This window comes from Akebia trifoliata, chromosome 5 (genome assembly GCF_017979445.1).
Source record: "Akebia trifoliata isolate Shusen 1 chromosome 5, ASM1797944v1, whole genome shotgun sequence".
NCBI lineage: Eukaryota > Viridiplantae > Streptophyta > Magnoliopsida > Ranunculales > Lardizabalaceae > Akebia > Akebia trifoliata.
Window position 1 is genome coordinate 5,568,356 of NC_141379.1, and position 66,364 is coordinate 5,634,719.

At 35.1% G+C, this 66,364-nt stretch overlaps 3 protein-coding genes and 1 pseudogene across 7 annotated transcripts in view; all 4 read right to left on the reverse strand.

Annotated features, from left to right (window-relative positions):
• LOC147401224 (transcription factor MYB124-like) overlaps positions 1-1,325 on the reverse strand; it is a 6,170-nt gene extending 4,845 nt beyond the window's left edge. Inside the window, exons 1-6 of one of the 4 annotated variants that reach the window (XM_086442415.1) lie at positions 1,245-1,325; positions 930-1,022; positions 424-835; positions 282-328; positions 143-199; positions 1-21 (exon numbers count right to left, since the gene is read on the reverse strand). The exon at positions 1-21 is cut by the window's left edge and continues 52 nt beyond it. In XM_086442415.1, the coding sequence (XP_086298541.1) occupies positions 1-21; positions 143-199; positions 282-328; positions 424-507 (209 nt within the window). In that variant the 5' untranslated portion in view covers positions 508-835; positions 930-1,022; positions 1,245-1,325. Of the gene's footprint in view, positions 22-142; positions 200-281; positions 329-423; positions 844-925 lie in introns of all 4 variants that reach the window. The other 3 variants (XM_086442413.1, XM_086442414.1, XM_086442412.1) reach the window with 3 other exon arrangements.
• A 21,780-nt stretch (positions 1,326-23,105) lies between these two features.
• LOC147401225 (homeobox-leucine zipper protein ATHB-13-like) lies at positions 23,106-25,153 on the reverse strand. Its single transcript, XM_086442416.1, has 3 exons — positions 24,837-25,153; positions 24,364-24,743; positions 23,106-23,734 (listed from the first exon to the last, which is right to left on the reverse strand). The coding sequence occupies exons 1-3, from the start codon at positions 24,967-24,969 to the stop codon at positions 23,402-23,404; spliced, it is 846 nt and encodes a 281-aa protein (XP_086298542.1). The 5' UTR covers positions 24,970-25,153; the 3' UTR covers positions 23,106-23,401.
• A 15,611-nt stretch (positions 25,154-40,764) lies between these two features.
• On the reverse strand, positions 40,765-49,096 carry LOC147401226 (glutathione S-transferase U17-like; annotated as a pseudogene). Its single transcript, XR_015178366.1, has 2 exons — positions 48,747-49,096; positions 40,765-41,166 (listed from the first exon to the last, which is right to left on the reverse strand). The product of XR_015178366.1 is annotated as a glutathione S-transferase U17-like (transcript).
• A 9,805-nt stretch (positions 49,097-58,901) lies between these two features.
• Positions 58,902-60,360, reverse strand: LOC147401227 (transcription factor ILI6-like). Its single transcript, XM_086441561.1, has 2 exons — positions 59,912-60,360; positions 58,902-59,220 (listed from the first exon to the last, which is right to left on the reverse strand). The coding sequence occupies exons 1-2, from the start codon at positions 60,035-60,037 to the stop codon at positions 59,068-59,070; spliced, it is 279 nt and encodes a 92-aa protein (XP_086297687.1). The 5' UTR covers positions 60,038-60,360; the 3' UTR covers positions 58,902-59,067.
• Positions 60,361-66,364: the final 6,004 nt, after the last annotated feature.

Below are 66,364 nucleotides of genomic sequence, written 5' to 3' on the forward strand. Positions count from 1 at the left end.
GAATTTAAATAAGTAAACCATCTGCAATATTATCATCATATTTTCTTTAGCTTAATCCAAAACTAGAAGAAATGGAAACAAAAACAGGGAACTTTGTTAATGGTTTTTGAATGTTATTAAAAGATTGGTTCTATTAATCAACCTTCTTCTGCATTGTCTGCTTGATTTATCGTTGAAATTAGCCGCGATAATCCCCCAACTGCATACACGAAATGCAACCAAATGTAAGCTTATGTTCTCATTAAAACCACAAAAACAGAATTACGAAAGAAAACTCCTACTTTTGAGCTCCATGGATGGTTATCAATTCTCGAAGTATATCGTCCTCCTGCATTTCAGATTTCCCGCATTAGTTGCCAATGACTAAGTGTTTCTACTAATTCAAAGTTTCAAACAAAACATGGGGGAAGAAGATGATGAAACCTGTTGAGTCCACGTAACAATGTGTCGTTCTTTCGGCTTTGTTGTTGTAGATTTTGCAGATTCATGAAGCTTCATATCTGCCATTGTTTATCTTTCTTTCTCTCAACGATTCTCACTTCTTAAAGCCAAGGCTTTCAGATTATATATATAAAATTAAAGGCAAAAGAAACAAGTCCGCGCCTTTTTGGGTCTTTTAGAGGGACTGTTTGTTCAACGAGACAGCAGCGCCACTGCTCTCAATAACTGTCTCAAGTCTCAATCTTGAATTTACCTTGGATTCTACCTTTTCAATCACCTTTGATCGAAAATAGAATCCTAGCCTTGCTGCCTTGATTCTTTCAAATACAGTAGATCCTAGAAGAATCCAATCTGTCTAAGTTCTTGATCGAAATTTCGAAACAGAGATCAAATCCTGTAGATCTAATATCGATCAATTAGATAGATGATTACTTATCAAAAACTGAATTATTTGAAGTCTTTGTTTTAAGATCAGTAAAGATACCTACGTATCTGTATCAGAAACCGTAGATCGAAGCAGCTCCAACTTTCAGAGATAAATCAAAATAAGCTCGAAAAGAACAGTAGAAATACGATCCAATCTGCAAAATTGTAGAGAGATTTGAGATTTCGAACTGTATGTATCATTTAACGATCGAAAGATTGGATTTTTGAGAAATTTTTTTAATTATTGAAATTGCTTTTGCGCGCGTATGAAGGGAAGTTTGAAAACTCTGAAATCCACGAGAGAATTTAATAGTCAGGAAGCCATTATCACAAGCAGAAGAGCTGATAATATCTCTTTTTTCTATTAGAAATCATACATGTTTTTAACGGGAGATGACGTTCTTCGTGACCAAACCTTTACTCCATTTCTCTCTCTCTCTCTCTGTGTAATTGTTTTAAGAGGCTAAAATGGGGACTCTTCTTGAACAAAACTCGTGAGGCTCACCAACCCTCAGAATCTACACTATAAATCAATTTTACTGATGAATTTAATTTACAAATACTACCACTTAGTTTGAAATTATGCTAATTAACGGTAAGTTTGCACCAACTGAATCACTTTAATTTTTTATTAGTTTACTAATCCTTGGATCCAAAGCATTGATGGTTCTCGAGATTCCCGTAAATCTCGATAATGGCATAAGGAACACTTCCTCAAGATGAGAACATCATTTTTGAAATTAAGTTAATTGTATTCAAATTACTTTCGGTATCACGGACTTGGAAATATATGAGACAAAAAAAAAATTTTAATGTTTATAGGAGTAGTTTTTGGTCACCTTCATCTTAAGATACACAATTATGTTCATCTTTTTTATTTCTTAATTTAAACACCTGTGTGGGTCTTGACAAAGAAACTTCAATGCTCGAGATAGATTTACAATCTAATTGAAGTTAGATAAAAAATAAATCGTATATTGATAATTTTATTATTTTTCCTTTTTTGATTTTCTTACAAGTCATCATTCATGCAATCTTTTGTTCTTATCCCACCGATTTCTTTGGGTTAAGATAATCTTGTCCTATTTCAACGTTTTAATCCTATTTCAAAATGGGATCTTCCCTAATGTCAGATACTGTTTCCTTGCATTAATTGAAGAAAGGTACATCTTTCAATTAAAGGTGTCGATTGGTAACCGAATACCTGATTCTCTATAATTCAAAAATTGATTAGTCAATTTCGAATTTATCATCATGGACCCAATCATTTTAGGGCACAATTCTGTTGGGTAATCATCTTAAGGACCCGATAAAAACTAAATCTTCTTAGGGTACCCAACTAGCGTAAATTTATTTTATTTATAATAATTATAATAAAATGAATAATTTAATTAAGACTAATGATGTGGCAAGTGCATAGAACCGTATATCTTTTTCCTTGTGTATCTCGAAGAAAAAGATCTATGATTTTGTGCACTTGTCACATCAATTGCATAGAAACTGTATATATTTTTTCTACGTCAGTTTATCACGACTCTTTAATTAAATACTAGTCAATAATATCTTGAAGTAAATGTACTTTAATAGAAATTAAAAAAAAAAAAAAGTCAAAGTCTTTAATTTTTACTTTATCTAAGTGAAAATACATTCATTTTTTACATTTTTTAAAGATTGGTAAGTTGTTTTTAATGAGTTCAAAACTTGGTACTAATAAGATTTGAACTTAGGTCTCTGATATCATCACCCAAAGACTTTATCAATCAAGCTAGTTGACACTTACATTCATTTTTCATATTCTTATTCAATTCAAACATGTCACCTTAAAAAAATGACTGATGTGCAGCCTCTAATTTTAGCACTACAAAGTCGTGTTAATTACCCCAAGTTTAGTTTAGACGTAAAACTTGAGACATGGATTTGCTCATTCTTGTCATGTGTTCAAAATTAGGTGATATTCTGACTAATTTTGTTACACGTTGCAAAACTTTCGTGGAGTCACAATTAGGGGTGATAGGAGTGTGGACCATCCCAAAGAGTGTGGGCAAAAAAAAAAAAAAAAGAGGAAGACAGAGAGGAGTGAATTGGATAGTTTAACATTTTGATAGGGCTGACTTGGCACAATAGAAAAGAGGTACGTCAAACGTATAGTCCACCTTGGCTGCATTGAATATTGATGGCGAGCTCTCCCGCCAAAAGGCTTTTTAATCAAGTGAAACAGTTTATTTGATTAATGAAGGCTAACTTGGTCATTTCCTTTATGGCAAATTTGAATGAATGAAAATAAGGAATCTAAGAAGAATGAATGCGATGATAATGTCCCACAGAAGCAGCCATCAAAGAGTGAGGCAATCCCTAAAGGAGCCGATCCATTAGGAACCCTATGTAAAAGCCAAAACACCCTTCCAATTCACCCAACACGATTTTCAAAAAAACAAAGTCTCCCTCCCATTATGCCTTCATTTTGTCTTTTTCTTGGTTTTATATAGCAAACTACCATTCATCTTTCTTACTCACCTCTCATGTTTCGCTTCTAGACTCCTGTAAGTGTGTGTGTGTGTGTGTTATATTGAATTTAACCCATATTTCTAATCTTCTATACTGTTTGGATTGTTTGAAGTATTTCTTCTTTTCTAGTCATCTTATATTAATATTTAGATCACGAGTTCAAGTTTCGTTCGACATCAAGTCATTTCGATATCATTAAAAAAAAATGAGCAAGATATTCAATGTGAGCCGTCTTGTACATTGTCTTGTTTGACCCATATTTCTATATTGTTTGGATCGTTTAAAGTATTTCTTTTTTCCTAATCATCTTATATTTAATATTTGGGTTATGATTTCAAGTCTCGTTCGAGATCAAGTCATCTCAATATCATTAAAAACTGAGTAGGATATTCAATGTGAGCCGTCTTGTACATTGTCTTGTTTGATAACCGGGATGACTTAGATGATATTTAAAAATATTGGTTGAGTCAGTAAAACTCGACCTAATCAACTTGATTTTTATATATATATTTTTATATTTAAATATTTATTATCTAAATAAATATACACTTTTATGACTAAGAATCTTCTAATCCACCTTATATTATAATTTCTTTTTATAAAAAAATTTGTAAAAGAAGTTAAACGATTTATCTCATTTGAAATGAGTTCATTTGATATCAGTGGATCGTAGGATAGACGAAATACCAAATTTTGAAACCATGGTCTAGAGATTACATAAATTATATTTCATGCCTTAGTCAATTTTCGGTGTTTTTACTGAGTATTATGTCTTTATCCATTCCTTTTATTTTATTTTATTTTATATATATGAATAATGTTGAAGTGACCTCGAGATTTTACCTCATATCTCATTTTCATGAAAAGTGTGTAGGAACCATCTTGAGGCCACACTTTTCTAAGTAAAAAAGAAAAAGAAAGAGTTAGTCCACCTACCATTTTTATCTTCTTAATAAAATTTCTTCTAAATTAAAATTCTAGTCCCAAACGACATTTGAGAGAGGGAATCAAACATACTAATGAGATGGGAGGATATTCCTAGGGATTCTCTAGAAAACATAATGGAAGAATGCAATCACTAATCCCTAGGAAACTTTGGTCTCATCTATGGCCTACCTTTCACCCTGTTGTTTGGTGTTAGGATAAGCGAAAGCAAACAAATTGAAGTTGGAATGCTGAAAATCCGCTAGCCAAACAGGCCCTAAAAACTTTAAGACGTAATCTGGTTTAAGCTAGAGCCGAGCTGTTAAGCCACAAGGTTGAAGCCTGCTTAATTTGGTGAGCTAATAAGAGAGAGGCCCAAGTTCCCAAAGAGATCGTTGGGGGTGGTGGGGTTCACGCGGCTTCTTTTCATAATCATTCGCAGCCGAGCCAACTAACATAATTGTGCCAAGTGTCTACTCTCTAGAAATCTTACTTGTGTCAAAGAAATAAAGCACGTGGGCCTTTGTTTCCTTCAATTTTTTAGCCAAAAACAAATGAAAGTGATTAAGGACTAATGACAACTTAATCCCAACTGTGCAAACTAAACCTTCGGCTCTGTGAAATCTAATTTAACTAATTCTTTTTGTTCTCCTCAAATTTATAATGGTTTTTGTTCAATGTGCCCTAAGGGCACACGTTTAGGTGCATTAAATACACCTCCCACTTTATTTTCCTGAAAAAAACAAAAAAAAAAATGCCCTCAATTTTTTTTCTGCTAAGAATACCTTTACATGCTTATACACCTTCAAACTTTTATTTCCAAGGTGTATTTAATTCACCTTAACATGTGCCCTAAGGGCTATTGTACATTTGCCACTCAGACAAGATAATTTTAAATCATAAAAATAACATATTATTATAGATCTAAATTTAATATGAATTTAGATGAATAATATTCACCATTCTCTCATTATAATAGTATTGAATTGGGCCATCTTCAATCTTTCTTAGTCCACTCTTATCATTTTAAAAATCTTATCCAAAACATTTTGGATTGGTTAAACAAATCAAGTTCCTCCATTCTACTTTATCTAGAGTTGTGTTTTATAATATTGAAAGAGTCTTTATATATGTTTTTGCTATCTTCATACAACAAATTTTTTTTTTTTTCTTCTGATTTAGAACTTTCAAGTTCGAATATTTTTTTTTCAAGAAAATAATTTTCCCACCTTAATGTTATTCTCTCGAGGTTACCCCAATCCTCAAAGGCAAAAACCAACTCTTTTTCCAACAATCTCCTAGGTGTAATCAAACAATGGCCTTTATTCTTCTAAGATCATTTTCTTGAAGAATTTGTATTCCCTTGAAAATGAGTTCCCTAAAATCTAACAAATTGTTGGGGAAAATGAATTTGGTTGTTTGATTGCACTTGTAACAATGTCAAAATGAGAGTTGATTAGTAGTTTAGAGGTGGACTTAACGATGAGATAATAACACTAGTTCACAAAAAAATTATTTTCTCAAGGATGGAAAACATTCTCCTTTCCAAGGCCAAAATCCTAATAAGGCAAAAAATGAATTCCAAGGAAAATGCACGACATACACTTAAAAAAAAAATACACATTTTCCAAGAAAAATCATTTTAACAAGTGCAATCATACAAAGTCTCCGCCTTCACTTTACGTAATTTGTGTAAGAGAACCCTACTTTAACCTTTAATTAGAACACAAATGGGTGAAAATGTATCTTAATTTTCTATCTACTTTTAATTTGTATTGTACTTCCTGGCCCGTTTAAAACAAAATTCAAATTACTTTCTTAGGGTACCCCTATGTTCAAAACAACCTTTATATTTTCATTCTCTTGTTAAATAAAAGGCAGTCTCCCCACCCTTTCTTTTATTGTTTCCTTTTCTTTTTTTAAAAGAAAAGCTTGTTTTTTTTATTTCCCGGATCCCGTGTGGAAAGACAAGGGAGTAAAGGTCCCACATGTGAGAAAAATGAGGAATAAATTTAAGAGTCCTGATAATATGACTCGCCAAGTGGCATATTAAATCAACTCCCTAACGTGGGCAAATTCGAAAATCATAGATCTATATGCCTCGGGATACATGATGTCCTCAGAATACACATTTTATGTGGAAGTGCAATCATGTATCTAGAGGCGTATAGATGTACAATTCCCGAACTTGTCACGTCAAGGAGTCGATTGAATATGCTACCTGGTGAGTCATATTATCACTACTCTAAATTTAATTTGGTTTTTATGTATTAATTTTAATATTTATGTGAATCTTAGGGGGTCCCCTCACTAAGAATTCCTACATTCTTGTTGTGGGTATAGTTTTGATATTTGAGCCACCTTTGTAGGCTTGATCTTTCAATTCTACTCTTTTTTTTTTTTTACTTCTCCCTGCAAAACACGCTCTTGTAAAAGAGAAAGGCTTTGGAATCCTATGCGCATATAATCTTTATCTATAACTAATGAAGTTAGGCTAGCAGAAACTTCTTCTACTAATCAAACATATTTCTCGCAATAGAAGATTAAAAATCATGCTAAAACAAGCCAAAGTATGCATTTTTGTCTTTGATGGTCAGTCTTAAAATTGTTAGTTCCTGCCATGATTTTAAAACTCATTAAGTCGATTTGAAACTGAGAGTGTTGTAGGAAAATCGTGAATTGAAGTATAAAATCAACAAGAATTAAGATAAACACAAATAGCAATCACACAAGGCCCAAGATACACGTGGTTCATGTCCACTGACAAAAACGACAGTTTCCAATTACAATCTCCCTTTATATCTGTATCTCTCTAATGATGTGCCAGTCTCTTTTACTAGGACAACAAGAAAAAAGAAAAGAAAAAGTATATATATATGACTCCTAAGGGTAAAATTGACAAATACCTCTAATAGAAAACTGTTTATTATATTTTGCCCTGGGGGTATTACCCTCACACCCTTAGCATGGGACATTGCCCCCCTGCACGCCCGCGAGCTGACCAGACAACTCGACTCCTTGTATTTGTCTGCAACATAGTCCAAAGTCACCAGTCAGGAATAGAAGACATAACTCAATATGGTGAGGATAAAAAAAAAATCACTACAAAGGATAAAATTGACAAATATCTCTAATAGAAAATTATTTATTATATTTTGACCTGGGGGTATTGCTCCCACACCCTCAACATGGGACATTGGTCCCTGCAACCCCCGCGAGCTAACCAAGCAGCTCAACCCCCTGTGTTTGTCTACAACATAGTCCAAAGTCACCAATTACGAAAAGAAAACATAACTCAACAGGGTGAGGATAAAATAATCACTACAGAGATCTGCATGAAGAAAATACCAGAGAGGATACCCTCCATTTGAAACTCACCCAAATAATTAAATTGGCAAAGTCAACTAAAAAATTCAGCCGGGCCAAAAACTTTATTTGATTTTTATTTGACTCATCTAAACCAATTCGTGATTTTTCGACTTGACTTGAGTAGATGCACTACCTAGTTGAGTCTTAAAATTAGGGTTTCCACTATTATTTAAAAATTTGAATTCTTCTTACCTCCAACTTCAAAACGCTTAGCATCAAAGATACAAGTGAAATGGGAAGAAAAACATAGGAATCCTAAATCATTAGAACTATCTTTTCATCTCAATCGTTTATTTGATATAAAGCCCCGAGCTTTGTTTTAGACTAATATTTTCCTTAAATTTGGTGCTTGGGTATAATTTTGCCATTATTAATATGGAACTAGGAGAAACTTTTAGTAATCAAGTTTCCCACTGCAGAGTAAGTAGGGGTCTCTAATACATATATGCCGTCAGATATTTCAAATTAGTGAACACAAGAGCCATATTGTAAACATCAAAATAAAAACAAATCAAATTATTTTATTTAACAAAATAGAACACAAATCAAACATAAAGTGAGCATGATAGGTTCATTAAAAAAGATTGCTACATCCATTGACAATGTCATCCACAAATCATTCAAATTAACATTAAAGATTTGATTATTAAAACTAGAGTCATGATAATCTGATTACTCCACGTGGCACACTCAACCGACTCCCTGATGTGACATGTGTGAGAACCGTAGATCTGTACTCCTCGGGATACACAACTGAACATCCCCATAAAAAGTGCAGTTGTATCACGAGGAGTGCGATTCTAGTATGTGTCATGTCAGGGGGAGTCAATAGAGTATGTAACATGGGGCAGTCAGATTATCACAACTCGTAAAACTAATCTAAATGAATTATTAGCCTTGTCTTTATATGATAATAGTTTACTCTCCAAGCTGAAAAAGGAATTTAAAAGGGATGAGTGAGGGTGGGGATGAGGGCTTTTGATAAAACCTGCAAAGAAACTGATCTGAGCCCATCTGTATCTATCTCTTTCAATAAAGATGAAATTTAGAAACACAATCAAAGGATCAGGCCAACCCAACCCCATATGTGTGAGCCCATGTCCTTTGGTTCAAAGCTATACACATTGGTCAAAAGTTTCCAATTGAGTCAGTAGCCCACCTCCTAGTTTTTAATCTTTTCTTTTCTATGGGGTGATCAACAGTGTAACTCTATTATGCACCCTTGGACCCCAAACCCATATTAGATCAATTTGATCAACCAATAATGTTGATTTTTTGATCTATTAGGTGGGACCCATTGAATGATGAATTTGATTCCTCTCACATGAGTAACATAGAGATTAAAGGTTGAAATGATGAAGAAGGGGAACTGAGGAATAGAGATTATTAGGACACAGGTTCAGGCACACTTAAGTTGTTAACCAAATGGGCTTGATGGGTTCACATCCATTATAATTTTTACACTTTACTCAGACTATGATTGAACCAGGCTCGCTGTGTAGGTGGTTTTGATTGAACTTTTTAATGCTTCTGCTGAAGCTCACTCACTGTGTCAAATATATGATTCACTTCAGATCCTACGGATCCAAAACACATGTTCAACATGACAGAAAGCTGTTAAACTCATTATCTCACTTTTTCTCTTTGTTAGTATATGTAAATGGGAAGGACAAGGCTGTCATGACCCCTGGGCATTCATCACACACACACACACACACACAAACCCAATTACAGATTTTATCTACCCTAGTGAGTGAGAATAATATTTTGGATAGCTGTTATTGGCACCCCAACTTTTACTTATTACACCCCAAATAAATAAATAAATAAGTGAATGGAGTGTAATAAGTACAAGTTGGGGTGCCATGAGCTTAAACATAATTGTAAACAACTATTGAAATTGTCTGAATGAGTGTTATAATGTTAAGATCATTGTTTAAGCTGAACTTTGTACAAAAGTTAGAAGATTGTGTTTTAATATGTAATTGGGATGTGATAAATAATTTAAGAAATTGGGGTGTAATAAGTAAAAACTGAGGTGCAAATAGCAGCTCTCATATTTTGGGAAGAAAAATAATTAGTTGTTACAGACTAGCTAATTAATGGATAGTTTGTTTAGGATTGGAAAACCTACGGATTCATAAATGTGATTTGGAATCATTTTCAAAATGGTATAAACTTTTAACCTCTCATTGTATGTAGTAGGTATATATATAGTTGAACCATGTAAATCTCTTTTTTTTTTTTTTTTTCTGATAACCGGTATTCCTATAGACAACGACTGGACTTGTATTTGGGCCTTACCCAGTCCATAGACCATGGTCTAATCCCTGGCGCAACCCTTGAACATGCATCAGGTAAGTGAGGGTGCGCCCTTTGCCGTCATACTAGGTATCAAACTCACAACCTAAAGGCATTAACTGCTTATCGGTCTAAAATTGCCGTTGAGCCAACCCCTCCGGATTCCATGTAAATCTCACGTTCTTATTGATTTCTTGATTGTTATATATACATATGCTCATGAGAAGGAAATACTCAAAAAGGCTTCAATTGCATTCAATTAAGATTTTTGAATGTAGTTATAATGCCAATTCATAGATCCCAAACATTAAATTACTCAAAATAGTAAAAGTACCAAAAACAAGAAATCTTCTTAAGGAAAATACTGGTGTGACTTTAAAATTCACCTAGAGTTCACACTTTGTTGATGTGTGTACGGAACTATAGATGCTTATCATTGAGATACGGCTCCGTGTACACCTCCACGTCAGCAAACTGTGAAATCGAAGCTCAACTCGACACAAAGATGATGATGCCTGGGCCTCAACACATATCCTTTTCGTCTTTTATAATTTTTTAATCCTAGCTATGGGCTGGGTTTAGGCCCAATATAAAAATCAGAGTTTCCTTCAATTGTGTATTGAGAATTAGATTAGACCCGAAATCTGATCTAACAACTTTGAATCTGGATCGAGGATTTGGGTTCCGATATGGATCCAGTCTGATATTAATCAATTTGATAACCTATCAGATTGGTTCTGGATCAACCATGACCTGATCCAACTTAAACTTATTTACTAAATAAAATGAGAAGACCAACTTCTTTTTTCATAAAAATTTTAATTTTGAATTATTATTATTATTTTATTTTTTTTGAAAATTAGTTTTGAATTATTAATAAGATTATTTATTGAAATCCTTCTTGTGCAAGCATTTGAACAAAAACTTAAGGAGACCAACTTCTTTTTCATTTTCTATTCGCAATCTCTTAAAACCCTGGATTCTGATTGATAGATTCTGATTTTGGATTTTAGAATTAGATTATTAATTTTCAGAATTGGGAAATCTTGTTTGACTATATCCAAAGATTATGATCTTATATTAATATTAAGGTGTAAAGTGTGGATTGTTTACGTGTTGTAAATGATATTTGAACCATATCATACTTCCCATGCCTAATGCAATTAGTCAATCAATTTAATATTTATGAAATTTTGATTTTCTCAATAATTTTTATTTTTATTTCTAATATTTTTAAATTTATGAAAAAATAGACCTAAGTTGGCCTGATCCAAAGCCCAGTCCAAGAATTTAGGTGAAGGCCCAACCCAATCAAGAAACCATATGTTAGTTCGCTGCTAAGAGCATGGCCTATATTTTCAATAGAAAGCTTCTACTGCCACACCATCTTTTACAAAGAACACGTCCGGATGTGTGCTAATTCCTTGTTGATATCTTAGGAATTGAGGTGCTCTTAGAAGTTCCATGGCAGTTTTTCTATCCAACCTTCACGACTCCGAACCATTATGATATTAGTTATGCCACCGACTACTGACTTCTACAAAATGATCCCAACTATTTAAACCAAAATCTAACAGTTGAATTTAACATCGGGTGAGATGCATGTTATCGGGATACATATAAATGCCAACTATTGGATTTCGTGTTTGCCCGATCAAGATCATTTGTTTTCTCATGAGTCACTCAAACCCGGACCCATGACTAATTTGGTATTGTAGGTATGAAACATGGAGTGATTTTGTTCTCATAGCACCTCAGCTGTTTCACATGTGCACAAAATACAAAATCAGTTGAGCCCACAAGTCCTTGCAAAGAAATTTTAAAGTTCATAGAATTTTGTCCTCTATAACTCGGTGGCGGAGGATCATGATTTTGAATACGACAGTATGATGCGATCAAGAAATGTCCTTTTTTTCATTGTGGGCAGAGAGAAATTTTCCGTTTAATTCTTGAAAATTTTGTGAATTTTTTTACTTTTTTCAATGAAAGTATTATTCTCCAAATTATTGAACTCTTAAGTTTGAAAAGAGTAAAACCCGCTTTTTACTAATTTTACAAATTTTTATTGAACTTAGGGTATGTTTGATTGCATGGAAAGTCACTTTCCATGGAATTTGAAATCCATGAAAAATTAGTTGTGGAAAATAGGTAGGGTTGGAAAATCAAATTCCATTGTTTGATTTCACTTGGATAAAATCATGGAAAAAATATGAGAAAAAAGAAGAAGAGGAGAAGGAGGAAGAAGATGAGAAGAGAGGGAGAGGAAGAAGAAGATGATGACGAAGAGGGAGGGGGGAGGATGCGGCGACAGTGACAGTGGCGACGATGACGGTGGCGACGGCGACGATGACGACGACGGAGGTAAGTGAGAAAAATGGGGGGAGAACGTGGTGGTAGTGGTGGCGGAGGTGGTGAGGGATGGAGAAGAAGAGAGAGAGAGAAGGTGGTCGGAGAAGGAGCCGACGAAGACGACGATGGTGACGACGACGATGATGACGACGACTGCGAGGTTAGTGTAATGGTGGTGGTGGTGGTGGTAGGGAAGAATTGATGATGGAAAATATGGGTGGATTTTATTTTCCCACCCATATGGGTGGGAAAGTGAAGTCCATGATTTAGTGGATTTTTTGAATGGGGTGGAAAATGAATTTCCATTTCCATGTGCAATCAAACACTTGAAAAATGTCATTTTCCATGGAAATTGATTTTCCACCCTATTTTCCGTGTGCAATCAAACATACTCTTAGTGGAAAAAAAAATGCTAGTATAACCTGTATGTTGCAGAGTGTAAACTTGTAGGTTGTGACATGTAACATAAGTTGACTTTGAAGTGATAATCCTTCAAAATTTTAGAGGAATTCATCTTTTTACGTGAAAAATGTCCCTTTTATCTCTAAAAAAATAATGACGTCAATGTCCTCATTATCACCACTTTAATTTTCCAAATTGATGATTTGTCCATTGAGTGTAGTCTTTTTTTAAAAGTCAATAAAACAATAACCTCCATGTCCTCATTATCACCAATTTCATTATCACTGTCACTATTAACATCACTACTATATATCTGAATTTTTGAAATGAAACAGATAATACACATATAAAGTTATGCCGCATATTTTTTATTTATAGAATTTTTGGCCTGATTTTTGCAATCCAAAATCGAATAGAACTCAAAATTTTCATGAATAGAATTTTTGTTGTATTTCGAATTGCTAACAAGGGTTCATACTCTAATTTTGAAACTCAAAATCTAGATTGGAACTTAATAGCCTACACTTCTGGCTAGCCTGTTATAGTTTGTGGAACTTGAAGGTATTGGTCAAGGAGTATTATTATTCATCATTTAACATAGTGGAAACACCAATCAAGCTAGTAAAGTAAAACCCTAGTTGGTGAAAGGGTGTAATCTGTAACTGTGAATTTTTTCTTCATAGTAGAATCAATGTGATCCGTGGACATATCTCAATCTTGACGGAACCATGCAAAATCTCTATATTTTGTGTAATTGTATTTTGGATTATTTTTCTTTTTTTATTGTTCTTGCATTGATTTCTCTACACGGCCTGTTCTTTTGTGGGTTCAATCCTGTGCCTAATTATATAGAGCTTAAGTTTATTAGGCTGAAGTGGGCCTAAACTACCAGGCTTATGGACTGAATCATGGGGTTTTGAACTGGGTATTTGGGCTTTCTTACCTAAAGCCCCAAATCTTTTAGATTAAATTGGCCCCACCTTTAGGGTTGCTTTCAACCTTCAGCAAAAGAATATTGAATATTTCACAAAAAACCTTGACCTAAAGGACAAGTCATTATTGGCTTTGTTAATACGTCCATTGTTGTTGAATATCTCACAGAAAACATTGACTTCAAGGACAAGCCATTATTGGCTTTCTTAACAGTCACATTGGTGTTTCTAAGCTGATGTAAATAAAAATGCTTGTATCCAATGATGAAAAGTTACCAAAAATGGTGAATTTAATTTGTTATTTAGGTTGCCCATTGATTAGTGGGCCCAAAAGATTGTGACAAGCTACACATAAGTGTAGTAAACATCGGATTGCAAGCCAACCCCATGGACAACATATTTTGGGATCTAGAGATTTGTGATTTAAAGTTAAAATAATTCTTAGTTAGGTACAATCTTGGATTTGAAGAAAACATCAATCAAGGATTCTCAAATGATAAAAGAAAAGTGGACATGGATTTTGGGAAAGAAATGATATGGAAAACCCAATCCTTGAATTCAAACATGGATTTAAAAATAATGAAATTAAGGAAAAATACCTTTTAACTAACCCAATTTTACAAAACAATAAGACTTTGATGATGATGATTGTGGGAGGTAATTTTTTTCATTTTTTGCGATGGTCCCATGTGTCGCCTCTATTTTGCACAATACTAGAGGAAAATGACAAAGATAAAAGGCCTAAACCAAATCTGAGCACTGACATCTATAATATCGGAATTGGACTCGATAATATTGTTCATAGTCTCAAAGTAAGATTCGCAAAGATCAATAAACTTCCCATTAGTGGATCCGAAATGATATCGAGTAGCGAAAGGTCACACTGGTTTCATTGTTCGCGCAATGGCTGCATGATAAGCCCAATCAAGGCACAAATGAAGCTGGAATTAAAAGGCAAACGATTACTGAGCTGATCATACTTAAAAACTATAAAAATGGGTAAACAATTAGTTAGTAGGTGAAGTCTGGCTTTGAATTCAAGTCATAGTATCAATGCTCATAGACTCTAAATAACCCTTTTTTTGGATGATGAGGGTGCCTGGACTGATAGGCCCGACTAGTAAGAGTGAGGCAACTAGGTTCTTAGAGCACTATTTCTCACCCAAATTTCGTGGGTGACCAATGAGGGGGTTTGAACTCAAGACCTCTCTCTTTTTGGAGTGAGTCCCTAGCCAGTACGCTCAACACTCGTTTGTTTAGGCTTTAACTAACTTGCCAATAATATATATTTACATTATACACCCTAGTCGACTCATTGAGCTAACTAAATCCCGTGGAAATCCTAATTGAGTCCAGTTTTTAAACATAGGATTAAAACTATACAATTATTAGTAAGAGAATATAAAATATTATGAGATGGGTTTTTGATGATCAATATAATTTAGTATGGCCCTTTTCTAATCTAACGATCTGTAATCAATCATGGAATTATGTAATAAAATAATAGTTGACTGATCTCAAGTTCATGTGGCCTTGCACCCCACCATATTATTTGATTGTCTCCAGAATCACAAACATGCCCGGAAATTCTCTCTTATTCCAAAGTTTCTATATTAATCCAATATTCTAATACTTGCTTAGCTAAGATATTAGATCATCATTAACGTGCCCACTTAAGGACATCTATTTAAACTTTATTTATTAAATAAATGAATTAGGACTAAGGTTGTCATCCCACCTTCCTTCCCCAATTATACACACTAATAAAATCCCTAAATCTCCAATATTTATGCTATTTTGGCTTCTGGCCCATCATGCCAACTCATCTTTCTGACCCTTCATCATGTGCTCACATTTTGAGGTTTAATGGTTTAGAGCCTTTTTTACATGCCCCGCCACCTTATACCACCATAACACTATGCAATCAAATAAGGTAATTATGTCTTGGTTCCTATATTTTCACATTGAGTCGTGATAAATGCATGAGGTAAATAATACGCGATTGATGTGGTAAGACACAGAATCATAAATCTTTTTCTTTGAGAGATACAAGGAAAAATATATACGATTTTGTGTCCTTACCACATCAGCCACGTACAGATTGCGTATGATTTATCACATGCACTCATCATTGTTCTTTCACATTTCGTAAATATCCCCCTCAAACAAATATCATGTTTTACATGTGGCATGGTTTCCTATATGATTTGAATAGAAATTTACCTAATTTATGGAGGATTGGTCTTTGAAATTATCGCAACAGTACACATTCCCAAATATCACATTTTTTTTTTAGTGTTGTAGATTTTTTTTTTTTTTTTTTTGATAACAGAGAAAATTTGGTATTCCACCATATTAATATTAGCAAAACACGTTCCTTGCTAACTTAGTAAGATTTTAAGTCTTATTGAGGGATGTACTGTTCAAATGGTTTACCACATTACTAATCCAACATCACAGCTAGCCCTCTAAATTTCATTGAAAACTCAAATCTCAAAACAAGTTTCTAAAAATAAATAGTGTTGGATTTGATCCAAGGTTTCGAAAATGGATGGTTACTGAACTTTCACATAAGTCCCAAATTTAAAATTAAAACTCAACAGTGAAAATTACCATTTTTTGGATTTTTTTTCTACCTCAAAGTTCATAGAATTTTGTCCTTTACTACCCTAAGGCATCAGATCATATTTTTTGATGACACAAGCTGAGCCCAAGGAGCCTAATTAAGGGTGAAATCCTTGCTAACTTAACAAGGCTTGTTGGACTCTTAATTTTAAGAACATTTATTAATAGTTATTTGTGGCATCAACAATAGTAGTTGGTGTGGCAATAGTATCTATCAACAATAGTTGGTGTGGCAATAGCATATCTCTCTCTATTATAAATACAGCAGCTATCTTGTGGTGGAATATGTAAGATAGAAATCTGTAAAATTAGAGAGAGGGCTAGGAGAGATTACAAAGGAAGAGGTTGATCTTCTCTTTGATTAAAAATCAAGCTTTCTTCTTGAGACGAACTTGCAGGTTGTGCAAATCGTTGGTTTCTTAGGCACATCGTCGAACCACGTAAATATTGTGTGAGCATCTCTTTATTTGCTATTTACGTTCGTAGTTAGTTTTACTTTACTTTGATTGCTAGTAGTGTTGGTCATTGCTTGTTGGTGTGTTTTGGAACTAGGTATAAGTTCCGATTTTGGAACTTGGTATACGTTTCTATAAAGGGTTTCTCTCTAGGTATTTTGCTTCTGCGGCTTCCCTCCTCACAATTGGTATCAGAGCCCTTATTCAAATCAGGGTGGTTAAGCTCCGATTTGAGGTATTTGCTTGGGTATTGTGTAGTGTACACAAGGTGTTTGTTGAAATTCCTAAGAGAAGTTGGTGTTGTTAAACAAGCGGATAATGACGTCTATTAGCGGAACCGTCAAAGTGGGAAAGTATGAGATAGAGAAGTTCAATGGGAAGAATGATTTTTCCTATTGGAGGATGCAAATAAAAATTTTGCTAATCTCACAGAAATTGCATAAGGCGTTGGCAGGAAAAGAAAAGAAGAACAAAGACATGTCTAATGAGGATTGGAAAGAGTTAGATCTCGAAGCACGAGCGTCGATAATTCTATGCCTTGAAAGGGATGTAGCTTTCTTGGTAGATGGAGAGGTAACGGTTGCGGGTGTGTGGTCAAAGTTAAAAAACAACTTCATGACGAAGACTCTAATAAATCGAATCTATTTGAAGTCCAGATTGTATACTTGCACGATGGAGGAAGATACACCAATCCGGGAGTACATTAACAAGTTTGATAGGATCATATCAGATTTGAAGGATATTGATGTGAAGGTAGAAGATGAGGATCAAGCACTTTTGTTGCTTCTTTCGTTGCCAAAGTCATATGAGAACCTTGTACACACATTGATGCGTGTGGGTGAAAATTTAACGATGAAAGAGACTAGAACATCACTTTTAGCGGATGATCTTCGAAAGATGGCAACTAGTGGCATGGCTACTAGTGGTAATAAGGAGCAAGCATAGGGGCTGTTTGTAAGAGGAAGAAGAAATGAGCGAGGAAAAGACAATGGAGGAAAGTCTAGATCGAGTTCTAGACCTCTTGTGGAAAGACCGTGTTTCAAATGCGGTGAGCTTGGTCATTTCAAAGCAAATTGCCCTAACAAAAGGGTAGGCGGGAAGAAGAACAACAAAAACAAGTTTAATGGGAAGCAACAAGGCAAGCAAGAGGCTAGCTATGCTTCGGAAGAAGGGGACAGCGATGAATGCTACTCCGTCACGAGTGATGAAGAAATCTCCGGTAAGTGGATTCTTGATTCGGGTTGCTCTTACCATATGTGTCTAAATAGGAAGTGGTTTACTACCTACAAAGGCATTGATGGTGGAACCGTATTGATGGGTAATAACCATGCTTGTAAAACGGTGGGGTTTGGTTCAATTAGAATCAAGATGCATGATGGAGTGGTTAGAACCTTGATGGATGTGAGACATGTTCCTGACTTACGGAAAAACCTTATTTCTGTTGGTGCTTTGGACTCCAGTGGTTGCAAGATAGTTACGAAAAATGGAGTGAAAAAGGTTGTTCATGGTTCCTTGGTAGTGATAAAGGGTATTCGTCATGGTAATCTCTATGCTCTTTTGGGTACTACAGTTACAAGAAATGTAGCAGTTGGAACAGTTGGAAGAGGTGGAGACCCAACTGAATGCACTAGGTTATAGCACAGGCGGCTTGGGCATATGTCAGAAAAGGGTCTAAATCTGCTCGGTAAGGAAGGTTTGCTGAAGAACATGAAAAAGCCTTGCATGGATTTTTACGAGCATTGTGTGTATGGAAAGGCACACCGGGTTCAGTTCTCTTCAAGCAAACACAGAAGCAGAGGTATATTAGACTATGTGCATACAGATGTTTGGGATCTGGCTACGGTAACTTCCAAAGGTGGTTCTAGGTATTTTGTCTCATTCGTGGATGATTATTCTAGGTATGCTTGGATTTATTTCCTTAAGCATAAGAATGAGGTATTCGAGACATTCAAGAAGTGGAAAGCAATGGTTGAGAACAGAACGAGCAGAAAACTGAAGACATTACGATCTGATAACGGTACAGAGTATACAGAGGGTGTCTTCAAGGAGTTCTGTGATCAGAAAGGTATTGCTCGACACTGGACAGTCAGAAAAACACCACAGCAGAATGGAGTCGCAGAAAGACTGAACCGAACATTGCGGGAGAGAGCAATGTGTATGCGCTCGTATGCTGGTTTGGACAAAGAATGGTGGGCAGAGTCGGTTGCTACAGCTTGCTACATAGTGAACCGATCTCTACATTCGATGGAGATGTACCTTACAGGGTGTGGTCAGGAGAGCATGCAGATTATGAGAGACTTAGAATTTTCGGTTGCACAGCTTATTACCATGTCAACGAGGGAAAGCTTGCCGCTAGAACCAAAAGGCAATATTCTTGGGGTATGCAATAGGAGTAAAAGGAGAGGATTTTAAGTTCATAATCAGCAGAGATGTTACTTTTGATGAGAGCTCCACGGTAGCTTTGTCAAAAGCTATGGTGCCCGGTTATGAAGGTGTTGAGACTTCAAAATCTCAAGTGGTTGATATAGAACCTAAAGACCAACTAGGTTCTAGTCCTGTTCAAGAGGAGCATCATAGAGACACTCAAGATGAGAGTGATGATGAGCTTGAACATAAGGAGGTTCAGTAAGAGAATGTATAAGCGCTTCAACAACAACAGCTTGAAGAGTCTTTAGCTTCCACTAGGCCGAAGCGAGCATACAAGCAAGTTCAGAAGCTGGGTTCAAATCAGCCTCTGAGGCATTATGGGCAGGTAAACTTGGTTGAGTACGCACTCTCGGTGGAGGATGATGAGCCGGTCACCTTCAAAGAAGCTATTCGGAATAGAGATAGTGAGAGTTGGTCAGCTGCGATAGAAGAAGAGATGGAATCTCTCTGGAAGAACCAAACATGGGAGGTAGTCCCATTGCCCGTGGGAAAGAAAGCTATTGGTTGTAAGTGGGTGTACAAAAGGAAAGAGGATCCTTCCAATCTCGGCGGTACAAGGTACAAGGCTAGACTAGTGGCTAAGGGGTTTGCACAAAGAGAGAGTGTTGATTACAATGAGATTTTTTCTCTTGTGGTGAAGCATACTTCTATTCGGGTGCTATTAAGTATTGTTGCTCATGGTGATCTTGAGTTGGAACAACTCGATGTCAAAACAGCCTTCTTGCACGGAGACTTGGATGAGGAAATTTATATGCATCAACCTGAGGGCTACAAGGTTGAGGGTAAGGAACGTCAGGTATGTCGCTTGAGGAAATCACTTTATGGATTGAAGCAATCTCCTCGGCAGTGGTACAAGCGATTTGATTCCTTCATGCTAAAACATGGGTTCTCCAGAAGTGATTATGACTGTTGTGTCTATATTCGGAAGCTTCGTGGAGGTGATTATATCTATCTTCTTTTGTATGTGGATGACATGCTTATTGCTTCGTTGAGTAAGGTGGAGATAGATAGGCTGAAATCTCAACTTGGTAAAGAGTTTGAGATGAAAGACATGGAAGCTGCTAAGAAAATACTGGGTATGGAGATCAGAAGAGAGAGGTCAAACCAGCGATTGTTCTTAAGTCAGAAAGGTTACATTGAGCGGGTCATCGCAAGGTTCGGGATGCAAGGTGCTAAGTCAGTGGTGACTCCATTGGCTCCACATTTCAGGCTCTCTAGTAAACAATCTCCCATTACAGCGGAAGAGAAGGCATACATGGAATGTGTACCTTATGCTAGTGCAGTTGGCAGTTTGATGTATGTCATGGTTTGTACACGTCCAGATATTTCACAAGCGGTTAGTGTTGTCAGTAGGTTCATGGCGAACCCGGGGAAGACACATTGGGAAGCAGTGAAATGGGTCCTAAGGTACTTGAAGGGTACCGCTGATACGGGTTTGTGTTTTGGTGGAGATACATGTCAGATTAGTGGATTTGTTGACTCAGATTATGCAGGTGATCTAGACAGACGACGGTCTACTACTGGTTATGTGTTCATTATACATGGTGCTCCAGTTAGTTGGCGATCGATGTTACAGGCTACAGTGACACTTTCTACTACAGAGGCCGAGTACATGACCATGGCAGAGGGAGTGAAGGAAGCATTGTGGTTGTGGGGTATTCTAGATGATTTGGGGATTAAGCAGGATTGTGTGAACTTGTGGTGTGATAGTCAGAGTGCGATTCACTTGGCTAAGAATCAAGTTTATCATGCTCGTACCAAGCATATCGACGTCAGGTATCATTTTGTGCGGGATGTCATAGAGGAAGGTGATGTTTCTCTCATGAAGGTGCATACAAATGAGAACCCCGCAGACATGTTAACCAAGGTGGTGACAGGTAGCAAGTTCCAGCACTGCTTGGACTTGCTTTATATTGGCCCGTGTTGAGTTGCCCAAGAAGGCATGGCCCTTCGGGGCGGAGTTGGGGTGAGGTGGAGTCTTTATGAAGAGATGGAAAGAACTACGATGGCTTGATCCCGGTCAGAGGGTACGTAGGCAACCATGGTCAGAATGGTGCAGCCGGGTTGGTGTTACAGGTTACTTTTGTGTGGTATAGCTTTGCATGCTTGCAGCTTCTTCTTGTGTTTGTCCAAAATTTGAGGTGTTTTTCAAATTATGTACGAGGTGGAGAATTGTGGCATCAGCAATAGTAGTTGGTGTGGCAATAACATCTATCAACAATAGTTGGTGTGGCAATAGCATATCTCTCTCTATAATAAATACAGCAGCTATCTTGTGGTAGAATATGTAAGATAGAAATCTATAAAATTAGAGAGAAGGCTAGGAGAGATTACAAAAGAAGAGGTTGATCTTCTCTTTGATTAAAAACCAAGCTTTCTTCTTGAGACGAACTTGCGGGTTGTGCAAGTCGTTGGTTTCTTCATATAGTGGATTCTCCCTTTACCCCTGTGGACGTAGGCATATCGCCGAACCACGTAAATATTGTGTGAGCATCTCTTTATTTGCTATTTACGTTCGTAGTTAGTTTTACTTTACTTTGATTGCTAGTAGTGTTGGTCATTGCTTGTTGGTGTGTTTTGGAACTTGGTATAAGTTTCTATAAAGGGTTTCTCTCTAGGTATTTTGCTTCCGCGGCTTCCCTCTTAACATTATTTACCAAAAATGTTATCCTACTGACTTTGTAAATAGTATGGAAGGTGTAATGTCTTGATAAAATATGATTTCATTGTATATTTTGGAAACTCACCCTAGTTTTAAAATTAATCAAGTAGACTTGAAACTTGTCTTAGATCAACATTAGAAAGGACGAATAAGAGAAAAATATAAAATTTCTCTTTTGTGAACTTGGATCCATGGATTGAGTGATATATGCAACAAAAAAAAAATAGCAATCAACAAATATAAAATTCTGAAAATACAAGATTTATGTAGTTTGATCAAACTTATATCTAAGGACGAGAAATAAGTGGGGAGCTGATCCTCTTTAGCCTTTTTCTCTATAGCTCTTGCTCTAGAGTCCATAGAACATCATATTTAACAAAAATAACTACTCATTCATCTTGTACTCATTATCTAGATTAAATTTGAAAATAAGAATAATAATAATAAATTCCCCCAATCAAGTGTTTGAAGATGGATGGTGCACAAACTTCAAAATTTATACGGTTAAATGTAACATCTTTATGATGTGGCACGCCCCTCAACTGATTAAATTAGTTAATTAGAATTATAGAGAAAACGGACCACAAAGGATCTTCTCCGAAATAAGAAAGATTATAACACTAATATCTATAAAACAAACTCTCTTGAAATCTAAAATATCATATTTGTCCTCGAGTGATATATCTCTATTAATGGTTAAGCCTTGTGAACTTAGAACATTGTGTATTTGATGAATAATACACATCGACACCTTAGTTCAAGACACCAAATCGATTCCTACACTCTTCCCACTCCATTAGTGGTTTTCTAAAACTCGTTTGGTGGACTTGACTTGGTTGAATTTTGAGTTGACTCAATACATAAAGTATCCACAAACTCATCTACTTGACTAAAAAAACTGAGTGTGTAAGAAGAAAGGACATGTGTGGGGTAAGGGAATGGGTGAACAGTGGGTCACATGCACTGATTTTTTATCAAAGAAAGTGACTTTGTGAGGCCAAGGCCAAGGAGTCAGCAATAGTTTACGGATGTCCCCTTCACGAGAATGACCATTTCCAACCTTCTTGTTTTTTTCTCCATCTTCTGTTTGTCTTCTTTTCTCTTGGAATGTGTGTTTTGATTCTCTCTCTTTATTTTTTTATTAATTTTGTGTATAATTTCTTCACCCTTTAACCTTTATTATAGGTAGATGAACTCAGCCTACCTCATCACACAATCTTTCTCCACAAAACTTGCAATTTTTTTTTTTTACCTTATTTAAGTAACCCAAAGCAGAATAGATAAAAGTTTAAGGAATATAAAACCCTTTATTTCATGGCTCATGCTAGAGCTGAAACCAGTCCCTAGCATAGCTAATTTAACTTAGATTGCTTCCTATGATACAACTTAAACTAATAAACATTTCTTAAAGTTTGGGAAAGATGGTATTTAATCCAAAGAAACGCAAGATTTATTTCTCCCAAATTGATCTTCAGCCCAATTGAAATTTAAGCTAATGAAAATAACCCAATTTCCCTCTTAATTAAGATTATTGCGCCCAGCCGTGAATTGGGTATTTGTCGGTTTGATGAAATGAATTCGATTCAATGGAGCTGGTGCTGCTCGGTCCATGGCCAAAAGTTGGGCTGGTCGTCGATGGTACAAAACATGTTGCCGAAGGTTTCGTCGTTGATCTTTGGGCAATTGAGGTTTGATTTTGAGGAGTTTTGAAGGATTTGGGCTACATTTGGGGGTCTGATGGATGATGGGAAGATGGGTCTTGTTGGGTGGGAAGAGAGAGGGCTATCAATTGCTGATGTTCTTGACATATCTAAGTTTATGTCAGAGCTGTTCTCACTTCTATTGCTGCATGAACCCTCAGTTTCTTTATTGAGGTTGATGAATTCTGTGGGTTCTCTGCTTTTCAGTGCCAATATCTGCAATAAATAGATTCACCAATCAATAAAAAGTTAAATGAAAGAAAACTAAATAGACCCATATTAATAATTTTTTGAACATAATTACAAAATGTAAAGTGGCAACTATATATGTCAATTGAAATTATATGAGCTATCCTAGATATGTGATTAGAGAATTTCTGTTCTTGAGCTATGATTTCTCATAATGGAGGAAGGACAAATTAATATATTTTATTTGAAAATCATGTTTAATTGGTTCAAGAAATCAACCAATATAAATAAAGGCTCTCCTGAAAAGCATGATCCACCGTAAAGTCAACAGCCCAAAACCCTTTTCAAAATAATCAAAATTCCCAAACTAGATTCCCATGCAAACATTTGAAAATTTTGCTTCATATCCCATAAGATCATAAAGTTACAAAAACCAACTTCAGAAAGCAAACCCAAGACCCAATAACATCTTCAACACAATACTAAACACAAAATTTAAAATTGTTCAATCCCATAAAAGAAAATTTACAAAATTAAATATCCTACACCAAAATCAAGGATCTTATAAGATCTAGATAAAAATAAAAATAAAAACCCATAAAAATAAATAATTAATAAAGTGATTCAAATAAAGCATAATTCAATTAAACTCTTACCTCTGCATGAAGTTTCTTATTCTGAGCTTGGAGAGAATCATTATCAGCCTTAATTACTTCAAATTGTCTCTTTAGGAGATCATAGTCTTTCTCAAGTTGCTTTGTCTTCCATCTTGCCCTCCTATTTTGAAACCATATAGCTATCTGTCTTGGCTGCAGACCAAGAGCTCTTGCTAGCTGCATTTTCCTCTCAGGTTCAAGTTTGTTACCCAACTCAAAGTTCTTCTCAAGTGTCTTCACTTGTTCAATATTAAGTCTCCTCTTCTTCTCTCCAATTTGTGAACCATCATCAGATAAATCCTCATCCCCATTGATATCTTCATGACACATGTCAACACCTGAAAATGACATGGATCTCTTCCCTTGAAGTGATGCAACACCTACACCACAAAAAACAATTCAAACCCATTAAGAGATAATAGAGAGAGAGAGAGAGAGAGAGAGAGAGAGAGCGAGAGAGAGAGAGAGATGACCATGGAAGTTTTGAGGAGTGTAGTTGGGGAGAATTGGACTGAGAGAGCTGGGAGGGTGGTGATGATCCTCTTCATCATTAGAAGTTTGTAACATGAAATTGGAAGGGAAGAAGGCCATTTCATTGCAAGTCATGGCTTAGGTACTGTGGTGTCATAAATCTAAAAAGATGTGATGATGATCTGATCATTTATTTCATGGAGAGGAGAGATGGATAGGGAGAGGAGTGGAGAGCTTTAGAGTTTAGAGTGAGAGACTTCTCATATATCACAAGAACTCTTTTTTTTTTTTTTTTTGATTATTTAAAATAATACATAAAAAAATTTGTGAGAACAAGTGTTCAAATGTAAGGAGTTGTGATGGATATCATACAAGCTGGATAAGTTCTTTATATATAATTTTATTTCATTTTCCAGAGGTGAAGGATATGTTTAGATCTTAATACATGTGTAGTAAATATAAGCTATTGACCATAAATACCTGTCTCCTGTGCTCGTCAAGGAAAATACTACTAATCTATTAACTTTTGGCCCTCTTAGGTGGACCTCACATGAAAAAATCAGATTGGTAGTTAAATATGAGCATGTTCACCATGAAATTGAATAACAAATTTAACTGAAAACATTAGGGCTTCAAATAAATTTTTATTTTTTTCTAATAACAGAGGTGTCTAGACTCGTAGTCCCGATTAGTAGGGGTGAGGCAATTGGACTCTTGGAGCAAATCATGCACACACATCGATCAGTAAGCCGAGATAAATCCTAGTGGGTGGCCAGTGAGGAGGCTTGAACTCAAGACCTCTCCGGAGGTCGAGGCCACTATGCCAACCCTCATTGGTTATGGCTTCAAATAAAAATTGGTGATAAATATGATCAACTGGGTTATTATTTTGTGTGAAGGCCTACCAAAGGTGGGGCAAAAATTTACTCGGCAGACGCTATAATAGGGCTGTCAATGAATGCGGTTCAAATCAGATTGGTATTGATCCAATGAGTAATTTATTAGATCCTGATCCGAAAAATCAATATATTTTGGATCATTCCTTATCCAATCCAAGTACTTTTGAGTTGGATAAAGGCTTTGGATTTAGATAAGGATCTGATCCGATAAGGTTCAGATCGAAATATCTTATCAAATTGATTTTGGATTGAAAAAAATGTCCAAATCCAATAAAATGTGTAAAAGTGTATAAATTGTATTATACATTTTATTTAAATATTTGAAACTTATTTAGATTTTTCATATCAAATGAACTTGGCCTGATTTGGATCCGATACGATTGTTATTGGACCAGTTTGGATTTTAATATTACATAAGTCCCATCTACTAATAGTCCAATCCGATATTATCCAATCATTTGGAGTACTTCAAACTGATCCTAATCAAATTGATATCAAATCAATCAGCCCAATCTACACTACACTATTTTGGGGGACTGTATTTGTGAGCAACACCTCAAATTTCCTCACTTTAAATCTGAAGTGGGGATATAATACTCAATTCTTTAGTAATTTAGTTGCCGAAGCTAAGAAATGTCTATATTTTATATTTTTCTTTATAGAACTGAGAAGTGGGTTCCTTGAGGAAAACAAGAAGTGGCTGTAATTCATGTTTTTTTTTTTTTTATAATTATTTTAAGTTCCTTTTTTGGTAGGGATTTTAATCCAAGTGTTATAGAGATAGGTGTCTGTTTTTTATTAAAGAAAAGAACTTAATGTGTTATTTTGAAGAGGGGTTTACTTGAGAAAATGGAGAAATGAGTTGGCACTGAATGAGAGAGAGAGAGAGAGAGAGCGAGCGAGCGAGATGGGTGTGGGCCCAGTGAGGAAAGCAGGGGTGCTACCTAACCCACCTACAGGTATCGTGCATCAGAGAGACTCTATGGCATCCATTACCCTTAGCTCAACATTAGAAGCAATGGACGGGGAGAGTGGAAAAAACCAAACCCTACCAAAGCTGTTTTTTTTTTTTTTTTTTTTGTTTAAAATAATTATTTAAAGGATTTTGGTGGAAGGATTTTTTTTAATAATCCATAAGTTTTGGATGATTTCTTAATAGGTAATTTAATAAAATTTTCTCTTTCTTAACGGTCTCTCGACCTCATCTCTCACATTTCTCACAATTGAATGTCTTAACTATTCAAACTCAATGATTTCGTCTAAAAAATTAGACTTTTGATATCTCAATCGAGTTTTGATGACTCAATTTCATTGAAAAAGATTTAAGAAGGAAGAAAAAATCATTTTCAAAGGTTTTTTAAATATTTAAAAAATATCTATAAAAAATGAAGATTTTTCACTTTTTTTTTCTTAGTTTTTAGATTAAAATTAATTAAAAATGGTTCTTTTAGTTTAAAATCACCTAAACAAGTTGTTATCTCAAGTTTTTAATTAATATTTCCATATATTTTGATTTAAAAAATTCAAAAAATGAAAAAAGGGGAGGGCGGGGGGTTACCAGTGTCGATTTCGACAATAAATAAGAAATAGAGAATTCGACACTAAATAAAAAAGTAGTGAGTTCACCAATAACAAAGGACCATTAAAAAAGAAAAAGTTTACTAAATATCCTACCAAACTACCATGCATCTTAGGGACTATTTAGACAGAAACCCTTCTATGACGTCGTTTAAATCATATATATATATTTTTTTCTGTCTTTATGTCTCCAACTGTGTCCATCCCTCTATCTTATTTGCAGTATCATACTGTACACAATCATTCCCAAAGTAAACCCATTAAAAATTCGTCACAAAATTTGAGGAAAACTTTAATTTCTCTTTTCCCGCAGTTTTACTACATTAAAAATGTGGCTGTTTCTTTGTGCCACAGCAAATCACGGCACACAGTTTCTATTTTTTTTTTTTTTTAATCACCCCTTTGGAGCCACCTTTAAGGATTTATCCCATAATCCAATTCTCTTACACAATAAACCCTAGAAAAAAAAATACCCTATAATAAAAATCGTCCCATACATATTAATTATACAATTTTAAAAAAAGAAAATTTATCGTAACCATTATATTAAAATCTCATCCAACGACTAGAAAAAAGATACATAGACAATAGAATATTTGCACATAATGCTCATAGGATCTAAGATCGATCAATTACATGAGTCCACGTGAATTAAATGATATCTTTAGTTCACAATATTACCCACATTAGACTCTAAAGTAACCTACAATGGAGAGTTTGTGAGCACTGTGATGAAAAAGTCCATGAGCAAAAATCTCTCGAGTCACACCATTTGATTGAAGTATGTTTTGAGGAAAAAAGAATTAATGAACCTCAAGGGATGGATTTTTTTTTCTAAATTTACCCCCTAATTTTTTCACGGTAACTTGATACTCCATTTAATAAACTTCTTCTTTCCTAATGCCTCCTCAGGAGACAATCCTCACCCACCTTTCTATTAGTGGGATCGATGATTCAAATCAACCTTTGTCTAATCATTGACATTGACCTTTGTTACAATCAACAATCCCAACGTTTCAACATGAATCATCGAGATCAACAATTTGAAATGTTAATTTTGATAATTTGAGTTCATGGTTTTATAAGGTAAGGGACATTAAGAGATCACCCCAAAACTTAGGATGCATTTAGAAATACGACTGGGTCTATTAAGTAATTTTCTTTTTTATTTTACTTAAAAGACCTTTTACTTTTTCTTATTCCAATACCAGACATTCTTTTGCAAAAAGTACATGAATTTTCATTGGATACCTTAGACTGCTCACTAGCTTGACGACAAATAGAGATGAAGCAACAAGTAGAGATACTTACTCATTTCCTAGATTATTTTTTTCTATTTTTTTAAATAAAAAAATCTATAATAAATAAAAATATAAGATAAGATACATTGAAATGCTTTTAAAGGGATTAAATAAATATGCTCTTTTAAAAAAACGTTCGGTAGTAGAGTCCAAATTACAGTGGGAAATAGACAATGATTGATGCTCGTCCACATAATCAACAAGCCAAAACGTATTTCATGATTTGTTATTTTCTTATACAATTTGATGGTTCTGTCATTTTCCAATAGATTTTGGGATAGTGATGGAATTTAATAGTGACAATGTGAACCTTAGATGGTGAATTCATCCTAATGATGTTAATTGTCCATGCAAATTGGATTTGGTGCTGGTGCTGGTGCTGGAGATGGTTTTATTAACTAACAACGTTTGAGGCTTTCCATTAAATCAATGGCCGAGATGGGAGAATACTCTAAGGATTCTCAAAAGAAGAAAAACAATGAATCCCTAAATATTTATAAAATTAGATTAAAAAAACCTCACTCCTTAACTTGAATCTTGATGATGATCTCCATTTGATTCCTACAAAACGTTTCAAATCTCTGGGAGATTTTCTCAGATCAAGACCTTCCGATGATCAAGTTAGCAAGAAAAAAATCCTGAAGGGAATTTCAGAATTTCAAAGTCCAAAGTTCTTTACCTGTATCCTCCTTTTTGTAATTGAAGAGAGTTTTAATCTCTTTAGGTAACTTTTGTCAAAAATCATGTGATTGATCCTTATACCTTATAGAATTAGGATATTTCTACCTTTATCCTCTTAATTTCGTATAAAATTGTAATTCTTTCCTATTCGTTATATTTCTAAGTTATAATCTTAATATGAAAATACAATTGTGATTGGAATCATAATTAAGCCAACGATTCTTCTGCTTTGATTTGCGTTAATCCTTTGCAAATTCTACAATTTTCCTTAATTGTAAAGATCACCCGACCATAACTAGCTGAGTAATTTGAGGTGGCATGTACCATTCTGGACTCAAGGGAGTTGGCACGTGTGGGGCTCTTTTGAAATTACTTGTCCACCAAATGGATTACACTAACTCTTACTATTCTATATGTTTCTATCGAACCCACGTTCTACATGCATTAGTGGTCACATGGTCTCTTTCTATTGGTCCGCATTATGTGTCATAATTATGCATCCACATAATATTTCTATAAAAAAGTATTTATCTTTAGATGATTTGCATTTTCTCTTTTATCTTAGACTTTTTGTTTTGGAACCAAGTTATCCAAACTTCTTAGAGCACCAAACAATCTTTGAGATATGTGTAATCCCATTTCCTCACAGTCGTTTGTTTTAATTTATTGATACTGGGAGGGGGGGGTGTCAATTATAGATATAAGGAATTGGATTTGTACATATCCTAAGAATTGCATCAAACCCATTATGATGCTACATGGCAAATTAGATCTTATCTTGTTAAGAAAATAATTTCAATGGAGAAAGACTCCTAATCATAGATCGATATATTCAAGAGAGATTTGTTAGGTAGATCTATCTGTTGCAATTTTATTACAAAAACTCTCTTACTTTATGAATCATGTTAACATGACTAACTTAGTAAGATTTCAAATCTTACTAGGAGTTGTTGGGCCTATATTGATTATTAAATTATCAATCCAACAACACAGCCTAATACATTTCATGGAAAAACTCATATTAAAAAAAAAATCAAAAACAAAAAACCTATTTGATTTTGATCGTAGGTGTTGAAAATGGATGTCTACCGAACTCCCAAATTTAAAAATAACATTCAACGGTGAAATTAACATTTTTATTTTCAAATTTTTATTTTTTTTAATTCTTAGAATATTATCCTTTATAACTCTGTGGAATCAAATCATGTTTTTGGATGTCACAAATTGATACTGTTAGATTCCACTCCAAGGTATGTTAAGTAACAAATTAACCCCTTAAATTTGAATGTTATGACGTGGATCCCCATTCCAGGTTTGCTTAGTAACAAACTTGATAAAGTGAGGTTTGGTGGGTAACAAACTTCATAAAGTAAGTTTCTCTTGGAGTTGTCAGAATTCCAAGGGAGTTTTTGTAATAAAATTGCAACAGTTAGGTTTGTCGAGTAAATCTCTCTATAATCAAATTGACACATATCCTAAAATCAGCATTGAGCCAATTTATTGTCCCGCATGACATGATTTTGTCTTATTTGACAAAGGAAATAATTTTAATAGAAAAATATTCCTAATTGAGAAGAGTTATCTTGGACAAATACAAGTTATGCAATCACAATTTTAAATGAATCATGATTTTAAGTTAAATGTCTCTCACAGAGCCTAAAGAAGTAGTCGTTGGATTCTACAACAAATCCTATAAAAAAAAAATCTAGCGTTCTTTATTTTGTGTTTATGTGATTGATTGATGGAGCTGGGGAGATCAATGGGATCTCGATTTTTGTTCTTACAAGAACCTCAAAACATGTAACCCTTAACATGTGTGTATTTCATTGATTCTGAATGGATAAAGTAAAAAATTAAGAAGATATGAACCCGATTCACTTCTTCTTATGAGATTCTCCAGTTAACTCCCTTAAAAGTAATCTAATGATCAAGTCATAAGAAATTTGGATAAAACTTAAGTTAAAATAGAAGACTCCATACATTTCTTCTTCATGAGAATCCTACTTATAGGCTTTTAGGATCTTTAGTTGGATTGTATATCTTTCTGGCCATATCACACCTTTCGTGTCTACTCTCGTACACTTACATAATCTTTCGGGATTGCATCCTCACATGCCTTGCCACATGTCGACCTTTGTTTGTTTCAATGGTTATGAATATGATTTTCTATGGTTGTGTATACTTGGCATTCACCACACGGCAATGTAAACTTTTTTCGTGCCATGACATTGTGGTGCTTTGGCACTTGTTGTCGGATTAGGATGTCAAGTATTGGAATCACTTCTGAATGTTGTGACACGTGTGTCTTCCATAAGTTTTGTTGGTATATCCACTCTTCCATGACAACGGTACTCTCCTTCCCATGTAGAGTGATCTCATCTTTTTATACTAGTTTCACGAATAGTCTAACATGTGGCAAGTGAAATTAAATTGACGAATTTTGATTGATTGGCCATTACACGTGCATGATCCAGTCTCTCTGCCGATTGTTGATGGGTGTCAATTTTTGATAGCTATAACTCGAGCCTGCTAGATACACCTTTGACTACTCAAGCTTCAGCTCCTAAATCCCGACTCATGAAATTATATCCCCCACGGATTTCATAATATATACAAAATAATGCATAAATCTAATGGTTAAAATTTATTGAAGAGTCGGTAACTCAATGGGTGGCACATGGCATTTTTTGACTCGCGATGGATCAAATTACATGTTTAAGAGACACACACCATCCATTCAAACAATTTATGATCATAGGATTTTGAAATTTGAATAAGGCTTAACCAACTTATACTATAGATTTAAATTTTTTCATTGATGGTCACTTGGCTATGGTCAAGTGTGAATATCCTTTTATGGACAAACATATTTTCTAATCTAATGAGAGAGTGAGAGAGAGAGAGAGAGATTGCGATGGAGTGGGAGTTTGGGGCCTACCAAAGACTACTTTATTCTGGCCAAAACAGTCTCACACATGCCTTTATTAGTTGGATTTGAAATTTAAGGGTATCCAACCCTCCCGTTGGTCCCATTGGTATGTGGTGGATCCATGTTCTCTTGCTGCTTACTCCTTAGTCTTTTCAAATAAAGTAAAAGGCTCCGAATCTTCCTTCCACGTGCCCCTCCCTTATAGAGCTTCCCATGTGCTTGTCATGACGTCACTTCTGTCAAATCTTTCTCTCTCTCTCTCTCTCCCTCAGTTAATATCTGGCCTTGACCTGACGCATATTATAATTTTGTTGAGAGTCAATGGATCGGGTCATACCCGAAGATTCAATTCCCATCTAATATCCTACTATTGAATTGGTTCTAAATCAATAAAAGGACCCGATCCAATGGTTTAAATAGACCCCGCAAGCAATAATTTATATTCTTACGTAGGACTGTCAACAGTTCGGATACAGTAATATCCAAATCTGAATTCGAATTTGAATTCGACAGATACTTTAAAATTCTATTCAAATTCGAATCCTATTATCTTATCAAATATCAGATAATATCTTATTAGAATTTGAATAATTTGTATATAAAAAAACATAATTTTTTCTTATCCAACTGATTTTTCATTATTTAAAAAAATAATTTATTATATATTATATTATTTATATAATAAATAAATAAATAAAATAATATATTATTATATTATTTATATAAAAAATTAATCAAATAAAATAATATATATTATATATTATTTTGAATCAAATATTATCGAATTCGAAATGTTAATATCCAAATTCGTATCCAATAAGGATTCAAATATATAAAACTATCCGAATTCAAATCCGATATTTTCAGATAATATCCGAATTTTCGAATTCGAATTTTTGACTATCCATTAACACCACTATTCCTACATAGGATCGACCATTTACATTCTCACTTAGAATAATACATGAAAACTCTTTAAGAAATTCTTACAATAATATTCTTATACATTTTGTTTAAGAAAAATGATTTTCTGGATTAGAAAGTCTTCACTCGATCAATACTCGGTTTACGTGGCAAGGACACAGAATCATAGATTCTTTTTCTTAGGATACACAATTGAACATATTTTATGGAGATGTGCAATTGAGTATCCCGAAGAAAAAGATCTACGAATTCATGTCCTTGCCACGTCAGTCGAGTATTGATCAAGTGAAGACTTTCTAGTCAGAAAATCACGATTTTTTTGTTTAAATATATGAAATTTATTTAGATTTTGTGTATCATCAATTTAATTATTATTGGATTGAATTTGGATCTCAATATTTAAATTAGATAAAAATTTGATCCTAAGAATCCAAATCCGATGCTTATCAGATCAGTTCCGAGTTCTATCCAATCCTTATTGGATTGGTACCGAATCAACACTGATCCATAGACAATCATTGGTTGTCAAAGCAGGTCTAAACTTTAGATAATCATAACGATTTTTATTACATTAATCTCAAAGATACCATACATATTGTCATTGGCGATCCTACAAATGCTCAGTAGGCCCGACACTATCACCTTCCTTCGATTGTGATTCATTAACTACTTGTCATTTATTTCTTTATTTTATTTTGTGGACAAAGATGTCTAATCCACATATATACATAAAAATTCCACTTGGCACATTGTGATTCTTTTGGCCCACCTATATTAGTTGAGTTGCACACCAAAATACACAGCTTGTTTATTAGTAAAACATCACAATTCAAACTCATAATATATATTTAGAAAAAGAAAAAAATTTCATAAATCGAAGGGTTATAAAATCATCAAACCAGCTTGAATTTAGGGTTATAGATTAAGCACTTGTTGGCTCGCGGGCTCACCTCATCTTTAACCTTATTTCCTTTTTTGATGTATGAATGCAACTAAAGATCCTATAAATGGAGAATTTTTCCTCTAAATCCTGAAATTCGTTCAAAAATCAAATAAATACAAATTTTTGTTGAATATTAAGATTCTTCAAAAGAAGTTGCATACATTTACAATTGAAACTTTTTTTTAATAGTGATTTCCTATTCTTTGACTATATCATTTTTATTTTATCTAAAAAAAGAAAAAAGAAAATCATTAAATCATGATCATGGTACGGTACGTTGTTTCCTTAAGACTTAAACTATGTCGTGATTACACAATGTGCCTTCATTTGATTTTCCTATGCATGCATTGCTCCTTATGGTCGGTGGATGCACATCAATGGTTGTGTGTGCCCACTATTGCCATTGTAATGAGGAATCAATTTGGGTGCCCAACATGTGGTACTTAGTCCTTTTGTTCTCGTTTCCATGAGACAATTTTGACACACTAGGTTCAACTGTTTGAGTCAAGAAGTCAAGTCTCAAACCTTTCGCATGTGCAGATTGAGCAGGACGAGTTGGGAAGTTTTCTTGCCTGGCCAATTTGATGACCCCATTAATCCAGTATTTTTTTTCTGGTCCATAAAATCATAAACTTCTCGATCTGGACCCTTTATTAAGACACAAATTTCAGTGTTCAAGAGATGGACGACCTGGAATGGATGTTAAGGCAGACCATTGGAGGGGGTCATAGGTGACATTGTCAACATTTACTTTTCCTAATGTACCATAAGTTAGATGGATCACCAGCTGGATGTTAGGTTATTCTCAAACATGTTTGTTGAGATTTTTAATGGTTTTCCTTCAACCTCTTTTCCAATAACACTTGGTGCCCATTGGAAAATAACAAACCACTTTAATTTATTAAAATTTATTTTATTTTTTTGTCTCTTATTTTGAAAAAATATTATGTATTTTATGATTTGGAGACTAAGGATCTGTTTGGATTGACTTCTCCAAGTACTTCTTACTCTTGCAGGACTCGCCTTTTTAACATGCTCGAAGCCTGAATTATAATGGACTGGATTTGGGCCTTGATTCGTTTCAAAAGTCCCAACCGCTACTATTTAGTCCAAATGATTCGGCTGAAATTGCCTTACCCAGCCCAGTCCTTTTTCTTTCCTAGGTGGAGCTATAAAGTAGAATTGAGTCCATTTCCCATCATTAGAGCATTTAATCAACCAAATCCATTGGACCCATTCTAGGTCCAATATTAGTGGTATACTGGAAATAGGCCCAAAATCAATTTCCAGCACTTCAATGGGTCTCCTAACATTAGCTGAAAGTTCGATGGTCATTACTTTCTTTTTAATCAATCAGATGTATTTTATGATTTTTCTAGGTCCAACATGTTGGTCTTCTTATATTGAATTAATGAGAGTAGTTAGAGTGATAAGTCAACATTGGTTACTCGAAAATATGATAATTGATAAAGGTTGTTAAGGGTTTGGGTTTGGACCAGTCCAACTAGGCAAAAACCAATTATTTCGAAAGGCTCAGTATTTTGATGTAAATCCTAGCCCAATAGTAGGTTTAAATGGATTGAATCTAAAAGAAGGTTCCATCACCATCCCAAATAGTTGGAGCTAGGGATGCAAATTTGGTCCAGAGGGACCGTCACCCAGACCAAAATTCAGCCCGGCCCATAAAAAAGCCTGTTGGTTTATCCCCAACATGAAGCCCATCTATTGTTATAGTGGTTCATTTGGCTTTTGTGCCCGCCCACCTTGCCCACTAACGACCGTTGCCTCCCTCCCTACAAATGGTTTTATTCCATTCCCCAGGCCCATTTACAAACCCCGTTTATTGATCCCTGATCGAAGCTCAGCCCATTACTATTTAGTCCTAACGATAGTCCGGGTCACATTTGGCCTGGACCATCGTTTTGCATTCCTAGTTGGACCGTAGTGGCCAGAGCCTCCCTCCAAAAAGGAGAAGTCTTGAGTTCAAGCCTCCTTATTGGCCAACTAAAGGGATTTTGGGGTATTGCATCATGTACTTGGGGGATTTGGATGTGATATGGTGCTCTATGTAGGGGTGTTAATGGATACCTATTTAACCGGAACCAAAACCGAAAACCCTAATCTAGTTCCCTTTTTATTGGAATCGATTAGAAATGGGTCTAAAATGGAATCGAATCAATAGGAACCAGAACCGTTAGATTCTATCTGACGGGTACAACCAATTTTTATTTTTTATACTATGTATGACTCACAGCTTTCTTTCATTTTAAAATTAATTAATACATGTTATATAAACTTGTTCAATTTTCTATATAAACTGAAAAGTTTTGATAAATGGATTAAACCAGATACATTAATCTCCGGGGGATTCGATTAAATAGATAATGCTTACATCCATTCGGTTCACATAACCACATGACTACCGTAACTACAACACCAATATGATTTGGTGTATCTCGACACACATTAATAAACTATTACTCTAACACATTCCCGCAATCGCATGGTCCTTGTGATCAAGGAACTTGAGATTGGTTACATTCAATACACACAACCCTAGCTTCAATACCTAAATAGTTTATGGATGGTCGAAATTGTCTGTTATGCTTGTTGGAGATCACCACTTATTTGTCAATCTTGATGCCAATTGCATTTTGATTGAGAAGAAGATATCTTCTTGATGATTTTTCTTGAGAGATAGCGAGAATGATGATAAGTCTAAATAAGTGCTTAGAGCCATAGCTCAGTTGGTTTGACACATTGTAAAACAACTTTGAGGTCGTTGGTTCAAGTCCAGCTTACCCATCCAAAAAATAGAAGATGATATTTCTAAATACTAGTAAAATGCACATGCGTTGCACGTGGATATTTTTCTTTTACTAAAGGTATTTCCCAATTGACGACCTTTACACTTAAAAGAACATTAGTAAGCATCGAACTCCACGTTTTAAAGAAATTTCAGAATGATTGATTTTTTGTGAGGATGATTTTCTCACCATAAATTTCAAAATGGATCGATCCATTTTGTTTAATAACATTTAAATCCATATATAATCAAAGAAAGGTACCACAAAATTTCACGATGACTACTTGAAAATCCGCATCACAAATCTTTCCACTATGATACTTTCCTTCGATCAAATAGCAAGCATGCATGTCGCTTTGGCAATGAGAAATGTAGCAAAAATTACAACAACAAAAAGGCAATTATGAATGGTTTTTAGCCCATTTTTTTACTGAGGCGGCGTTAAAGATTTCAAACGGTTGAAAACTCTTTCAGATTCTAAAAATGGTCTTAAGCTGTTCCAAGTATACCATTCAGGCACAATTCTAAATAATAACGTAAACGTTTATGATTAGAGAAATTATATTTCTCTTCTTTTTTTAACCATTTCTCTATTATTGATGATGATGAATCAAGTAGGTGTTTTATAAATTTGTAAGAGCTATTGAGAGTATTGAAAAAGTCACAATGCAATGTCTAAGTGACCAACACTTTCTCATGTCCATCATAAATAATAGGAATACAACATGTCATACTGTCGACCTCCACATAGCTACTCACTACAATCCATCTTATAGGTTTTGCTTGCAATGTTTGGTCTCTAAATGATTCCAAGAATCTGCAAGTTGGGTTCTGGAGGAGCCATTCCTTGACCCAACGGGCCCGATTTGAGAAATATTAATAGCAGAACCATTTGGCACAACTATGACCAAAGATTTTGAAGAAGGTGAAGGTGCAGGCTTTGGATCAACAATGCCCATACCAAATTCTTCTTCAATAACCCTGTGAACTCTGAAACAATGAAGGGAATTCAAGTAAATGAGCTTACAAAAATCATACATCTTTCATATGCAATTCATTAATAATTATTTTACACCTAATGCTGCATAAAAATTTTCAAAGAATAAAAGAAAAAAAGAGCATAAGTATTTTTAGTAGTTTAACCATATAACAGTTGGTGAAGGATATACAGGATCCATATTTTGTTTTCCCTTCAAGAAACCTAAACACATTGTCATATCTAATTTACAATTCATGATGCACCCACTACTATGAATTCTCGATTCCTTGATAAACCCATTACCATTAGAGATCTCCATGATTCTTGAAAGCAACATATCTTCTTTATCATAACATCAAATAATAATCCATATAGACTTTCAAGGTGAATAAATACTTAAAAAATAATTTCATTTACTTTACTGTAGTAAGTTATCACTGCATGAAATATTACGCGCAACGCCTAAACAAAAATATCAATCAGATTTTCTTCCTTTTTTTTTAAGGTACAAAAAACTTTTAGAATAATTTACCAAAACGGTAGAGTTTTTGAAATTATTTATCAAAACGGTACACTATTCAAAATATTTCCGAAAACGGTAATTTTACCGTTTTCGGAATTAATTTGTTTTACCAAAACGGTAAAAACAGTAAAATGTATTTTTTTAATACCGAAAATACCCTTTTTTTGTTTTACATATGTATTTATAATTTTAACCTTAAAAAAAATGAAAATCCAACTAAAAAGATTCACTCTCTTTCGATAATCAAACAATCATATGTATTTACAATTTTTTTTTTACCGAAATCAATTTTATTTTCGTAATTTTAGTCAAAAAATAAAAAGGGTATTTTCGGTATAAAAAAATACATTTTACTGTTTTTACCGTTTTGGTAAAAAAATTAATTCCTAAAATGGTAAAATTACCGTTTTCGGAAATATTTTGAATAGTGTACCATTTTGGTAAATAAACGAAAAGTTGTGCATGTTTTGGTAAATTTGCCAAACTTTTAAAGTGAAAATAAAAGAGATTTTTTCTCTATTGAAGATTTTTCAGGTTGAGAATGTAATATCCCTCTGCATTCTTATACCTTTTGCATGTGTTAATTACAGAATACATAAAGAGTGTGTCACGACACGTAATTTTATATAAGGTTGAGTCTTGGTAGATATTTATTAATCAAACACGAAGTAATGCTTCAAACCAAAGACACAATTGTGTGTGTGTGTGTGTGTGTGTGTGTGGAGAGAGAGAGAGAGAGAGAGTTTTGGAACATTGAATAGAACACGATCAAGAGTATCCTGAAGCAACAATTGACACAAGTACTACATAAAATTGATTAGGATTTTTCTTTCTTTCTTTTTATCCTTACGCTAGATGAATTTCATCAAAAACAACTATTTCCCCAAGAAAAATATAGCAAGTACTATAAACTTGTCAAAAAAAAAAAAAATGAAATCGGTTATAATAGACTATGATGAGAAAAACATCATACAATGTTTCAATAGCCCAAGTCCAATTGGATTTAGATTAGTCGTACAAGTAGTCAGCACACAATATAGAGAAGGGACATAAAGAAAATTCTTAATGGGTTTTATGATCCTTTGAAAAAGGAGTGATCAAGGTCACGTTTATTATGACTCATGAGTTAGTGACGACTACTTGTGCGACTAAGGTTTTTTACTAATAAAAATTAATCGCACAAGATAATATGAAAAATATCCTTGTATTAGTTCACAACTTTTTGCATAACACTTTCCTTACTAACATATTAAGATTTTAAGCCTTACTAATGGTCTTTTGCTCAATTGGATTATCACATCAGCAATCCAACACCGCAACACTAAGTTTATATAATTTTGTTCTCTAACAACCCTGAAGCATTAGATCATGTTTTCATATGCCAAGAGATGTGCCCAATGACCCTTAGTAATGGTGAAATTCTTACTAACTTAGTGAGGCTTGTTAGACTCCAAGTTTATTTTTTTGTTGCTTAGTCCATGAGTTTGGTGTAGATCACAAAATGTCTGGTTAACATGTTTTCACTTCTATTTGCATGTAACTTCAGTCTTTTGCATGACATACCATCTCTTTCTTTATATGAGATAGATTCTTTAGAGGCCCAATTATCATTTATATATATTTGATAATTTCTACAATTATTATTTATTTATTGTTCAGTAAGTTTTAAAGGTTAGTTCTAATTATATTACTCATCTATATATAGTAAAATATACAATATGGTTTACAATTTGTGGCATATAGGTAAAGCAGGAAGAATTGCTCCAATTTGCTCAAGGTGGAATTTTTGGGTTGAAATTAAATGATAATATTGCAAGGTGATTAAAAAAACCTCTATTTCTAGAGTTCATGTGCATTTAGTCTTACAATTCCTATTATATATATATATGTATATATTATTTTCAATGTAAATATCCCACCTTGAGTGTCCCACTAAACATATTTGTCTGAACATCTTCACTGTGTCTTGAGTAGACTATGAGAATACTGATGTTTTGCTTATGTTTGCTAGATCATTTATTCATTGTTTTTCTAAGTATAGAATTAATTAGAACATAAATCCTATACACAAAGATTAGGGGTTCAAGAAGACCGACATAAGTAGTAAAAAAAGAACCAACTAAACTACTTACCAACCCAATATCTTTTATAATGATTTTTCATAGAAGTTCCTACTTTGTATCATTGAAAAATTCCCCAAAATAAAATTTTGAATGTTCTAATTTTTCTTTCATAATCATGGTAAGATTCATCAAATTGTATATTTCATTTGTCAAATTCTTCTTCTAAAAAATTCTTATTTTAGATAGACAATAGCATAATTTATTTTTAATATTTTTTTAAAAACTAAATAAAAAAGTAGGTCAATATAATTGACTTAATTCCTCGAAATACATAATAACATTTCATGGCTTAACATAATATGATAGAAAAGCTTAGCAAATTCGAACAATTTGTCAGTCTCGGGCATCACTTCTTTCACAGCACCATCAGCACAAAAGCGCTCAGCCCAACCGACAAGACAAGGAGTCTTCTCCTCATCTCATCAAGAAACTTCGAGCCCACAATCTTCTCGCATACCTTGAGCCATGTCAAGAAGCACCCAAGTGTGATGTCAACGTACCCAATTCGTTCTCCACCGAAGAAATCCTTACCTTTGCTAAGAGTCTTGAAGGCTTCTTCCAACACTTCATTCGCAGCAATCACTTGTTTGGCCGCCTCTGCCTTGTCTCTTGTTCCGCTAACGATCGCAAACATAAGAATGAGCCACTACCAACAACAAAAACCAACTTATTAAGTTACACAATTCGTTCAAATTATTTTCCTACATGCAAGGGTAATTTTGCAAATTAAGGATGCTATTCAATACACGAAGGTTCATGTGATTGGTGGAACTTGGATTTCTGTGAGCAATTTTTTTTTCCTTTTTTGACCTCCATGTTTTGGCGAATATTTGAGATGCCCACAAAACTGATGACATACTTTTTGAGCGTAGTCTACTCTACGGAAAAATATAATGAACAAAATACCCTCATCTTCATAATATATTTAATAAAAAACCCTTGATTTTTTTTGCCCAAAATTCCTTATAAGGTAAAATTTTATTTTATACTTTCTTGAACCTTAGAACAACATTTCCTTAAATCTTCAAACCTCAAAGGAGTTTGGGCAACTAGCAGGAGATGAGAGATTAAAGACAAAGGCATTTAAATCATTTATAGTGTCTTCCAAAGAAGAATGGGGTCAAGGGATATGTCATCAGTTTGAAAATAAAAAGAGGTATCTCAAATAATTCACCCGAACGTAAATGGGTATGTCTAAATCAATAAATAACCCAATTATTTAAGCATTGATAAGAAAGTAATTAGAGGGTCTTTATATTTTGTTGAAGTTAATTAAATATGAAAAATGCTAACGTCTAAAACCTCATGGGGATATTAACATTCTATAACACTTTTTTTTAACAATAATAATACCCTTATCCATTTTGTCTTTTAGTGAAAAGACAAATGTATATTAGTCTTTTTACATAATAAATACTTATTTACGTAATAAAAACTTGTCTACTACATAATAAGTGTTAAGAACATTTAATTTTTAAAATTAAATGTCTTGCTTACAATAAATGATTAGACAATCAATGCAAATAAACATTTTTACAAAAGACAAAACGAACAAAAGTATTAATTTTTCACTAAAAGACAAAATGAATAAAAGTTTTAATGGAAAAAACAAAAACAAAAAAGAATCGTGCTGGAGTGAGCTGGAGTGACACGGGATTTATTGTGATACTCACAATTCTTACGTGGACATGCATAGATAACCGTAGATGATTTTTACTCGTATCACAAGGAAACACATCTATGGTTATGTGCACATCCCACGTCAGACTTGTGAGAATCTCAATAAATACTTTTTGTCATTTCAACATTTTCCTAAAAAAAGTGTTAAAGAATGCTAACATCCTCCTAATGTCTTGGTAGTTATAGCATTCTCCGTTAAATATACATTACCGTTAGAGTAATAGAAAGGGGGACACAGTTGTGACACAAATGGCGTGGTGGCATGCACATAATTCCAGCTACCTGCAGAATCTACTGCACCTCCTTGCCTCCTTCGCTGACTCAAATTCATCATTGTTACCATCGGAAGCTATTCATCTCTTGTAAGCTTTTGCTGCGATTGGTTCCGCTCGAAGAGGATTTCTTGTGTTTAGACTTTAGAGTTGAAACTTGAAACTGAAAGAGGGATCAAGGATGTGGTTCGGTTTCCCCCTCTTTTGAGATCTGCATCAACCATGGCTGATCCCAAGCAGACTTGGGCAGATGAGGCTGAGAATATAGATCTGGTGGGAGGTGGTGAACCACAGATGGGGGAAGATGGAGCTGTCTGGAATGAATTCGTTGGAGTCACCGTTACTAAGACAAACAAAACAGGGCTTTTTACGGAGAACAAGAAGGGGAAAAACTCCCAATCCCAAGATCCTCCAACAGGCAAAGGCAGGGGACCTTTTAATAAGGATTCCAAGAGCTTGGAAAGTAGGGGACCACCCAAGGATTCGACCAGTGACACCTCAAAGGACAGAAACAAGAATGGGCCAGTCAACTTGGTAGGTCCCAATGTTGGTAAGGCAACTAGAGGGGGGGGGGAATTCCCAAGCCTTGGGCAAAGCTCTTTCACTCTACAGCATCAACAAAAAGCACAGTCAAGATACCCTTCTTTGAGCCTTCCAAAGAGGGCAAGAATGTCTTTATTGACTGTCCTAATGATGTGCTGGAAGAAGGGCTGGTGAAGTGGGATAAATGCATAATAGGGCACTTCTTCAATGTGAAAGTACCTTACCTTCTGGTCAAGAACACAGTAACTGCACTTTGGAAAGTCAAAGGTGCTCTTGAGGTTTGTTCTGATGACAACAGACTCTTCTATTTCAGGTTTGGAGAGGAGGAAGAGATGCATGAAATCCTAGACAAAGGCCCTTGGTTTGTTGGAGGGAAACTCATGGTTGTAAAGAAATGGGACCCCCTTGTGGAATTGGAGAAGAGAGAAAAGGCTGCCATACCTTTGTGGATCAAGCTATACAATCTCCCGAAGCACCTTTGGACCCCGAGAGGCCTGGGCTATGTTGCCAGTGGAGTGGGCAAACCCTTGCACATGGACAAAACCACAGAGGATGGCAGCAGGTTATCCTTTGCCAGGGTGTGTGTTGAAGTGAGAGCTGATTCAGATCTTCCTAGAATCCTCAAGGTGAGGATTAATAATGAGGTGCGAACTGATGTCAGAGTAGAATACGATTGGTATCCACCCAAATGCAGCCATTGCCGAACCTTTGGGCACTCGGATTCTAAATGCCCCAATGGGGGAAATTCTAATAACCCAGCAACTCATAAGGATTCACCATGTGAGAATGCTGCAACAGGGAATGCCAAGGCAGCAGATGCAGGTAGACATGCTGATACTGATGTAGGTTGGTCCAAAGTTACTCACAACAAGGCAAAGCCTTACCACAAGGCAGGGACCACTAATGAGCTAGTGAGGCAACAGGAAGACAGCCAACATAAAGGTGACAACCAAAAGGAAGAAGGGGAGATGTCAGAAGACGAGGAATGGGCCTCAGGAGAAGAGGTAGGTGGATGCTCCATAGTTCCTGATCCTAAGACAGTAGAAGCAGCCATTATTATAGGTCAGACAACCAACTACCTATCCCCCGGGGGGATCATAATTGGTAGTGGAGGGAGTTCAGGCCCACCTAGGAAAAGGAACAAGAAGAACAAAAGCAGTCCTTCAGCTAACAGATTCCAAGTATTGGCTGACACAAACTCAACTCTAGGAGAGGCTAGTGGATCAAAAGCATCTTTCATTCCAATGGCTAGGGAAGGGAAGAAAGAACACAAGGGATCACCAAGATCTAGCCTTAAAACAGACCCTGAGGCCAGACAAAAAGAGCTGAATGGCACCAATACTTAGACTGAAACACCTCCAGAAAAAAAGGGGGCAAATGAGACTAGTTCTCAATGAACTTAGCCTCTTGGAATATTAGGGGCCTCAATGACCCTGCTAAACATAGAGAGGTAAGAGACCTCATTAGCAACAATAAGCTAGTCATTATTGGGCTTATAGAGACTAAAGTCAGAAGCCACAATGCAGATATGATCATGAAGAAAATCTGCCCTTTTTGGAGGAGGATAGATAACTACGACAAAGCCATCAACGGCAGAATCTGGTTATGCTGGGATCCCTCTGTCGTTAACATCCTCCTTGTCAACAAATCAGATCAAAGAATCCACGTTCTTGTCAACTCTAAGGATTGCAAAGATTTCTTTCTATCAGTCATCTATGGAGATAATAAAAGGGTCCTAAGAAGAAGCCTATGGGAAGATATTGTTGCTACTGCCAGAATCATGAAAATGCCTTGGGTTCTCACTGGTGACTTCAACTGTGTAAAGAGCCAAACTGAGAAGCTAGGTGGTAGGAAAGTTAACCTGGCAGCAACTGAAGAATTCTTAGAATGCTTGAACAACAGCAACCTGGAAGACATTAAGGCTTTTGGGGCTAAATTCACATGGAATAACAAACAAGAGTTTGGAAGGATTTGGGCCAAGCTTGATAGAACCCTCGTAAATGTAGAATGGATAGATGAGTTTAATGAATCTGAGGCCATATTCTTACCTAGTGGGCTATCAGACCACAGCCCATGCATTATTTCTACAGCCAAGACACCAACAGGAGGGAAGAAGCCTTTTAGGTTCTTCAATCATTGGGCTCAAGAAGAAGACTTCATTGATGTAGTCAAGGAAGCTTGGAACACTAGGGTGGTGGGGCACCCACTGCTCAGATTCACCCTCAAGCTTAAGGCTGTTAAAGCCAAACTTCGAGCTTGGAACATGGTTAAAAACCAGACTAGGGATCAAGAAATCAGGAACACTAGAAGTAAGTTGACTCTTGTTCAGACATCCGTGCAATCCCACCCTTTCCTCCCTGGTGCCGCACATGAAGAAAAGAAGCTGTCTAAGGCCTATGCAACCTCCTTGAGAACTGTAGAGTCTGAGCTCCAGCAAAAATCTAGAGTCAATTGGCTTAAATTGGGAGACCGTAACAATGCATTCTTCCATCACTCCCTTAAAGCTAGAAGGGCCCGTAACAGGATTTCCATTATTCTCGATAGGAATGGGCATCCTATCACCGATGCATCTGAACTCGAAGAAGCAGCAGTTGAATACTTCAAGAATTTTATGGGCTCCCCACCACCTCTTAGAGATCTCTCCAGCTGGGCAGCCCTCAACCTTACGAGCCATCTCGATAGTTCAGACCAGAACCTCCTTGCTGATGATGTGCATGACAGTGAAATTCATCATGCCTTATTTAGCATGGACCCTTTCAAGGCTCCGGGGACAGATGGCTTTAATGCATGTTTCTACCATAAAACATGGGATATCATCAATTCAGATCTGATTGAAGCTGTCAAGTACTTCTTCCGTAGTGGCAATTTGTTGAGGGAGACTAATGCAACCTCCATATCCTTAATTCCTAAAGTTGATATGCCTATGAGTTTTTCTGATTTTAGACCTATTTCTTGCTGTAATGTTATTTACAAAATTATTTCGAAAATCCTTACCTTCAGGATTAGTCAGGTCACTCATAAACTTGTGGGGCTAAACCAGTCAGCCTTCATCAAAGGTAGGAATATTGCAGACAACATTCTCCTTGCTCACGAGTTGGTTAGGAACTACCACAGGAAGAACACGAGCCCGAAAGTAGCTCTCAAAGTAGATCTTATGAAAGCATACGACATTGTGGACTGGGGAGCTGTCCATGCATGCCTCTCGGCTTTCAAGTTCCCACAGAGATACATCGATTGGGTCCTCAAGTGTGTGACTACTGTTTCTTACACAATTTCTTTCAATGGCTCATTTGTTGGGTGGTTCGAAGGGAAAAGAGGACTTAGGCAAGGGGATCCTCTATCACCGTACCTCTTTGTGCTCATCATGGAAACTCTCAACCCCTTGTTCCAAGAGAAAGTTCAGGCAGGGCTGTTGGATTACCATCCGAGATGTAATAAGCAAAACATAACCCATTTGTGTTTTGCGGATGATCTTCTCATCTTCTCCAAAGCCAACCGTAAAAGTGCTAGAGCCATTCTTGATGTGCTAAATCATTTCAGGGACCTCACTGGTTTGGAAGTGAACCACGACAAGAGCTCAATCTTTCTGGCCGGCAGAGATAGAGGCTTGGAAGATGAGATTGCCACCATCTTAGGAGTTCGGAAAGGTACGCTTCCAGTTAAATACTTGGGACTCCCCTTGCTTTCAACTAGGCTCTCTCCCAAGCATTGTCAACCCCTTGTAGAACAAATGACCAAGATGATCTCTTCTTGGAAGGGGAGATTTCTCTCATACGCTGGCAGGTTAGAGTTTGTCAAATCGGTGCTCCTTAGCATCAAAGTCTACTGGTGCAACTGCTTTATTCTTCCATCCAAGGCTGTGAAGGAGTTGGAAAGGATTTGTGCTCGGTTCCTGTGGTCTGGGCCTGACAAGCAGAAATCAAATAGCGCAGTCAGTTGGAAAGAGATCTGCAAGCCGTATCTCGAGGGTGGGTTAGGTATCGTTAGCGTAACGGATTGGAACCATGCTGCCATAACCAAGTATGCCTGGATGATAGCAGCCAACAAAGACTCCTTATGGCTCAGATGGGTAAGAACTCACCTTCTAAAGGGCAAGAACTTTTGGACCTTTAATATGCCAAGAGAGGCTTCTTAGAGTTGGAGGAAAATTCTCAAAGCGAGGGAGAAAGCTGGCCCTCTAATCTCTCACCTCATAGGCAATGGCCATGCTACTAAGCTATGGGAGGACCCTTGACACCTCTTAGGCATTCTAAAAGTCGAGTACTTGGCTGATTTTGAAAACGACTCCAGAGTTGGCCCTCATGCGAAGGTCTCTGCCATCATTAGAAATGGCAATTGGAGAATACCAGCAGGTAGAGAAGCTTCATTCCAAGAGATCGCTCATTATCTCAATGAAGTTCCCATCCATCATGGCATAGAAGACATAGTAGTTTGGAAAGGAAAGTCCAATGGCACCTTCTCGATTAATTCAGCTATTAAGAACTACATGACTCACTCTAACTCGCCCATTTGGGCCCATCTTGTTTGGAGCAAAGCTAGAATTCCAAGACATAGCTTCATAGCATGGCTTGCGCTTAAAGGAAGGCTAAAAACATTGAAAAAGCTTAAAGATTGGGGGTTAAGAGTTGAGGCTTCTTGCAAACTCTGTGGCAACCATGAAGAAGACACGAACCACTTATTTTATGACTGCTCCTATTCTAGGCAACTATGGACTGAAATCCTTAAGAGATGTATGCACAATCGTACCTCGGGCAATTGGGAAGAAGAGGTGATGTGGGCCGCATCTACATTCAAGGGCAACTCAACCATTCAAGATATCAAAAGAGTTATTTTCTATGCCTTCATCTATCATTTGTGGAGAGAGAGGTGCAACAGGATATTTCATAACAAATTTAATAGTCACAACACTATTGTCTCTATGATCCAAGAAGAAATTCGGTTAAAGTTTGAAGACTCCTTGATAGAGATTGAGGATACAGACTACAATAGGCACTTCCTTCAAGCTTGAGAATTTAATGCGACCTTCTCTCAGTCGAGGAGAGTTTATTGCTCATGGCCAAAACCAGACATTGGCACGTGGGCACTCAACACTGATGGCTCATACTCAGAATCTCGAGGTGGTCTTGGAGCTATCATTCGAGACCATGAAGGTATGATAATTGCTGTTATTGCTCGCCGAGTGAACCCAGTCTCAATCATTTATCACGAAATTCAAGCTATTCTTGAAGGGCTCAAGTTGTGTATCGCAAAAGGTTGCCTCAACATTCAGGTTCAAGCAGACTCATTATTGGCTGTCAATATTCTTAACAACCGATGGAGTATTCCATGGAGTGTTATACACTTAGTCATTGCCATTAGAAGGCTCCTTCCTAGTTTCCACAGGTACACCTTCTTCCATGTTTTCAGGGAAGCTAACCAAGCAGCGGATTATCTTGCTTCCTCCCAAGACTCTATGGATTGTTCTGAAATAGATAGTGGAGTTCTCCCTTGTAACCTCAGTTCTATCATTGATAAGGATCGTAGGGGTTTTCCTTTCATAAGGTTGTAGCTAGTCTGGGTCTGCCTTAACCCTGTTGACCTTTCAAAAAAAAAAATAATAATAATAATAATAATTGTAGATGCTTTTTACTCATATCTCATAGAAAATCATCTACGGTTATGTGCGCTCCATCACGTCATTGTATCACAATTGTGTCCCCCTAGCACAAATTTTAGTTAAATATATACAAACCTTGTTGTCTATGTAGGCAGCCCAAAATCGAGCAATGGCAAGATCGTAGGGATCAGAAGGTAGGATAGATGGTCCAGAGGTCCAGACCTCATCGATGTATTGGACTATTACGAGGGACTCGCATATGGGTTTGTCTCCATGGATGAGTACTGGGATCTTCTTATATACTAGATTTGATTTGAGGAGAAGATCGCTTTTGGCTTCAAATTTCTCTTCAAGAAACTCGTATTCAACAGATTTGATGTTGAATGCTATACGAGGCCTCATCACGAATGGACTCGGCCATCCTCCCAATATCTTCACATCGCTCTCTGCCATGGCTCTACTCTTTTAGCTCTGTTTTTTGTCTTTAGTTGAGAGACTTGAGACTTAAGTTTTGAGGGAGGTTAGTGGCACTATAAATATACAGGAGAGATAGGTGTGAACCCAATCTAAAATAGATGTCGTCATGTCGAGAGATTGTTGAGTTTTCTTACTTAAAGGTATATTTTTTTTACTTCTAAAGAACGTTGGTAACTGTCCAACTATGTCTAATGAACGTTGGAAATTGGTTAACATTTCCTAGAGATTCTGAAAGTCTACTGCCATCTCAGCCGTTCCACTAGAATATTCCTTTTGTAGAAGAAGATATAAAACAGTTGGTGGGTCAAACATATGATGTGTGGCCTGACCTCACATGTAATCTATGTGAAGACTACGTGGACTTTTCTACAAGTGGCTGAGATGGGAAGTGAAAATATTGTTACATGGGTTTTGTTAACTTGTGCCCCACAGCATGTATTAAAATGCATTTAAACACCTTGGAAATAAGTATTTTTTTTTATATATGTAATATAATGTAGATTAGAAGATATTTAGTCATAAGTTCATATTTTATTAAAATTTGAAAATATTAATTATTTTAATTAAAATATACAAAATCCTAATGGGCTCGACTTTTTTTCAATCAATTGAGATTTTCACCAGTCTTATCATCAATTTGAAAACAAAAGGAGGCATCTCAAAAATCATAAAAGGGGCCTGCCACCGGTTTGAAAATATACGAGTATATCTCAAATATTCACAAAATGTTGCTCACGTTGAAGAGAGTTATGGCGGCACTCCTACCCAAGAGGGTGGAGGCCGGCATTCCTCATATTTGAAGTCTTGGTCTAGAACGATGCTTCGTTCCTATTGCAACAAATGGAGTCGACATGGCACATTTTGGTTGGATTTAAAAGACTAGAGTTGCATGCACGACTTGTTTTAAACACCAACCAAATATTGCCATGTAGATATCATTCCTATTTTATAAGAACGGCACCCGGTTGATTCTTTGAAGCAATTAATAAAAATAATGATTGTGGTCATCTAAGGGATTCTAGTAGAGTAAAAATAATGAAAAGAATCATATCACATTTGGTTTCCCGTTCTTATTCTAGAAGAACAGTGTCTACGTGGCATGTACTTATTCTATAAAGATCTTTCCTAATTTAATTGAGTTAAGGGAGAGCAACACACTTAACTCAGATGGGCCTAAATTTGGTCATTATCAGTTTAGGCTAAGATTAAAACCTGATGGACTTTAATCCGAGAGTTGAGTTAATAAAAAATGGTTTATAATGGACTAACAAACATGCTCAATGTCTACACTACTATAAACTTGATCATTGGCGATGGCCTCTGTAGGCCTGTACATGAGAATAGACCTAGGTGAGCTTTGATCATACGAGATTCAGAGACTCAACTCAAAGGATCTTAGCCAATAAGGCTGGACTCAAATGTGGACTCTTTTGGGCCATAAAACGTAGACCAAATTATTTTGCATGCTGTGTAACAGAAATTGTTTGAAGAAATGCCAAAAGAAAACCTAGGAAAGTAGGTAAACAATGTTGAAATTGTCTTGCTCTTGAATGGAATTACGAGCAAATTATTTGGGGACAAATGAGATATGAGGTCGATTCCATCAGTTCTAGTGCAGCAAGTAAGGGAAAGAAAGATGAGACACGTTGAACGCAAGGGAGGATTAATCTGGATTGGTGATCTTTTTCACTTGTGTAGAAGGTATATTAAACTAAGATCCAGTACCACGATCGACTTGATCGCAAGATCTGAGCTGGCCAAGGCTCTAATACCATGAAATTTTTTGGTAAATGGATTGAACTGGATACATTGATCTCGGGAGGATTCTATTAGCTAGAACACCAATATGATTTATGATTTGGTGTATCTCAACACACATTAGTAAACTATTAGTCTAACATAAACTATGCATTGAAGTCTAGTTTGGGCCGTTTCTTCTAAAAGTTAATTATTATAAATAAATAAGTAATTTAATCCTAGGTTTATAATCATTTGAATTTCATTATTCTATATGGCATTAGAGCTCAAGTTCTATTGAGCATGATCTTGGTAACACCAGTCACTACGTAAAAAAAGGGATAAATTCGACGCAACCTTGGCGTCGAATAATTTACCCATTTTTTCACATGGGGAGTCTCCAACAGCAATGCTTGGACCTAAATCTTTCATTTTTTTACTTCACTAGTGCTTACTTCCCTTCAATAAAAACCTACATTCCTTTAAACCTCCATAATTCGCATGTCTACGTCTTATCATGATCTCACACTTTTCTTTTATCCAAGATTTCTCCACCAAGAGTATTTTATTTTTGTTGTACAATCCTACAATACATGCTTCTAGGAGCGATCATGACGTAATTTAGTGAGTAACCGGCTCTATTAGTAGGGCATAAAATGGATTGGATTTTATTTGAAATCCAAGTAATCAAAAATTAAATTTCATGGGCTTGGACCCTTGGATTAGATCCGAATAAAAATATGGGTGTCCCTTGACCCAAGTCAGATAAGGATTCGTCCCATATCCCTAGATCCAAATGATATATTGCATTTTTTTAAATATTTTTTAAAGTATATTTTTTCTACTACTTTAATATAATATGAATTCTAATAGAATTAATAAAATAATTATAATGGTATAATTGAATAGTATAGCAATTAGAAAAAGCAATATAGTAAAAAAAAATTGTTGAACGGTTTGGAATTATCCAACCAGATTGACTCAAATAAAGTGATTCAATCGGGTCAAATCCGGATCCAAGTTTAGTGAAACCAAAATGGTCTGGATATGGTCTTAACTAATAAGATCCAAATACAAAATTTCGTCTGAGTATATCTGATCTGAATATGGACATACTCATATCCGACCAAAACCCGACCCATTTTAAGCTATATCCATCATACTCAAAATTGAATGGGGTGCAATAATAATGGAGTACTACTCACTAAGGGTGCAGCGAGATGGTAAGACACCAGCAGGAGTTTGTCCCTGATCATGTGTTCGAACCTCCAAAGCCTCCTGGCTTACCTAGCAATGGGATGTGTGGGTCAAACGAAAGCCCAGTGGACTAGTCTGTTGGATAAGACGCAATGGTCTATGGACTAGGCACAAGCCTAAATACGATACCAGGTCCCATGGTTTACGAGAATACCACTGTATAATATATAAAAAAAATAATGGAGTACTTCATGCAAAGACAAATGTCAAGAACAATCAGCAATATTTGACTATTGTGGACACGGGATTTTCGATGTTTTAAAAACATCCCTCCACTTTAGGGTGTTTTGGAGTCGCCACCATTCAAATTGGTAAAAGGGTGTGAATGGTCACCCGATGTCACATTTTTCGAAAAATCATACATTTTGTATGTTCGATGACTCTCGTTGGATAATGCACGTGATCCAACCTTGATTCAAGGTAAGGGGTCCATTTATGGAGTAAGGAAGGTGTTAGGCACCCTACTCCATCCACGTAACGTGATAACCTCGGATTCGGTCATTTTTTAAAATAAAGGAAAATAAAATCGAAAATGATTTGATGTGTGCCCTCAAGTGTGAGGGACTTTCGATATTGGTTCAAATCATTGAGGGCACCCTTATGAAGAAGGGGCCCTTTGGTGATTTAAACCATCGTGGTGTGTGCAAATGTGTAAGAAAGGGGAAAGTAGAATAGGGGAATTGAGGGGGGTGTTTATTTTGTCAAACTCACCTTGTCCTTGAGTTGATCTTCAAATATGTCTTCCTTTGAGTTGACTTGGACTTGCTTGAGGTTGTAGAAGAGTGAGTTGAGTTAAGAGTGGGGTGTTGAGAGTGGAGAATTGATGGTTGAGAGTAGTAAGGTGAGTTGAGGGAGAATTGTTGAGAGATTGATTCTTTTCTTTTGTTAGTTCTTTTGAGAGTTTTTTGTTGGATTTTTCCTTAGGGATTGAAAGTTGAGAATGGAGGTATTTTTATAGAAGTTGGAGAGGTATTTTAAGGGTATAATAGGGTGAGGGATTAGAATAAGGGGTAATGGCATGGGTTTGAGAGAAGAAGGGTATGAAATTTGAGGGGGAAATAAAGGTAATTTTGTAATGAGGGAAATGGGTTGTGTTTTAACCCAAATGGTTTGGATCTTACCCAAATCCATTTGGGTAGAGTGTTTGGTGGGGTGAGATGAGTGATGGTTGATGGGTGTAAGAGAGTTGTTTGGAGAATGAGTGTAGAAATGGTTGAAGAGGTAAGGTGTTAGATTTGAGAGGATGGGTAGTGTAAGAGGTTGATTGGGTAGATTTTGGGAGAGGTGGAGGGATGATGACATGTGGCAAATGGGGGAGATGATGAGATTGGTTGATTGGTGATGGTGGTTGGTTGATTAGAGAGAAGGGTATGGGGGTGATGGTAGGAGGTATGGGTTGAGGTGATTTTTGTGGGAGTGTTTTAAGGGAAAGTGATGTGGGTGGTTGATGGTGTTAGAGAAATGAGGAATAGGTTAGGATGTGTAGGGTATGGGTTGTGATGTTGGTGGTTGATGATGAGAGGATAGGGAATAGGTTAGGGTAGGGTTATGGGTTGAGTTGATTTTTGGAGGGAAGTGATGGAGTTGGTTGATTAGATGAGGGAGGTGGAAGGGTGTGATGACATGTGTCATTTTTTGTATTGAGTTCGTAATTGGTTTGATGAGATTGATAGGTTGGATTGGGTTTGGGTATTGAATTGGACTTTGGGCTTTAGTAGTGGATTGGGGTAGGGATCCAATGGGCTTAGGTGGTGGATTTGGGTTGGGTTGTAGAATAAAGATGGGTTTTGGGGCTTATATAGGGTTGGATTTAGGGATGAGGTGTTTGGGTCCATGGGCCACGTGAGTGGCCTCAAACATTTATTAATTGAAAATGCCTTGGGTTTTTATAGGTTTGGGCTTTAGAGCCCATTCCCAGTTTTTTCAATTTTTGGGGTATTTTGCGTCGAGGGCCCGCTCAAATTCGAGTGTCTACAACTATCACAAGTTTAAGATCTTATTGGGTACAGACCTTAATAACTCTGACCCTCATCAGTTTGAATCACTACGGTCAAAATTAATATATTATAAACCAATAAATACATTAAACAATAAATAACAAACAAAAATTTATCCTAAAGATTTGATATCGGTTAAAACATTAGATAGGCTCACAATTTATTAATATATTTTCTTATATATTATTATATTGGACTATTTTTGGATATAGGCATTCTAAAAGGTAAAATTGGTATTGGATACGTGGTATAAATAAGATGAATATCGATGATCGATCACACGATAATTAATGCATAACTTGAGGCATTGATATATTCTTGATTAGATTTTTGGTTAAGATTGTAATCTTATCCAGAAATAAAAAGTCTCATAATTGACTAGAGAATATCTATTTCTAGATTATAATAGATTTTATAGAGAATCCTGATTTGTTTGACTTTTTATTAAAGGTTTGTCTTTCTATCTATATAAAGGGAACGATTAGGTAGAAGAGATGGATGCTCTGAGGAGAAAGAAAGAGGAGAGGAGGCCGGGTTTTGTAAATCTTGTAATGGCTTGAAGAATAATAGAATGGCTCTTTGGAGCCCCAGGACGTAGTCCGATTTTAAGATGAACCCTGTAAACAAATCTTATTTTTTGTCTTCTCTCTATTTCCCTTCTCTTTGATTACTTTTTGTGTGATTTTTGATCATTTTGAGTGTATAAAGAACAATGAAGATTAATTGTTTACGGGGTAAATCTCGAGGAATCGACAGCATCCGAGATTTTACTTCTACAAATTGGCATCGTATATGGGATCAAATAAGAACCACTTTTAAGATGGTCTTAATCTACATTGGAGACTATGATGCATGCTTTTAATAGTTAAAAGAAATCGACGGGTAGGATGGATCGATGAAAAGTGGGAGAATTTTGGACACCCCATTGGGATCTGATTTAGTTGTTAAACCCTTTGATGGGCATTGGTTTAATACGATCAAAAAGTAGTGGCACATCAAGAAATCGCAGGTAGCGATTTAATTGTGTGACGACGATCGGTTAGTCATGATCAATTTAGAGTCTATATCACAGATTAGTTGTATAAGGTGATAAGTTAGTGTCATTCTGGGGCAATAATCATTTTAAGATGCACGAGAGAAAGAGGCGTGCAGATTACAAAATTCTAAATATAGTGTTGTGTCAACATCAAGAGGAAAAAATAAGTACAAAAGGTAAAAGATAAAGGTAATGCTAATGGTACTACCAAGGTATTCTAACATGACTACGTGAAAGGTATAATGTACAAAAAGGGCAAAAGTAATAATAAAAATAAAAAAAATAAAAAAAATAAAAAAAATAAAAAAATAAAAACAATGCATCTAAAAGTAGTGATACAGTCAAGGATATTATTGATATGGCCAAATATATGTGTTATTCATGTATTGCACATGGGGATGCTCACAAGAAGGTGTAAAAAGTTATGAGGTTGTTATCACTAGACCATTTTGGATATGGCTAGGTTCATGTGGGAGTGGTTGACATTGTGGTATATTCCTGAGAGGATATACATCATAGGAAGATTACCAATTCTAATCGATTAGTGCCGACTCACAAGAGTTGACTTGGTCTACTCAACCCTACTCAATTTCTGCTCATGATGATTGGTTTGTGCACAACATGGAGGTATAAAATATGGTATGTTTTTATTTAAGTCATAAACTTGGTCGAGTCACAAGATTCCGCTAAGTCAAGCTTATCTTCAAGAATTTGATCAAGTCAAGAGATTACATCAAATCACGTGACTAGATTGGGGGTTAATAATCACGTTATATTATCTGCAATTGCTATTATTTTTTGGTGTTGCTTAAAAGTTGCAGGTTGCAAGCACTGAGTTGGGCCTCATTGGGGGTTAGGGGTCTTCATGACCTCGTTCTGTCTTGAACGACAGAGCACTAAATTTGGCTCATTTGGGGGTCAGAGATCTCCCTAACTTACTCTGTCCTGAGTAGCAAAGTAATAAGTTGGACCCCTGTGGGGAGTCAGAGGTCTTCATGACCTTGTCCAGTCCTGAGTGGCAGAGCACTGAATTGGGTTCCTTTGGGGGTCAGAGGTCATCATGACCTCACTCTATCCTGAATGGTAAAGCACTTAATTGGGCCCCATTAAGGGTAAGGAATCTTCATGACTTCGTTTTGTCGTGAGTGGCAAAGCATAGAAGTGGGTACCTAGTATAGTTGGGTGGACTGAGCAAGACTGTGCAGGCAGAATAGAGCAAGGTAGACAGAGTATAGTTGGGTCCCTAGTATAGCTGGGTGGACTGAGTAGTACTGTACATGCATAACAAAACAGGGTCTTTAATATAGCTGGGTGAACTGAGTAGGAATGTGCAAATAGAACAGAACTGGGTCCTTAGTATTGCTGGGTGGATTGAGCAAGACTATGCAAATGGAGCAGAGTCAAATCCCTAATATAACTATGTTATGAGTGGTTAAGATATCTTGTGTGAAAGAGCAGCTCTTAGTGGCTTAAAGGTTTTAAATGACTAATGTCCGAAATGATAACTCTATAATGAGATAATGATGATCGAATAACCATAAGGTTCCAAGGGATCATCGTTTCCTTAGGGGAATAGGAGGGAGTAATATTTTTATGAAGTAAAGTGAAGACACGAGAGTGGTATAATATTCTCTTAAATAGATATCGACCTCACCAATTTCCACTAACGAGAAGAGGGATAATTGTAAAGGGTAAAATCGATATTGGACACGTGGCATAAATAAAATGAATATCGATGATCAATCACACGATAATTAATACATAACTCAAGGCATTGATATATCCTTGATTAGATTTTTGGTTAAGATTGTAACTTTATCCAAAAATAAAAATCTCCTAATTGATTATAGAATATATATATTTCCAGATAATGATAGATTTTGTAGAGAATCCTAATTTGTTTAACTTTTTTTTTAGGATTTTTCTCTCTATCTATATAAGGAAAACGATTAGGTAGAAGAGATGGAGGCTCTGAGGAGAAAGAAATAGGAGAGGAGGCTAGGATTTGTAAATCTTGTAATGGCTTGAAGAATAATTGAAATGGTTCTTTGGAGCACGGGGACGTAGTCCGATTCTAGGACGAATCTCGTAAACAAATCTTTCTTCTTATTTTCGCTCTTTCTCTTCTCTTTGATTATTTTTTTTGTGTGATTTTTGATCATTTTGAATGCCTCGAGAACAATGAAGATCGATTGTTAGGGATAAATCTCGAGAAATCGACGGCATCCTAGATTTTACCTCTACAGGCATTATGATCGATCAGGAGCAAATCAGAGATCTTAAGGCTCACTCGCTCCAAGTCATTGGGTATTAAATGTATGTTTCATACTCTTTAATTGTTGTTTAAATATGTGGGATGTTAAAATATCTTTGTTCATTTATTTGGTGTATGGATTTTAGGAAATTTTTTTGATCTCTAAACTCATGAAAAGAAAAAAAAAATAAACACAAAATTTTGATTTTTAAAATGTAAAATTGAACAATCAGGATTTAGCTAAGGATGTATGATATAACTCCTAATGTTTTATCTTGACCATTGGATTTCATATATATTTTAACAATTAGGGATAGTGTGTTTGTTTATGGGATTTTTTCACGAGTATATACCCTTATTGGGTTGGGCTGGGAAGGGTATGTCTTGTTTGGGCCCTAACCTTGGCCCTAAATAAGCAGACTCTACTTTAGACCAGCTCTATACCCTTATTGGTTAGGACTGAGATCAGACTAATCAAAAATGACTAAAAAATAATTGAATTAATTCAACATTTTCGAGACCTATAGAAGTGGTTTGCCTCACATAATGAGTGCTCATTTCTCATTATTGAACTGTTTTATCCAACTCTTTATTGGCTAAAATAAAGATTAGAATGATAAAACCATCCGAAAAATATGCATTTTTCTAATAATTTTTGGTCTTGATATTTAGCTCACAATGGTCGAAATATCAAAGGTAAGGGCCCTTTAGAAAATTTGCATGTTTCCAACCATTGGAGATTAAATCATAAAATAAATTGGAGATTAAATCATAAAATAAATTATTTTTTTATAATAAAAAAAAAAGAAAAAGAAAAAGAAAGGAAAAGGACCTAACAAATGAGAATCAATATCTCAATTAACACTAATAGTATGGAATGTGGATCCATGTTAGTCATCAAGTAAGGAAGAATCCATTTTCTTTTTTCTTTTTTTCCCTTTTTCATGAGGGCCTATCCTTATTTGGGTCACGTGGATTGCCATTTTGGTTCAAAGGGCGTGGACTGTTTTAGGCTTCTTTTAGTCCTCACGTAGGACCCAATCCAAAACTATATGGCAAGATGTAGAAATTATGTGTATATGGAAAGAGTCATGCTGGAGTAACATTAACATTGACATCGATTCTCACATTGCTGACATGGATATGTGTATGGAATCATAGATGTTTTTCAACGAGATACGACTGAAAAGCATATATGGCTATGTGTGCACCTCCACATCAGCAATGTGAGAATCAATGTCAATTTTAATGTTACTCCAGCACGAAGACTCTTTCCATATAGATATAATTTCTGCATCTTGTCACATATTTTTTTGGATTGGGAAACTATTGATCCATAACTGACCCAATAACTTATTGGATCATAACGAATTGGATTGGATTTCTGATTGCAATCCATTTCACAGCCCCACCCAAGATTTGTCTCAAAATTAAACCTTTGATGTAAATGCAGTCATAGCTTTGTTTACAAGAAAAGCTCTAAAATAGCTATGTATCAACCCTCACAAAAAAACTTAATTAGTCAGAAAAGTGAAAGACACTTTATAAGTCCAAGTCATTTTATTATATATATAGAGCTAAAGTAGTACAAGAGTCTTTGTAAGGCATATGATGTCGTGAAATCCAATTTAAACCCATTGCTTGGTAACCAACCCAAGACAAAGGGAGAGAATAAAATAGCATAAATTTAAAGGTTTATTACATAAGTAAAGTCCGAATTATAGCTGCTTGGGCACTAGTGGTGTCTGTCGTCGCCAATAGCTGAGATAGCCGCTCACTTAGGTCATCGACCTCTTGGTGTAAGCTCCTAATGTAGTTACATGTCTCTTGTAGAACCTTGGCTGGAGATACCTATATATACCAAATCAAATTAAGCTTAATTAGTAATTAACAAATTTTAAATTTTAAAAATAAAACTTATAAGTGTTTGGGAGCGTGTTTCTTGCATTTTTAGTGGTCAAGAATTTTTTTTTACTTCAAATTAGCATTTGGTAGCACAGATCTTTAAGAAGCGTTTTCCATAAAATGCAAAAGCTGAAAATGGGCAAAAACGAGAAACTACTCATACCACTGATACCAGCTTCTCCAATGTTGGTGGGAAGTTAAAGAGCATAGAATTTATGGATTTTTTGGACAACAATGCCCTTCTTCTTCTTTTATCCTTTTTTTTTTTTTTTTTAATTAATGATTAAAATCTGAATATTTTTGGAATATTATAACAAAAAATTTCAAGGTTTGTTTTTTTTTTTTTTTTTTTAAATGCAAAATTGCTTCCACAAGAAGTGCTTCTATAGAAGCATTTTTACAAAACATAAGATACCACGTTCCCAAACTAGGCCTTAGTTGCACTAAGCTATGAACTTTTATACCCCAGGCCCCTTCTCTCTCTCTCTCTCTGTCCCCCCTAGTGGAGAATCCAATATCTCAGTTACAGATAGAAGAGAACATAAAATGATATATGGTGTGGGCATGAACCCAACTCATATACCAAATAAAGGAGAGTGCAAAAGATATAAAGAAGAAGAGAAAAGTCCAAAACTACCTTGTCTGAGCTCCTATTGTTAAGCTCAGGAAGAAGTTGTTGTAACTTGGAAACAAGGTCGTTGATCTGATCATCTGTAATCCTAGAAACCCCTGATTGCCTTGAACGAGATCTTCTGCTAGACATCTTTATAGTGATGTATTTGTGTGTATGTGTCAGGATCAAGTTAAAAGGATTGGAAGATGAGAGGAGAGACAAAATCAGAAAGACAAATGGGTTGAAATATGTCAGGAACAATAAATTAGGGTGATGGGTATGAAAGAAGGTAGATAGATAAATAGATAAGAGTTAGAGATAGAGAGAGGTGAAGTGTCAGGAACAAGTTATGGAGAGACTGATGAGTGCAATGAAGAAGAAGAAGAGAGCAGAGCAGAGCAGAGAGAGAGAGAGAGAGAGCACCAACACAAGTAGTGTTGGGAGTGAAGAAGACAAGTGCATGGGAGAAAGAAGTGGGCTAGGGTTGCTTTTAAAGTATTTGGGAGGAGAGAGACAGTGAGAGAGAAAATCAGTTCTAAAGATTCTCCATACTGTCCCTTTCTTTTAGTGTCCCCACTTTGGGTTTGGATTTCAAGTGGGAAAGAGAGTCCGAAAAGAAAATTTGCTTGGTTTTGACTTCTTCAGCTAAAGTTTGAGGCTATCTATCATATAGACGGTTAAGATGGAAAATACTTTTAAAGATTGCTTATAAATTTAACCCTGAAAATCAGTAAGCATGTTGGAAAATACTTGTTATCTCGGCCTTATGTTTGATGGATAGCCACAAATATTATTTGATTTAAATTATAAATATATAGATATATAGATATAGATAAGGATGTTTTATTAAAATGTACACCAAAATATAAAAAAATTACCAAAATGATGCATGATTGATTTGGAAAATATTGAACTGACTTCCTTGAACATTGCATTTAATACTGTACTGACTTGGTGCACAAAAAATCATAGATGTCTTTCTTTGTATCTCAAGGAAAGAAATCTAAGGCTCCCTGCGCATTTTTACATTAGAGCAATGTTGATTGCAGTGTCCAAGGATGTAAGTTCAAAACGATTCTATTCATTTTAATTTTGAAAATGATAAATTATCATTTTCTATATTAAAATATTCTATCAAAATGGTAATTCTTAAAATGAACAATATTTTAATAACAAAAATACTCTTTTAGCAATTTTTTTATAAAATAACATACATATCTCTTGTTTAAGTAAACATATAGAAACATAACTATTTTAGTGTAGTGATGTTCCTTTTTAAGAATTAGTTTATTTCAGCACTTAGCGGTTTTGTAGACAATTTTTTACATTGATGTTAATCTAAAAATCCATAAATCATCATCTCCATTAAAGTTAAAGTATTATAAATCTATACCCACACTTGCATATCTAAACCCTAAATGTGTATATTTGTTTTGATCATAGAATTTATGGATTTTCAAATCTCCATTGACATCGAAAATTATCTACAAAATTGTCGAGTTCCAAAATAAACTAAATCTTGAAACGAAAATTACTCTAGTTAAACAATTATATTTATATCAGTTTACTTAAATGAGGGATATGTATACTATTTTATAAAAGGATATTTTTTTGTATTAAAACATTCTTTATTTTAAAACTTATCATTATGGTAAAATATTTTAATTCTGAAAATGATAATATACTATTTTCAAAATTAAAATGAATATTGTGCCATTTTGATCATTTTTCAATTTTGTCTTGCTGATTTAGTAATTTGCTCTTCTTCTTTTTTTAACTATTCTATGATATCCAATTCACATAAAAACATGTGTTGAGATGAAAAAAAAAATCATAATTCTTCTAGATCAATATTGTCTTCTAGGATGAATTATATTAGGAAATATTTTCATTCACCCATGCTTATACTTTGGATGCTTGCGTGATTGTTTGAAATTAGATTTTTTTGTTTCTTTTGACTTTGGAGTTCTCTAGATTACAAGGTATTAAACAAGTAAAGGTATGGAAGGAAACAATGGGAGAATGAAAAGAAATGAATCTAAGTACGAAACCTGTGTTAACTAGCTAACTGTCAAAAATATTGTAAACTTTCTTTCTTTGGCTGCAAGTCATTACCAGGGGCGGAGCCAAGATATCTGTAGTGGGTTTTCTCTATAGTTTCCTGTAGTGGTACTTGGTGGTTGAGGCAGAGTCATGTCACCGATCCAAAAATTGGAGTTCATGGACCATCCATTTGAAAAACCTTCATTAGACCTCAAAATTTGTCATTTTTTCAATTTGATCTAAAACATGATCCATACAAAGTTGAGCTATTAGATTTTATTTTTAAGATGTAAAATTTAAGATGTAAAATCTCTATTACTTAAATGCTTTGCAGGGAACTATAGAGAAAACCCACTACAGAGGATTCGCTCACGTAATGAATAGATCGATTGTCACATCAAGCCGATCTGAAATTTCAAGTAGAATAAATTTTACAAGAAATTTCAATCTTGATCCAAAACATCTAACTAATTTATCAAAATTTCTTATGGTATAAGTACATTAACAATAATCATAGAATTGAAGGTTACTATTCAAACTTTTTCACCAAAAGAAAGTCTGGGATTTAAGATTCTATTTCTTATGATTTTTTGGGATTTGAGTTGAAAAAGTCAAAAAAACACATTAGTTGGTAAAGGCTTTTGCTTCAACAACTTTTGCAAGAAGTCCAAAACTATATGTTTTTTAAAAGCTTTGCTGGGACTTCTTTTGTGAGAGAGTCACTAATAGAAACCAACACTAAAAAAACGTATGGAGGTGAAATAACTATTTCACCCATCCTTCTTTTTTAACTTATCAATTAAACAACAAATTCAATTTGATCACTTTCTATTTCTTTTTAGTCAGCTTCTATAACAAGTAAGATTCTCTTGGAAGTAGTTTCTCAAACAATAAGTAGGCGTTTGGATAGGACTCCTTGGCTACTTCTTACTCTTGCGGGGAGTTAGAAGTCGTTTGGATGCGTTTGTATGAACTACTCTTTCGAAGAGTTACTCCGCGCAAGAGTAAGAAATTACTCTTTATGAAGAAGTCAAGAAAACCTATTTCTCAAAACTCTTCTTGCGGGGAGTCAAAATCTAACGGTTCGTTTTACCAAAATACCCCTAACTTTATTAATTTTCTATGAAAATATTTCTAATTCATTTTGCCCTTAAATCAAACAAAAGAAACATTTATTAATATATATATATATATTTTTAATTTTGAGTATAATGGATTTAAACACATTATATTAATATTTAATATTTAAAATATTATATTATATTATATTAATATTTATTATATTATATTATATTAATATTTATAGTTAAACACATTATATTAATATTAATATTTAAAATATTATATTATATTATATTAATATTTATTATATTATATTATATTAATATTTATAGTTAAATGTCAAAAACAATATAGTTTGAAGGCATATTATGACACTAAAAGACAGTCTGTCAAATTTTTTTTAAAATTTGAGTATAATGGATTTAAACACATTATATTAATATTTAATATTTAAAATATTATATTATATTATATTAATATTTATAGTTAAAATGTAAAAAATAGTATAGTTTGAAGGCATCTTATTACACTAAAAGACAGTCTGTCAATTTTTTTTTTTAATATTATGTCATATTATGTCAAAAACAGTCAGTCAAATTTTTTTTAAAATTTTAAGTATAATGGATTTAAACATATTATATTAATATTTAATATTTAAAATATTATATTATATTATATTAATATTTATTATATTATATTATATTATATTATATTAATATTTATAGTTAAATGTCAAAAACAATATAGTTTGAAGGCATATTATGACACTAAAAGATAAAAAACAGTAACTGGTATAATATAAGGGTATTCTAGTCTTTTTTCTAGAAGTCATGAGAAGTCCGTATGGTTCCCAAACAAACTTCCAGCACAAAAGTACTTCTACCAGTACTTCATAGAGTTGATTGCCAAACGCCATTTCTGCATATAATTACTTTTCCAGCTCCTCCATAGAGTACTTCAGCTCTTGTTCTTTGGAAGAGTAGTTCTGCTCCTGGTATCCAAACAGGCCCTAAGCTTCTGCTTCTCTTAAACACAGAATCTTGAAGTAGAAGTTGAATTCTATAACAAACAGATCCTTAATTTCTAAAAAAATCTTTAGGGCTTTGTTTTGTAGCTCAATTGTTATTCAATACCACAATTTTATTTAAAATTTGTTTTCTTATTAAAAATGTAAAATTTATTTATTTATTTTTTCATTAGGGAAAAAAAATATTATCCTCTTTACATGAGTGGACATGACTGCAGTCGTTGTCATTCGTTGACCAGTCAAAAACGAAACCCCACAATGCTTTTCCCAAATCTGTGCTAAAATAACACGTGGCGCCATTTAAGTTCTGTGATCCGGTTCCTCGGCAACGATTTTTACTATTTTATTATTTCTTTTGATGAGTGAGGTAAGCCTAGCTATTGTTTAAGTTGACGGACGCCAAAAGTTAACTGCCTGCGATTTGAGATCATCCTCTCTCAGAGTATATACTCTGTTAATAACTCATCCCCAGGTTACTACTGTTGGATGATCCTTGAGATCTACTAAGAGGATCACCAGGTTAACTGTTGCGTTTTTTTTTAGAGATTTACTCAAAGACCTTATAACTGTTGCGTTTTTATTAAAAAAACTCCTTTGAAGTTCTAACAACTCCAAGTAAATCTTACTTTATGAAATCTGTTACTTATCAAACCTTCCTTTATCAAGTATGTTATCCAACCAGGCTTTTTTTTGTTTTTCCATAACACCCTCGTATGCTTATTCCCTTGGTGTATTTATTGCACTTTAACGTGTGCCTTGAAGGAAAATGTTAATAAAACCCTTGCATGAAAAATTGAAGTCATTCTAAACCGACTTCCTCCTACATTGCACCAGCGTGATAGTGGTTAGAGAATCATATATTTTTTGCTTGATGTACAAGTGAATTAATCTATGATTCTCTCCTTATTGCTATGTCAGCATCAAGGTTGCAACTTGGGCAAGTCAAATCCGAATCCAACAGGTTGAACCCGACCTTGGATCAAGTCTGGGCATAACTAGATTGAATTCGGCCTCAAGTTCAGGCAACAACTAAAAAAAAAAACTCACGTTGATTTGTGTGGTCTAGGTTAATCTCATGATTTGCATTGTCACATTTAAAAAAACATCACACATTTAAATATAAGGGGAATGTCTTCATAAGTGATTATGATGAGTGACCTCAAGATTGTACGTCATATCTAACTTTCCTGACATGAAAGTTTGTGGGAATCGTAGATGTTTTTTCATTGGTATTTTGATGAAAAGCAGTTATGATCCCTATGTTTTCATATCAGGAAAGTGAGATATAAGGTACAATCTTAAGGTCACTTCAACATTATTCTATACTTATTTATATTTCTTTTTTTTTAAATAGATAAAAATAGCTTATCCCAACTATTAAAACTACACAATTTTTATTTCTCAAATTTTTTCCATGTACCCCAGTTCGTAACCATCCATTTTATTAGTTTTACTCATTTAATTTGAGAGCTTCTATTAACACTCTAAGTTTTACGTATAACACACCAATCTATTGTTAAAAAGGCTGAATTACAAAAGGATTGGTGTGATGTAAGTATAAGTTGGTGCGCGGATTGAATCTCACTTTAATTTTCATTTTTGCTACCTATAAAAATATACCCAAATTTTTTTAGTGGTGAGATGAATAATAACACTCTTTGACTTACTTTAATACTCGAATTGATCTTGTCTCATGCGAGAATCATTGCCTGCTTCTAACTGCAATTGAACGTATTCACATTTCCTTTCGTTAGTGCCTTAACATGAAACAAGTCAACGTTTGACCAAAAACATCACAAATTTTCATAAAGGATCTGGCCGAGGAATTTTTTTTCTAAATAATCTCTAAGCTTTGCTTGATCTCTTAATAGTTCATTTAGTAAATTTTACTTTTCTTAACGGTTCGTGTTGCTCGTCTCAGCTGTATATGATCTTTGAAATACTCAAACTACCATCCAGAGGGACTGTTAACCGTTAAACAAAAGAAAAGTTTATTGAATGGACTATTAAGAGACCACCCAAAATTTAAGGATTATTTAAAAATAAATCCCTCCATTAAGGTCCTTTAAATAATTTTCCCAATTTTCAAAGAAATTACTAATTTGATGCAATCTCATTTTTAGGCTTGGGATTATTAATTTGTAGAGAATAATATCACGGAAAAGATATAATTAAGAAAATTAATTACCCATTAGTCAAATTTAAATTATTATTTTCCATTTGAATCATCCCACTTAAAGAATTTTCAAAATTTTAAATTATTATTATAAATATATATGATTTCATTAGCCACTATTTTATGGGACAAACTCAAATGACTATGACATGTACAAGTTTGATTACTG

Excerpts from the sequence above, each read along its gene's own strand:
- LOC147401225 (XM_086442416.1), bottom strand. The coding sequence starts at position 24,969 with ATGACTTGCAATGAAATGGCCTTCTTCCCTTCCAATTTCATGTTACAA. Across the intron at positions 24,744-24,836 it reads CACTCCTCAAAACTTCCATG|GTGTTGCATCACTTCAAGGG; the intron begins GTCATCTCTCTC and ends TTTGTGGTGTAG. Across the intron at positions 23,735-24,363 it reads ATAAGAAACTTCATGCAGAG|ATATTGGCACTGAAAAGCAG; the intron begins GTAAGAGTTTAA and ends TATTTATTGCAG.
- LOC147401227 (XM_086441561.1), bottom strand. The coding sequence starts at position 60,037 with ATGTCTAGCAGAAGATCTCGTTCAAGGCAATCAGGGGTTTCTAGGATT. Across the intron at positions 59,221-59,911 it reads ACAATAGGAGCTCAGACAAG|GTATCTCCAGCCAAGGTTCT; the intron begins GTAGTTTTGGAC and ends TGGTATATATAG.